Source organism: Epinephelus lanceolatus, chromosome 12 (genome assembly GCF_041903045.1).
Source record: "Epinephelus lanceolatus isolate andai-2023 chromosome 12, ASM4190304v1, whole genome shotgun sequence".
NCBI lineage: Eukaryota > Metazoa > Chordata > Actinopteri > Perciformes > Serranidae > Epinephelus > Epinephelus lanceolatus.
Genome location: NC_135745.1, coordinates 42,707,394 through 42,765,087, shown reverse-complemented (window position 1 = coordinate 42,765,087; position 57,694 = coordinate 42,707,394). Strand labels below are relative to the sequence as shown.

Sequence of the window (57,694 nt, the reverse complement as noted above, 5' to 3'; positions counted from 1 at the left end):
TCCTGTCGTTTGCTTCTTTTTATAAACTAGCACACAACTGTCAGCGCTAATACGTTCAAGTCATCATACATAACCTCAGATCTTCATCTTCATCTGCTCCTTTTCTTTGCTTGCAGGTGGTGGTGGAAGGAGTCTACAGATATTATGCACAAGTAAAACAGTAATAATATAATGTAGAAATAATCCTGCATTAAAAGAGTAAAAGTACCAAAGCCTCAAAAAGCATGAGATAAATATATATTAAGTAAAAAAGTATCTCTGAATCACACTGAGGTACAGCACTTGGTTATATGGTCTCATTTGGGTTAAAGTTGTGTTTCTGAGTCTGGTGTTGAATGCACTGCGTTCAGACAGCAGAGCATCAGTGAGGTCCAACACATCAGGTCTGCCTCTCAGTTCATCCCTCAGGCGTTGGATGTGGTTGAGTTCAGGACTCTGTGCAGACCAGTCAAATTGGTCCACACCAAACTGGGAGACCAATTCTGTACTGAGCTGGCAGACCCACAGACATGGGTGTCCACATACTTTTGGCCTTTCAGTGCATTTTCAGTAACTGTAAAATGAACTGTGAACCTCAGAGTGTGAGGTTACACATTCACACACACACCTGCTGCCCAAATAAGGCGTTTCCTTCCTCCTGGTCAGAGCGATAGATGCCAGCAGGAAACAGGAAACCGCTCCTCTGTTTGACTGATAACGCCGCCCGGCATTGTGGGTAAACAGGGAGCATATCTGAAGCCTTATCAGCGGGCAGTTTGAGCTCTCAGGTGTGTGAGTTTTACTTTTAGTTGTTGTTGGTTAACCAGACAGCAGCTGTCTGATTAGATTACACTGAAACTCAGATGACTGTTTTCTTGTCATCTCCCCGTCTCCAGCAGACTGTACTTATCATCAACATCAGAGGTCATGTGGAGGAGGTCAGGGTGGATGGTCGCACAAACTCAGGATCAAACTCAGGTGTTTTTCTGTATGTTCCAACAAAGTCACTCATGTTCAGACTCACACATGATAGAACACTGTCTGACTTCCTGTCTGTGTCTCTCAGCTCCAGGCCCATATTCCACTAAAGATGTTTGAAACAAGGATCTACAGTTTCATCAGTAGTTTCCTCAAACATCTGAGGAAATGGAGACTTTGTTGGGGACTATTTTCAGCAGTGGATTCATCTCGGGCTGCACAATTAATTAAATCTCTTATCACAATCATAATTTTGGTTTTCCATCCATCCATTTTCATCTGCTTATGCGGGTTGCGGGAGCAGCAGGCTGAGCAAAGCACCCCAGACGTCCCTCTCCTCAACAACACTTTCCAGCTCCTCCTGGAGGACCCCGAGGCGTTCCCAGACCAGATGAGATATCTAATCCCTCCAGTGTGTTCTGGGTCTGCCCCGGGGCCTCCTACCAGCTGGATGTACCCAGAAAACCTCGAACGTGAGGATCCTGATCAGATGCCTGATCCCCTCAATTGGCTCCTTTTGACATGAAGGAGCAGCAGCTCTACTCTGAGCTCCCTCCAGATGTCTGACTCCTCCCCCTATCTCTAAAGGTGCTGACACACCAAACCGACATCAAAGAACTAGCGGCGACGGAAGCCAACTGTTGCGTCGTCTACGTCGCCTCACGTCGCCCTGTGTCAGTTGCATTTGAACACACTACACGGACTACAGCCGACGGCCAAGTAGCACGTACGTTCTGCGCCTGCGTGAGAGAGAGCGGAGTGAGAGAGTGGTACATCCTGTCAGCCGAGGGGTTTCCTATCTGTGCAGCCGAGCACCGCAGCACCTCCACGGACTATTACATCCAGACGGTCCCGGTGTTTCCTCCGCAGGCTCCACTTCACTCAGCTGCCCGATAAACCCGCTGCTTCTTCCCACTTTAACCTGAATAACAAACCAGGGCTCGGTGCTCCGGTTGGATCCAAACGGAGAGCCGGGGCTAGCTCAGAGACTAGCGGAGGCTAACAGCGGGTCTGTGGGGCAGCTGAGTGAAGTGGAGCCTGAGGAGGAAGCACCGGTTAGCCCCGGTTTCACTACAGGCAGATTCACTCGCTACAGGGGCGAGGAAATAAAACCTGAACAGCCAATCAGAGTGATCTCTCTCACCGACAAGCTCCGGCGCCGATTCAACATGCTCAATCTGCCAAAAAGCCGCCGACGCCAAAGTGCCGACGGTGTGGGACACACCGCAAAAACTAGGGCGACAGACGCCTGTCGACTTGGTGTGTCAGGGCCTTAAGGCTGAGCCCAAACACCCACCGGAGTAAACTCCTCGGGCGCTTGTATCCACAGTCTCATTCTTTCAGTCACTACCCAGAGCTCATGACTATAGGTGAGGGTTGGGACGGAGATGGACCAGTTAATTAAAAGCTTTGGCTTCTGGCTCAGCTCTCTCTTCACCACAATGGTCTGATGCAACGTCTGCATCATTGCTGACACAGCGTGAAACTGGTTATCTATCTCACGCTCCATTTTACCCTCACTCATGAACACGACCCTGAGATACTTGAACTCCTTCACTTGAGGCAGTAAATGTCACCTAACTTTGGTTTTCCGTAATTAAATGAACACAACTGATCAAAATATGGACATTTAAAATGCTCTGTTCATATACTGCTGCGTATCAAATCAATTTATGGCAGCTGTAATGCTGCTGTGCCTGCACTCTGCAGCGGCAGCATGTGAAAAACTTTCCTGAATGTTGCAGCTGCAGTCCAGAGAAGAACAGTAATATTTAACAGAGAGCAAACAGACAAAAGGAAAACGTGTGGAGCAGGTCATGAACAGGTAGGCCCTCTATACCAGTGGTTCCTAACTGGTCCAGGCACAGGGTCCAGATTTCTCCGTAGTCATTAGTTCAAGGTCCACACAGTTTGATATATACAGCGTCACATTTGTGTTTGGCCATGTCGTCAGTGAGTCACTCACTCTGCACTGGGAAACAGCACTTCAAAATAAAAACTCTGCGCCTGAAATTCACTGTACTTACTACTCACCTGCGGTCCATTCAGAATCGGCCCCTGACCCACATTTGGATCATGATCCACCAGCTGAGAACCACTGTTCTATATGGATCATCATCTTCTGTTGTTAGAAAGTATTTCATACGTATTTTTCATTTCAAACAGCTTTTCATGTCACTATCTTCACTGGAAAAACTGCAGGTTGTTAAAAAACACTCAAGCTTGGGGCCCAAAAGCCTCTGGAAAAAATGAGTGGTTTGCTAAGTAGCAACACGTTTTGTTGTTGTTGGTCTGCAGCTTATCAGGCGTCCTGGGTGACACACCATCCGCCATCCCCTCCACCACCTGATGACAAAGTCAACTCATATACTGTCACTTTACCCGTGGTTTGCAGAAACGTATTTTCTTCAGGCGACCTGGGCTGACACAGTCCCACTGAAATGATTTGTCGATTAGATGAAAGACAGAAAACTATTTTGATGATGAAATGTGAAGATTTAATGCCTTTCCTTTCAGTAATTATAATAATTGTATCCATAATGATCCGTCTCCTCAGGCAGATCGTTCCAGAGCCTCGGGGCCCTGACAGGAAACTCTGTCTCCTTTAGTTTCCAGACTCTGGAGCAGACAGAAGACCTCTGCTGCCAGGACCTCAAATTATGTCCTGGTGTGTCGGTACTAAGAGGTCAGAGATACAGCTGAAAGAGAGGCCATAAGGAGCCGTACAAGTCATCAGTAAAATCTTAAAATCTGCTCTAAATTATACGGGGAGTCAGTGTGAAGAGGCTAAAACTGGAGTGATGTCATCACGTCTCTTGGTTCTGGTTAAAATCCTGGCAGCTGAAGCGGCCTCTGGCTCAGTGAGTAGAGTGTCCGCCCCATGTAGGCCGAGTCCTTTGCAGTTACAACCCGTGGCCCTTTGCTGTGTGCCGTCCCCATTGTCCCCTGTTTTGCTGCAGTGATCCAGGCGTGAAGCTGAAATGGATCGTATTTTTACGATCTTGAAATATTTCGAAGATGATGAAAACATTGACTGCGCAAAATTGTGCAGCATGCTGCTTAAGATGTAAACTACCTTCAAACCAGACTCAAAGCTTTCTTGCAACAGGTTTGATACATATATTGATATATTTGATATTTAACTGCAGTGAAAGATGTGAAAACTTCCCCCTCTGCTGCTCTGCTGCGAAGACAGTGTCTGTATAAACCCTGGCCCTGACACAAAGCCTGTAGTCTCACCTGAGCCGTGAGCAGTCTTCTGTGTAGTGCGCATGCGCCCACGCGTGCAGCCTGTTGCAGTCGCTCCTGCTTGTTTTCTTGGTTTTCTTACTTTTTTGCTTTATTAAGTTTGGTATTTGTGCTGGCTTTTTGTGATTGTAATTTTGAAACTGCGCCCTCTCAAAACATGCTGATTGAGAGAGTTGTACTCGTTTTCCTCACCCTGGAATTACTTATTTCATTCGGACCCGGCACCACTGCGCAACAACTTCATGGCCGCATTGTTTACTCCAGAGATCAGCTGATCACGCTGAGGCAGGCCGGCTTGGCGGCCGGAACATCGGAGATACCAGCTGAACTGTGGAGGAAAACACACAGAGGATGCAGGGGAGGAAGTAAACAGCGGCGGAAAAAAGCAGGGTTGAGACAATGGAGGCTTATGGAGAAGAGAAGATATAAGCCATGTCTCCCCTCTCTCATCATGGGCAACGTGAGGTCACTGGCAAATAAGATGGACGAGCTGACAGCGGTCGCCAAAAGTCAGAAGGAGTACCGGGAGTCTTATGTGCTTCACTGAGACATGGCTTCACCAGGACATTCCCGACACCAACGTCTCCATCAGCGGCTTTCAGACTGTTCGGGCCGACCGGGACTGCACCGAGAGCGGTAAGTGCAAAGGAGGGGGGCGTGTTGTTCTAGTAAATAACCGCTGATGCAGTCCTGACCATATTTCCATTAAGGAACGTATCTGTTGCCCGGACATTGAACTGTTCGCTGTTGGACTCAGGCCGTATTATTTGCCCAGGGAGTTTTCACATGCCATTATTGTAACTGTTTACATCCCCCCCTCTGCCAACCCGACGTCGGCATGTGACGTCATTCACTCCGCCATAGCCCGCCTGCAGACTAAACACCCGAGTGCCTTCATAGCTATCTCGGGTGACTTTAACCATGTCACCATGGCAACAACATTGCCCACATTCACACAGTATGTGAGCTGTCCTACCAGAGAGGAGAGGACACTGGACTTGCTGTATGCAAACGCCAAAGATGCATACAGCTGCTCCCCCCTCCCTCCTCTGGGTAGGTCAGACCACAGCCTGGTGCACCTCAACCCCTGCTATGTACAACTAGTCAAGAGCCAGCCTGCGACCATGAGCACAGTGAGGAGATGGTCGGAGGAGACTTATGAGATGCTGCAGGGCTGTTTTGGGGTGACAGACTGGCAGGCACTCTGTGAGCCACATGGGGAGGACATCGACGGGCTCACAGAATGCATCACGGACTACATCAGCTTCTGTGTGGACTCCACTGTCCCAGCCAGGACCGTCCATTGTTATCCAAATAACAAACCGTGGGTAACAAAGGACATCAAAGCCATCCTCAATGCAAAGAAGAGGGCCTTCAGAGCTGGTAACAGGGAGGAGGTGAGAACAATACAGGGGGAGCTGAAGATGAAGATCAGGGAGGCTAAGGAGAGGTACAGGAGGAAGCTGGAGAGGAAACTCCAGCAGAACAACGTGAGAGAGGTCTGGAGTGGAATGAGGACCATCACTGGCTTCAGGACCAACAACCACAGAGGAGTTGAAGGCAGCATGGACAGGGCCAATGAACTGAATCTGTTTTTTAACAGATTTGACACTGCTGGACCTGCCCATCCCCCCCCGACTCTTCTGCTGTCTGTCTTGGTCAACCATCTCCCCCTCTGCCCTCCTCCCCCACTCCTCCCTCTCACACCTCAACACCCTCCTGCTTGACCCCCCTCCTCCTCCTCCTCCTCCTCACACCTCCTCCCCCCGTGGTCAGACTGACTGCTCTCTCCATCATGAGGACTACACCCCTCCCCCACGTGTCGTCACCTCCACAATGTGCTTCACTGCTGACCATGTGAGAAGACAGCTGATGAGACTCCACTCAAATAAGGCTGCAGGCCCCGATGGTGTCAGCCCCAGGGTGCTCAAAGCCTGTGCCCCCCATTTATGTGGAGTACTTCAGCATGTCTTCAACATGAGCCTGAGTCTCCAGAGGGTCCCCTTGCTGTGGAAGACATCCTGCCTCGTTCCGGTGCCAAAGACGTCACGTCCCAGTGGCTCCAAGGACAACAGACCTGTGGCATTGACCTCCCACATCATGAAGACCCTGGAGAGACTCGTCTTGGAGCAGCTCCGGCCCATGGTCAGGCCACTTTTGGACCCCCTCCAGTTCGCCTATCAGCCCCGACTTGGAGTTGAGGACGCCATCATCTACCTGCTCAACCGCGTCTACGCCCATTTGGATAAGCCGGCGAGCACTGTGAGGGTCATGTTTTTTGACTTCTCTAGTGCATTCAACACCATCCGTCCAGCTCTACTGGGTGACAAGCTGACAGCAATGCAGGTGGATGCCCCCCTGGTGTCCTGGATTGTAGACTACTTGACTGGCAGACCACAGTATGTGCGCTTGCAACGCTGTGTGTCAGACAGAGTGGTCAGCAATACCGGGGCCCCGCAGGGGACTGTCCTCTCTCCCTTCCTCTTCACCCTCTACACCACGGACTTCAGCTATTGCACTGAGACCTGCCATCTTCAGAAGTTTTCTGATGACTCTGCTATAGTTGGATGTATCACCAAGGGTGATGAGGATGAGTACAGGGCTGTTGTGGATAACTTTGTCACATGGTGTGAGCAGAACCATCTGCAGCTCAACGTGGCAAAGACAAAGGAACTGGCTGTGGATCTGAGGAGGACCAAGACACCGGTGACCCCTGTTTCCATCCAAGGGGTCAGTGTGGACATTGTAGAGGACTATAAGTACCTGGGGGTACACATTGACAATAAACTGGACTGGGTTAAGAACACTAACGCTCTCTACAGGAAGGGCCAGAGCCGTCTCTATTTTCTGAGGCGACTGAGGTCCTTCAACATCTGCCGGACTATGCTGAGGATTTTCTATGAGTCTGTGGTGGCCAGTGCTATCCTCTATGCTGTTGTGTGCTGGGGCAGCAGGCTGAGGGTGGCGGAAGCCAACAGACTTAACAAACTGATCCGCAAGGCCAGTGACGTTGTGGGAACGGAGTGTGACTCTCTGATGGTGGTGTCAGAGAGGAGGATGCTGTCTAAGCTACGAACTGTCTTGGACAATGTCTCACACCCACTCCACCATGTGCTGGTCAGGCACAAGAGTACTTTCAGTGGGAGACTCATACCACCAAGATGTACCACTGAGCGCCACAGGAAATCATTCCTGCCTGTGGCCATCAAACTGTACAACTCCTCCCTCTGAGTGGCCCTGAGACTTTTTCACACACTGCAATAACTTAATTTAACTTGTGCAATAACCCCATTCACCCTGACTGTATATATTCTGTTTGTGTAAATTTTGTTTACAATATATATATATGTATGTATGTATATATATATATATATATATATATATATATATATATATATACATATATAATTTACGTTTATGTTTGTTAATAATTCCTGTTTATTTAACTATATATTTGTTAATACTATTGTTTAAATTTCTTATATTTTCATGTATCTTTCCTCTCTTGCAAGGAGCACCTGTAACATAAATAATTTACCCTCGGGATCAATAAAGTATTTCTGATTCTGATTCTGATTCTGAAACTGAGGATGACACAAACCACAGCAGATGAAGCTTCTCTTAAACGTCGGCTGTAGTTCTCAGAAAAACACGAGGTGGTGTGTTTGAAGCTCAGGAAACGCTGCAGTATTTTTAACCGCTGTTTGATGTTACTTTCACACACAAAAAAAAATTGTACCTGGCTTTCATTTTCTTTCTTTCTGCTGTCATGAGTGGAAAAACCATCTTCAGTGAAGCAGAACAGTGAGAGCACAAACAACAAACAAGTTTATTTGTACAGCACCTTTAAACAGAGAGGAAATAAAGTGCTTCATATCGCAACTAAAAACATAAAGCTATAGTCACAGCAGCTGTGTTTACCCACAGCCTTTTATTCTACTAATATAATAGATACATAAATAATAAACTGGCTCATTCTGAGTGACATTTCATTTCTTGTTTGAACATTTTAAATGATAACGTGTGAGCCATTAGAGTCACATCTTCAGTGACGCTCTTTCAGGGAGCTTCTCTTTATCGTTAACATTTGTCTTCTGTTCTGCACCTTATAGTAAAGGAGCTGCAAACTTATTTTTGGTGCCACTTTTTTCTGTATAAATTATATTATTCCTCCTATAACTGTGCGTCCTTAGTGGTTATCAGCCTCACAGATACAGGATAGTAGGGTCCTGCTACACACAGCCATTAAATGGCTGTTTATTGTTAGCAAGCACCGGAGAAAGTCAGCTGACTTGATGTTAATGTAAAGAATGAGAGTGTTGGCAAAAGGAAGCAGCTGGGATGAACCTGTCAAATAAACACAGGACTTTCACCCAGGAGGCCGGGGTTTATGTCCCATGTGAAACCAAAGGTAAGTGTTGAGTTATGACATCCGTCACGTAAAGCAGGATTTATTCTTGTGCGTTCAATTGAGCCTTTGTGCTCCACTGTCTCTCAGATTAACTCATATCACAGCGGTGCCTGGACAGCGTGACGTGTGTGGTTGTGCTGCTGCCGTGGTCCTGCCAGATGCCTCCTGCTGCTGCTGCCATCATTAGTCATTAGTCATACTTCTACTGTTATTATACACATATGACTATTGTCACACATGTATACTGCCAGATATTAATACATACTTTCAACATATTGTACCACAGTAGCCAGAACTATAACTATAATATTATCACTTTCATTAATGTTGTTGTAAGCTACTGTCATTACCTGCATCTCTCTCTCTGTCTCTCTCTCTGTCTCATTGTGTCATACGGATTACTGTTAATTTATTATGCTGATCTGTTCTGTACGACATCTATTGCACGTCTGTCCGTCCTGGAAGAGGGATCCCTCCTCAGTTGCTCTTTCTGAGGTTTCTACTGTTTTTTTCCCCCATTAAAGGGTTTTTTGGGGAGTTTTTCCTGATCAGCTGTGAGGGTCATAAGGACAGAGGGATGTCGTATGCTGTAAAGCCCTGTGAGGCAAATTGTGATTTGTGATATTGGGCTTTATAAATAAAATTGATTGATTGATTGATCTACAGCGTAGGCTCTGGAAAAGAAACATGGTGAGGACGTATCTTAAAAGACACGAGAGTTCACTCAGTTTCAAACACAGCTGTCCTGACCAACGTTCTGGAGGAAAGTCTTGTGGACTGTGAGCCATCCACCACATCAACCTGCCTCCTGACTGCACCGCTTGGGACCATTTCCTTCTTTACTACCATCAACGAATCTGTCATGTGATCGCAGCCTTCCAAAATATGCTGGTTATGCATGAATTACCGGCTCATGATTATGTAACGTGAGGGTTTGATAGGTGGTATTTGGACGCTCTTCATGAGAGGAAACAGCAGGACTGAGACAGATGACTTTTCAGCAGAACTTCACTGAGGCTCCCGGCATCAGAATCACAACAACAATTACACTTCCTTGTCTCTAACACGACCGGGGCAAATGTAACTGAAATGAGGTAAAACCACAGAAGCAGATTCAAGAGACTGTTTTAACTGTTTCAAAAGATGCTGGTGTAAATATCTGAATCTGTAAATATGTAAATAATAAAGCACAAATATATAACTACAGCGTAAACATTGCAAATATATTTTTGGTAAATTAACTCAAATGTATAAATTAACTTAACTTTTAAATCTTACAATTTCATAGGATATATACTGGTTTTGATGCATTATTATCAGTAGAAAACACACAAACAGTGAGAACAGCTTCATCAGGTGTGTTCGTAAAATTAACCAAAACTTAGCGCACTTCAAGAAGCTCAACACAGCGGCACAGACACACCAACGCCAACCAGTGTTTTGGAGGTGTAGTGCAGACACACCACCGCACAAGAGTAAGTTCTCACAGTGGTGTAGTCACTCGTAAAGGCTACGCCGTGGGCTCTGTGTAGTGCCTACATACAACTAGAAACCAGCCTTAAACCAAACTATGAAGCTTTTTCTAAACTACTGGCACCAAACAAAATGCCAACAGGCATTAATGGGCTGATAACAGTGTTCTGAACCAAACAGTCAGTGCTGCAGAAACCTGCTAACCTGTAGCTATGATGCTAATAACCACTGATGATAACGCCTATTTAACGAGAGGGGGAACATTTGAAACAGGTGCTGTGGGTTCATGGGACGCAGCCTCGGTCAAACTGTTGCCTGTCAACTGGAGTTTTAAAGTAGAGAACATTTGTTTCTTCATTGTCACAGACTGAATGTTCTCTGTATGAAATGAAATGTAATGATGGTATATATTTGCATGTAAGTGAACACACTTGTGTACGGAGGTGCACGTGCACAGCACCCTCCCACCCCTGAAAACCACGGTGTAACTGGAACACTGGCTGTGTTTCTGCAGAAGAAACTCGGTGCTCGAGCAGGCTGAACGGAGCGCTGGAGTGTGGAGAGCAGAGGGAACTGAAGGGGAGACACCGGTGACTCACAGATTACTCACTCACTTCTGACACATTTACATTTTCCGAATTTAACAGCACGTTTCTTTTTGGCCACAGATTTTTTTGTCCTTTTCACTGTCATCTCAAAGGGAAATTCCCCCTCAGATGTTGTTGATATCGAGTGTTTCATTAGGTTTAAAGTAGGTGTTTTTTTCCTCTACCAACCAGAAATGGGAGATTTTTTTAGGGGCATGCACCTCAATCAGCCAACTGCAAACTGTTGGCGTGTTGACCAGAATCAGACAACAGACCGTGTAACAAACTGTGGTAAAGAAAACCCAGTTGAGATGCATATTCTGAATGAGCTGTATACGTGTCCAAAGAGTGCTCCCAAAACCTGAATATTATCAGCATATCCCACGTCTTAATCGGAAAATCATAGTGGAATATTCGTGTGCATGTAAACGTACTCACTGAGTAACAAAGACGAGCAAAGCGCTGACATTATGCTGAATTTGATCTCGTCAGTCATTAACGTGCAGGTGCCAATGTGTCAGGGTGTTCATGTACAGGTCGTACGTTTTCCTATAAAAAGTAATGCACCGAAATTTGTACATATCCCATGTAATGATGAGCCAGTTATTCATGCATAAGCCATGCATTTTGGAAGGCTGCGATCATGTGACCTACGTGCTGGTGGGAGTAAAGTAGGAAGCGGTCCAGTCAGGAGGCAGGTTTAAGGTACGTCCTCACCATGTTTGTTCTCCTAAACCCAACCTCCATAACTTTACGTTAATGACCTAACTTTAGGCTGAGGATGCATCGTCATTTGTGCAGCTCTAATCTGAGGAAATCATATGAAGCGTAGGATGAGGAGACGTTAAACGTTTATACTAAAGCTTCATCATAAGAATATTTCTGTTATATATATAAAAAATCTATAATAAATAATAACATAACTCTCCTGATTCTGATATGACACTGTGTTTGCCTGTGAAGATGATAAAGTCAGAGAAGAAGAAATAATCTCAAACTCTTTAAATTTTTTTCTGAGCTTTCAGTCACATTTCATGGTCTTCACCAGTGAAGTAAGATTAAAGTGGACCTTTGAGTTGATATCAACTTTGCAACATGTTGTTCCCATACTTTCCATTTTCAATCTTGAAATTTAAAGTCTTGTCCTTCCTGTGCGAACAAAACAATCCTTCAAGTGTATTTTCCATCCTGAGCAGTTGCCTCACGCTCGCTCTTCAAACCACCACAACAGAAAATCTCTGGTGTCATTAAACAACTGTTACGTCTCTGGAAAGTGAGCGCTGCGCTGCTGGTGGTCTGCAGACAGAGAGGTTTCACTTTCCACTCAGCATGGAGTCGACGCTCGGGAAACCCTGCAGGGTGGAGCGTGGGTGGTGTAAAGGGGGATACCATCATGGTGTCCCATGGGCGTTAGCAGGATGGGTGGGGGGAGTACAGGGCTGTACTTCACTGAGAAAGTTTTGTGGTGTGAAATTTTACCTGCACACACTGAAGCAGCTGTAAGTGTCTCACAATACTGCTGCAGAGAGAAAATAATTTATCTGGTGAAGTTTTGAACTGCAGTCACAGAGCTGCTCATTTGATTGATCTTAAATTGATTATTAAAATCAGATTTCCTCACACACAGGTTTTTTTTTCAGTTATTCTGGCTGATTAGAGCCACTGATTAAACAATATATAAAGTGTGTTTGTGTGCCCACACAGTCCTGAAAAAGAGGCAGAGTGAGTGAGAACACCTGTGCGGGTGGCTCATGAGAGCATGTGGGGAAATGACAGAAACTAAAGCCTCGTCTCCACCAAACCCTTTCAGTCCAGTCCCTTTGGAACCAGCAGTAAGCCTTCAGACATGGTACCTAGACCCTGGGTGTGTTCAGACAGTCCTCTTAAATGTGGGCGGGGTTGTTGTCACTCACTGCTCCGTCCAGCACTCGCTGTATTTCCTCATCAGCGGTGACACAGATGGAAGTCTGCACCTGGTTTATCGTCCACAGAACGAGGCTGCAGCGGAAACGGAAAAATAGTGTTTTACCTACATTGTAAGTTTATTTAAAATATCTGTGTAAATGCATTTAACAAGTAGAGACTAGATGTTTCATGTAAAGATGGAAGTTTATTTTGAAAAGACGCTGTCCCAGAATGTACAAAACAGATGCAGGGGGTTACGGAGCGCATCATATTTAGACGTGTAGGTCCCCTGACAAAGCTGGATCTTACTCACTAAGCATCATCATAAATTATTAAGAATAAATGTAAAATAACTCCATTAAGACACTAAACACGCAGCATGCACATTAAATCCAGAGTATAAAGATGTTTAAAGAAGAGAAGTGACGTCGTCTGTCAGCAGTCGCAGGTTTTTTCAGTCTCTGTGTGAGTAAAGAGCTGTTGGTTCATTCGGCCCTGCAGGCCGTTAAACCGGCTCTGACCTCCGCCAGCGATTCTGTGAAAGTGACATCCAGAGGACTGATTTGCATGTTCATGTTTGAACAGTTAAACAGCTTGAGGGGAGGCTGCTGTTTACCTGAAGCTCCCAAACACTGCACGCCGTTAAATACAGCAACACTCTGCTACTGTAGGAAATATCATTGTTTCCTGTCGGCCTCAGGGGGAAAAGAGGAGACCGATCTCCAGTGCAGAGACTGGAAAGACTGGACACAATCCCAACTCATCAAACACGACCACTTTGTCAGTGGGCATATACATCAAAATATGATGCGCCAGGCAGGGGCGTAAACGTAGACAGTGCAGGCTGGGTGACTGCACTGGGGCCCATGGTGTGAGGGGGCCCAAAGAGAGAGAGTGGGACCTCCGTCTATATTCAAATTGCCACCTTAGAAATCAGCCTGTGATGAAAGAGGAACTCACTTTAATTCAAAAATTGTGTCATTTACTATATACGGCTTTAAAAAGAGAAACCCATATGCATCATGGTTTTATTTATTTATTTATTTTGTAAAATAGTCAGAAGCAATGTATCACATAACATGTAAATATATGCTTATTCTACATAAACTAAAATGAATAATTTCTTATTTTCTTTGGTTTATTTGTCATATACATGTATCCAGTGATGGTTTCTGGGTATTATGTGTGTTGGTGTTTTTCAGTGTCAAGTCTCTGATCATGTGACCAGAACATAAGATTATATCGTAACGAGTTTCGGTGCATATCTAGTAATTAGCGTGCACAAAGGCCTGTCATAATAGCGTGCACTGGGGCTCATTGTAACTACTTTTTGTCATGTGCTAGCTGCCTTGCATCAGTTGTGCGGGAAAAAAAATACACTTCCCTTTTCACAGGAAATGTAAAGTTTCTGCTTGTTATACAGAACTTAAAACTAAGTTACAATGCAGGTAAAACACTTGATTTGTTTCCTTAAGTTTAGGCACATGGTTAGCTTTACAAAAAAATAAAAATAAATCATGCTTTGGCTTTAAATCCACACAGGAAATAAACAGTGAGCTCCCAGGTGAAAGTCTGGAGTTTGTTTGACCATCCACCTCCACCTCTGCCCGCCCTGACTCTACAGACCTTCTTGCTCTGATACTACAGTAGCTGCTGGCTGCACCACAGACTGAGTGGTTTGTGTCATACCTCAGAATAATGTCCCGCTGAGATCGACTCCAAATGACATCACCAGTGCAAGATGACAGCAGCTGCATCCGGGATATTTTGGCTTCACGGTTAAAGGCTGCGAAGACGCATTGTCCATCTCTATATACAGTCATTGGCTGCCAACAGAAAAAAAATGACTTAAATAAACTGATAAATTGTGACTGTGGCTCTGTCTATTGCTTGAAAATGCCCTCTTAATCTGTAAAGTCGAAGCAGCTGACACATGATAAAACTCACGGTACTTCATTTCAAGAAGACACAACACAGGAGAGTGGCATTAGCCCCTTTTACACTGACAGATTTTCGGCGAATGTTGGGCCGTTTTGCCGGCAAGCTGCAAGTGTTTAGACACACAGAGCCGGATTAGCAAGTTGTTCCGAGGTGCCCAATTTTCCGCCTCGTAGGGTAGACATATTGGTGGAACCCTTTTAGTTTAAACAGACCGAGGCGGCCTTCCACAACGGGAGGGACTGTTGAAGACTTGTGGGAGGAGCTGTTGATGACGCTGCACGTGCGAGCCACTGGCGGTGGATAAACAGGAAACAGCTGATAGCAGGAATTAGCGAGCAGCTAGTAGCAAGAGGGAAACACAAACCTGACAGACACTGTAAAGATGAGCAACTGGGGAGACAAGGAATTGCGCGTCCTCCTTGTCCTCGCAAACGAAGAGGCCATTAACCGTCAGATGACGGGGACGGTGAAGAACGGTTTACCAGGAAAATACCAGGATGTCTTGTTGCACCTTGTTGCAGTTTGCATGTCAGCATGCTTTTCTGGTTGTTCTGACCCACAATCCTCTGCTCAGCAGAAGATGCGTCACATCGACTGAGCCGCAAACAGATGACAGCTCACTGACAGGTGATTGGTCACAAACAAACAATCTACAGTGTATGCAGTTATGTGGCAAGAGTTAAAACTATGAGATGTGAAGTGATAACGTGTTACGATCTGCTGCCTTCTAAATCTTTTTCGTTTTACTTCACATTTTCCCGCTACCGACTGCGACAGATGTGTGAGGAGGAGGGTCAAAGCCAAAGGCACAATGTTATTGTGAGCATGGAGGGCTGACTGAACGAGTCTACCCGGCACAGGCTCAGGGGCCCAAAGTGTCTGGGGTCCCTCTGGCCTTTACTTGCAGGACCAAGACCAAGACCAAGAAGACACACAGAACGTCTACAAAGAGACACAAAAGACTACAAAGAGCTGCCAAGGAACCACAGAGGCACTACAAAGCAGAACTACAAAATGGGAAAAACGACAGCAGAGAGACACAAAACAATCACAAAGCGTCCCAAAGACGACATAAAATTACCTTTTATAAACATGGATGACTGCAAAAAGACACTAAATAACCACAAAGACACGAAAGAGCTGCAAAGGAACCACAAAGATGCACAATAGAAATACAAAAGTGACATAAAATGATCAAAAGACAAAAATTGACCACAAAGAGACACGAAAAGACCAAAAAGAGACTCAAATGAACCACTCCAGATGACCTCAGAGGCCCAAATCACCACAAACAGATAAAAACAACTACAAGAAGACAGAAAAAATGTGATGTGGAGGAAACGTACACGTGGCAAAACTCACCTCAGTGTCTCCACAAATTCTTCGGCTGGATATCAGATGTTCCTCCAGAGAAATATGACTGTGTGTGTCCGCTGCATGTTCTGTCTTAATTAACTAACAGGTGGCGCTCATTAACTTAGAAACATCACATGACCATGATGTCGTGGGCCTGCTTCAAACACTTTAAACTTTATGACCAGAAAAACTTAAATTCTAAAGAGACAAAAACATCTAAACAACCACGATGTAATCTGCTGTTTGAGATGTACATGTTGGAGCAAAGCCACCACACGCTGCACCTGGACAGGTAAAAACAGATATCCTGTCAGTCAGTGTCAATCTGTCTCGTTCTAATCTGCACCGCTGCCTGAATGTCAGGATCAAATCACCGTTATGCAAATCATGACTCTAGTTATCGAAGGAAATCCCCCTGAACTCTGAGGAGCCACCGTGACGACCTCACCTCCAGCCAACTAAGTTTAACCCTTTCACAGCTGGTAGAATCACAACTTTAAATATGAAGCAGCAGCTGACATCACGACAAAGAGCTTCATCAGGAAGCCCTAAAAAAACAGGTGAAATGAAATTACTTCTCTTTAAATCTCTCATGTCATTCAGATAAAACAATAATAGCAAGCAGGTTACTGGTCCTCTGCAGCTAATGTAAAATCTACAGCGAGAAATTTAGGCATCACTTTTGATTCTCAGCTGAACTTTGGACCACGTGTCAATAATCTCATTAAATCCTGCGACTTGCACCTGTGAAATATTGTCAAATTAAATCAGCTGTGTCTTTTCCTGACCCAGAGAGGCTCACTCATGCTTTTGTATTCTCACACCTCGACTGCTGTGACGTGCTGTTTACAGTAAATCTTCAGCAGCTCGTGTCTTAACTGGGACAAATCGTAGGTCACATGTCACTCTGATCCTCGCCTCCCTCCATTACTCACCACTTAACTTCAGGACTGATTCTTTTAACAACTGTTAAAGCTGAACATGGTTTAACCCACAGTTATATAGCTGAGCTTCCGATGACCTGCGCTCCAAGTCGTGACCTGAGGTCCTCGAGTCTGCCCTCACTAGTCGTCCCTCAGTCAGGGCTGGACATCGAGGCCCAGAGACTCTGGAGTTCTCTGCCTGAGGAGTTCAGGCTCGCGAGCACATTGCCTGTTTTTAAATCATTGTTCAAAACGTTTTTTTATAGGAAAACTTTTCCTTTGAATTCCTGATTTGTAACGTTTGTGTTTTATTTCCTTTTGTTCTGTAAAAGCCTCTGCATTTTTTAAATTATTGTAAGCTTATTATCTTATTTAACGCACTTTGTGACCTTGTTCACATAACTGCTATTATTATTTTTATTATATTTTATACCCATTTAATTGGAAACATGCCGTAATGAATGCAGGTTTATTGTATAATGTGTTGCCTGCAGGTGAAGGTCACACGTCAGAGCTGAACAGCCTCAAAAACTACACTGAGCATTTTATCCTACTATAGAATGACTAAAACTCTGTGTGTGTGTGTGTGTGTTCCACGTTTTTCTCCTCACTGACTTGGTCAATCCATGTGAAATTTGGCACAGTGGTAGAGGGTCATGGGAGGATGCCAATGAAGCAATATTACATCAATTGGCCAAAGGGGGGCGCTATAGCAACCGACTGAAATGTCAAACTTTGAATGGGCATATCTCATGCCCCGTATGTGGTAGAGACATGAAACTTTGCACAGAGATGCCTCTCCTCATGAGGAACACATTTGCCTCAAGAACCCATAACTTCCGCTTATATAGATTTTCCGCCATTTGGAATTTTTTGAAAAACACTTCAAATGGATCTCTTCCTAGGAAGTTTGAGCGATCTGCATGAAACTGGGTGAACATAATCTAGGGACCAATATCTAAAGTTCCCTCTTGGCAAAAGTTGGAAAACTTACTAAAACTGAGCTTCTATAAGGCAATGAATATTGCGGAGGGCGTGGCTCATCACATAAAGGTGTATAACATCTCAAGGGTTTCACCCATCACCATGCAACTTTGTAGGCATATGACCACACATAGGGTCCGTCCCAAGTCTCTTAAATTACTGCTAGTTATCTTACCTAGCTGACTGTGCTAGCTGTTTAGCCCCTCCCACCTAGGAAAAAATGTGAGGAGCTAGCGCTAGGAGCGATGAGCGAGCATTGTCGGTTTAAGAGACATGAGACGTCCTTTCCACTGAAGCGTCACGTGAAGCGACGTCCATTCCTGATGACGGCGGCACCGCTGCATCTGTTCCGTAAAGCAGCCAGCGTCTGGCGTTACTATGGGTACATCCCAAGTCTCATTATATTCGCTGACCAAAACAGTAGCCCCCCCCCCCCACCCCGTCGTCATGACTCTGGTCACACACTTTTGCATGTAGCAGCCGCACATCACTGACAGTCCGATGAACAACGCAACGGGTTGTGACTGAAATAAACCTAATTGCAACATGACAATCTTGCATGAATATCATTACTCTTTGAAGTAGGTATGTGAATTACAGCGATTCATTGCAAAGAATGCATGTAACGGGTACTTACTCTTGTACTGTTTCTCCAACATCTCGTTCAAATGTGCCAGATGTAGAGGGCGGGTATTTATACGTCATGGCGTTCAGCTGAAAAACTCTTCCGGATAGGAAGCTCTCGGCTATCCTAGCTCGTAGCTGCTTAAAGCTTGCTGCTAGCTCCTAGCACTAGCTCCTCGCTGCACAAATAAGAGACTTGGGACGGCCTAGAAGATGGCGGACGCCGAACTACTTCCGGTTCAAGCGAGGAGCTAGCAGTAGCACTATAAAAATAAGAGACTTGGGACGGACCCATAATCTGAGGGGACCCCTCCATTATTGACCCCATCAAACAAAATGGGGGCGCTAGAGAGCTCATTTCTTATCTAGGCCTAACCGCCATATGGATTTTTACTAAACTTGGTAGATATGTAGAACAGGACGCCTCAAGGTGACTGGAGAAATTTAACTCTAATTGGCAACTGGGTGGCGCTATAACAACAGAAAAATGCTTCAAAATGCGACCGATCACTGTGGCTGCAAATACTATCAACTTCACAAACACTCTGTCTGAATACATTGCTCTTCTTAATGGGTTCAGTTGACTATTTAATCTACAATTTCCTATGACCTGTATCCCAAACACACACCATGTGAAACTGTACATGGGCAACTGTGTGCTCAGTGGGTATGGACTAGCTGTGACTAATTTATGAGGCTGAAATTTAAACTCATATCTACTATATGAATTAACTGACTGATGCAACTCTGATGGTCTCTGATAACAGTGGATTATTTCTGACACAACAAATCAAATCAAACTCTGCTTCTTCATGTACACTGTGAACGTTTCAATGACGTCTATGACAAAACAAACTGATAAAGCCTCTAATTTCTCTTCAAAACTCACAGATTGCTGATGTTTGGGGATTTTGGGATTCGGTAAAAAATATTTTAGGATTTGCATTTGCTCACACACAGCCAGGAGGTGACAGCAGATACAGGAAATCCTTCACTCCTCACTCATCAGTGACCGCCCTGACTCAGCAGTCTGGACAGTCGGCATGACTCAGCGCAGAGTCAGTGTGACTCATCACAGCTGCTCTTTATTTATTTATTTTACCCATAAAAGAGAGAAACAGTGACGTGGTCCAGTCAGGACAGCCTCGGAGACACAGAGACACAACACTGACTCTGATAACCAACTTGTGTGTTACAGTGTGAGTTTGAGCTGGTTGGTAGAAATATGTGAATGTCAGATGTTGAGCAACAGTCATCTGCTAATGAATAAGAAGGTTTGCAGGAAATTTGCATCAGTGTGATGAAGATTGATTTTCGAGCTGAATTTTGAGAAAATGAAAATACACAATATCCACCTGGCCAGAAGTATGTAGACAGCTGAACATGCAATTGTGATACGTGCTGCTCTAACAGCCTGCACTCTGCTGGTTTCAGTCTTTCCATCATGGTCAACCTGCTGCACTCAGACAGCAGAGCATCAGTGACGTCCAACACCAAACAAATTCCAGAGTATTTATAATTATCAACAGACTGAATGGAGACACCATCAAGGGTATGGACTGAGGGGGCTGGAACCTTTGTGTGCCCGCTGGAGGAAGTCATAATTTTAGCTATGGTTGAGGTCTGCCATCTGCATACTTACTTATGTACTTACAGAATTTGAACTTATCACAGACATTTTTTTTTAAATTATGAACTAAGAATAAACAAGGGTCCCAAAGTGGATCCTTGTGGGACACCTTTCTTCACAGTGACTTCGTCAGACATGATGTTGCTATGTTTAACAATCTGTGAACGCTCAGTCAGATAATTTACCCTTCGCTTAGTCCTGCTCCTGGACGCAGACTGACCAATCATAACGTAGCATCAGGCCGGCTCAGACCAGGGTCCAACAACAACACAGCTGCGCTCCACTGACTCTAATGCAGTCGTTTCAGATTTCCTTCATTGTCAGGCTGGTTTTGTGGATTTGGAGCTAAATGTTGTGCCTGGGTCACGTCGTGTGTTAATGACACTATCTGGAGAGGTTGTGTGTTAGTGACGCTTGTTACCGTCTCTCTCCTGTTCCAAAACCAAAATCAAACCCTGAGAAGTGTAGGGTTAGCTAGCTAGCTACTGAAGATATAGCCCACTGAATGTATACTGATGGACTAAGAGTCTCATCCTACTCTCTAATGTGCTATGTGTGAGCTCAGTCCTGCGTGTTCTTTAATGAAGCAATAGGAGAAGATATTTGGTCTCAGTTAATGTAGTTTATTAAGCAGTAAAGGAATAAAATTACAGAGCTCTGGGTCTCAACTTCACGTCCCTGACGAACAACAAAGGTGTGTCAGTTCACGAAGTCTGACCTCCTGTCCTTCCCCTGACCCAGTATATTTGAGCGTAACAGAGTGTCATTGTGCACGCAAGGCGTTGTCCTCTTCTCATTGGCAGTTCCACTTCCTCCTTCACCACACCACGCCCCTGCCTCGTGTTAATCTGACTCCTTCCCGCTGGCGGTGGGGGCGTGGTTCCTGTTTTGAAAGACAAGAGAACAACACAACTCCCTACACGTGCTGTACCTTACTATCTGTATATCACTTTCTATTCTTTTTACCATATATGAAACTAATTATCTAAGCATTGCGGTATGTGCTCCTCAGACTTCATGTCTCTTCCTCTCCTGTACTTCTCCACTTCTGCAAAGCAAACACATTCAGATCAGCTGAAATCATCTCAGTATTCTCATTGTTCACACATCTAAAACTTATATAGTGAAACACAACTTATAGTAAAACACATAAAATCATTCTATTCCCAACAATACACATGCTGCTTTTGCTTTTTAAAGATTATAACAGTGAAACAAGACCGACCCTGCTGTACAGGAACCAGCGAAGGGAAGCAGGGAAACTTTGCTCATATTCAACCAGCTGTGTGTCATCGCACTGTGCACAGATGAACAGTGTTGAACGGACTTCCCCCAGAGATCCCTGCCCGTCCAGCAGCAGAGGTCCGGGTGCTGGCAGCAGCACGAGGACGAAGCCAAACACCATTCAAACACCTTGTCTACTGTCTGCAAACAGTGACACAAACACGTGAGTTTGTTGTTCATAGCCACTTAATCTGGGCTCCAGGCTCGCCATTCTGGAGGTGTTTGACTTTATATTTACTGACTTTACTGGAGCTCAACTTTCACCTGGTTTCTCTGAGTGTAGTGTGGAAAACACAACGTCATGACAGTGTGCTGCTCTAAGTTTGCTTACCAGGTTCATGATCGACCACAATACAGAGTGCTGACTGATCCATGAGTCCTGAACTAGACCACAAACTCAAACTGTGTCTGCATATTTAAACAAAAAAACACGTCAGTGAAATATTTGTCCGATGAGACCGTCCCACAGGACGACATTTTCTTCTGTTTCTTCGATCCACTTCCTCTGAACGCAGCCAGCTGCTCTTCACTGCACTGTCGATGGAGCCAAACTGTATCTCCTCGTCACGTCTCTCACACTCAGACTGAAGCTCGACTCCTCCTCTGAATAAAAGGAGCCACAAACTGTGACCTTTGACCTTTGGTTTCTAACACAGAGACCAGGGCTGCGTTCAGTGTGAGAACACATGCGCAGCAGGCTTTGAGGAACGTTTTCTCCCATTTGCTGGGTGTGTCAGAGGTGTTGCCCAATCAGCAGTGACGTGCATATAAACCTAGCAGGTCTTCACTTATCTAACGTACATTGGCTTCCAATACTAATAAAGCCCCTTTGAACTGAGCACTGTTGCAGCACCCTCACATGACCCAACAGGTGTTCACCGCACCTTTTCTGTTCAAATACACTTTCTAAGTTACAAATGGAGGTGTGTGGTGTAACATTAGGCTGCCAGGAAGTGCACTGGGCTTTGAAGCCAATTTTTGACATGGCTAAATAGTGGAATTACACCCTCTGAGTCTGTCACGTGATGCCATGTGACCCAAGAAGACTTTTCCCCATTGACTTACATTGTGAGAGATGTATATACATCAGTGGATTTATTTTTTTGAGCTACACGACCCCACGAAATGACTTGTTTCACTGTTGAGATTTGATTCATTCAATCACAATGACATTTGAAAAGTTTAAATCATTTTATCCCAGTTCAAGTTAGCCGAGCGCTAAACCTTTAGTAGTTGGCTCAGCTAACGTTAGTCTCTAATGCACCTGCTCCCTGGGACCAATGACGCCAAGGCAGCGCCGAACATCCAGGTAACTTGAATGGTTTTGGCTTCATGCACCACTTTGCTGCTTTCATAGCTGTATCCAGGGTGCTCTATACATCCATATGTAACTTGTACGTAGGGAGCACTGTGGATTTAGGGGCTTGTTAGAAGGCGTGACATGATTTAAGAGAATATAAATCACCTCACATTCATCTGTTTTCTCTTGTATGTGTATTTTTCATGTGAATAAACAAACACATCTGACACCATCTGTTACACTGACAGGACCTCCAGTGTCTGAAGGGCTTTTATTTTGAAGAGTCTGCAATGTTTCTCACGTACTTCCTCTTGTGCCAAAGAAGGAAAATATAAAAATATAAACTGTTCAGTTCAATATAATAATATAATAAACACAAACATGCTTTAGGGAGTCATTATTGCTTAAATAAACTAAAAATAAATTATTGATCATCATGATCAGCTGGGAGTTAAAGTCAGTCAGACGCTGAATATAAACCTATTTTCTTTGATCAAACATCTGAACTCTGAATTAAACTTTAAATTAAGCTATTGTCAATAAAATAAAATAAATATAAACAAACAGACAGTTTGACTGATCACAGACCAGCCGCCAGCACACCGCTCAGTGCATTATGGTCCTTGTAGTTCAGAGTTTCATGAGTCATTTTTTATACTAAATACACAAAATAATTATTTATAAAGACGTCGGTTACAGGCCGGATGTTGTGAAGTCAGTTCCTGAAATGAAAATATAATAAACAATAATATGAAATAAACTAAAATTCAAACTAAGTAGCAGTTAATGTAAAGTCCTCAGCTGCTCCAGTCTGTGTTTGAGCTCTCTGCTCCTCTTCCTCAGCGCCTCCTTCATCGTCAGCAGCCTTCTCTCGTCCTCTCTGATCTCACAGATGTACTCTGTCGCCTTTTTCAGGATCACCACTTTGGCCGCTCGGTCGTTGTTGGCGACCACCGGGACTTCGTCCCTCAGAGTCATGAAGCTCATCTTCAGCTCGTTCCTGCGCTGCCTCTCCAGCACGTTGTGAGTCCTGCGTTTGTCGTCATTGTCCTCGCCGTCAGACCGAGGGCTGCAGCACCGCCGGCCGCCGCTTGGCCTCAGCGCTGAGCAGCTGCTCTCCATCTTTATCCGTTTCACGGCGGGCTGCTGAAGGGCGGCAGAGGGCTGCTGGGCAGCGTAGTTGTGTTGGTGGATGTTGATGTGAGAGCGTTTCAGGACCAGCGGGGAGGCGTCCGCTCTGCTGCTGGCGTCTGACTGCCGTGACAACTTTCGCATGTCCACCGTCACCACATCGATCTCCTCTTCCTCCTCACCTTCTTCCTCTTCTTCTTCTTCTGTGGAAAAATAAAGAGAACATTCTGGTGTTAGTGCTGAGAGTCACTGTGTAACACAAGTACAAACAACTGTGACCACTGGTCAGAGTACTGATAGCACTTTTCCTGTCGGCTAACATCTGTACGTTTGTATTACTGTTATATTTGCACTCTTTCCCACTTTGTACTGCAGCTGCTGCACAACACTCTGCCTCAGGATTAACAAAGTTTTATCTAAAACTTCTATAACAAAGTTAAAAAAACTACTGGTAACAATTTGTTTGGCCCTTTTTACTTCTTTCAGGTGCATTATTCAGTGTCTAAGAGCTGTGTGTTGCACAAACTCAAATTATTATAATGATATTTTTGTTTTACATCCTGGGTCACATTCTTGTAGTTCTGTCCATCCTTCACTCTGCAAACATCCCTGATTTATTTACCAAGAATTTAACTGTAAATAAAGACGTATTTAAGGTATTTCATGGAGAGTTACAGGGATATTTTGAGGATTAATGAACATATTAAAAGCACCTTGTAGAGTTTTGTTTTTACACCAGACAAACTGTCTTTCTATACTGAGTAGTGCTGACCATGAAGAAAAAAACTTAAGTGTGTTGGAATGTCCCTTTAAAGTCTGTTGCCATCATAACTGACAGAAAGACAGATGAAATTATGAAAGTAAGACCTGGGTTGTAATAAAGCAAACACATCCTGCTCCTCACCTGATTCACTGTCACTGCTGCTGAGAGGCGGTGAGTCCAGACTCAGTTCTGTCGCCACCTCCATCGCAGCTCCATCACAGCTCTTCAGTGTGGTGTATGGAAACACCACGCAGGGGTCGACGCACTCCGTCGCTGCAGTGTGGAGGTCCTGCAGGTAGCCGCCCGCCTGCTGGTCGGCCGCTGTGTCTTCAGTGGTGTTAGTGTTGTTGGATGCAGAGGAGTCCCGACGGGCCCGCAGCTCGGCCAGCCTCTCGGACACCACCTTCTCCAGCTTGGTGGCGGCGGCGAAGCTGCTGCTCCACATGCAGTCCTGGATGATGAAGGACTGGAGGAAGGCTGCAGAGGGGTTGCAGTCCTCGTCCAGCAGCTCAGACACCGCCTCCAGGTGTTCAGCGGCGGAGAGAGGGACGTCGGACAGGGAGGGTGTCCGGCTGGGGGACAGGGGAGGCGTCGGCAGCAGCTCAAACTTCTTCCAGATGTCCTCGCCAGGGCCTGGGAGGAGCTGGCTGCGTGGAGGCAGGTAGAAGTCCTCCTCCTCGCCATCCAGGAAGAAGCAGGGCTGGACTGTGTCGTAGTCGTAATCATAGTTCACGCTGGACATGGTCAGCACTGGCGGCATTATGGCTGCCTGTGAGGAGACAAAACATGAGGTCAGGCTTATAAAAACTTACCAAACTGGACTGTAATAATCCCACTTTTCAGCAATACTTTTAGTCTCCTGAAATTTAGATCAGTCTTCCAAACATAAAAGGAATTATGTAAAAGCTAAATATAAAGCAATGACATATAAAGTTAGTCACACGTTTGGTCTTCTCTGGTTTAAATCTTAAATACGTTGCATAAACATAGAGAGAAAAAGGAAAAATATACCAAATACAGACAGATATTTTAGATATGTGCTTTTAGGGAAATGGAAAATGTGTTTCAGTTCTCCATGAAAATAAAAAAGCAATCTCATCCTAATCACACAGCAGTGAGAAAGACTGCTGGTCTTTATCATCTCTTTATCAGGAGGTGACTCGTAGGTGTGGTATGTAAGTAATCCTCAGAAAAAAAAGGTTAGGTTGTATTTAAAAATGAGATTATGTGTATTGGATGTTGTTTCAGTGAGGTTCTGGAAATGTCATGTGTGGGATTTAATGTTAAAGTTTGCCACTGCCACATTCACACAAAACCTCATTCAAAAAAATGTTAATTTAGTTTTCTTTTCTTTGAAGTCCGAGGTAACACAACTAAACATGACTCAAATAGAAATATTCCTGATCAATAGACGATACTCTGCAATTCGGCATGTAAAAATGTCTCTAAAACATAAATCCTCAAAACTAAGGTTACTCAGAAAGAGCTGTGTTAATGTTAAATCTGGCTCAGGTGTTATCAGGTAACTGGGAGTGGCAAAATCTTTTATTGACAGGTGAGGTGTAGTGCTAATAAACTACCAGCCTTCATTTATCTAACTTACCAAAGGCTCGTCACAGCTATCTGAATAAAGCTTGGGAACATATTAGAAAATTTAAATTAGGCAAACTCCCTGCAAAGTTCGACAGTACAGACGTCACACAAAACCTCATTCCAGTAACAGTAATTTTAGGATTCTTTGTTAACGGTTAAATGTTTTAACAACGCATTACGACTCAGACACAAATGTTCCCCATCTGAAGAGGACAGTCTACACTTCGGCATATAGAAATCCACCAAACAGCACATAACATTGAGCACAAAAACACGTCACTCATACAAATATTAGCTTCTAATAAAGAAGTGCTGATGATGTAAAATGCTGTTTTATTACTCAGTCAGATCCTGTGACAGTGTAGAGTCAAAAACATGGCTGCTACAGATGTTGACAGGTGAGGTGCTGCTGCCCTGCAGATCACCAGCATCACCAGCCGCCTGTCCCTGCTGTCAAAACACGCAATTCTATCTTAACACTATGAAATCATCGTTTTAAGTTGCAGCTATCAGAATACAGTAACTGAACATGGTGACAATAACTGCAGGGATGAATTCGGCATAGTTTTCACACTGATTTGGTGAAAACATCTCCAACATCAAACCTGTCAAGGAGAGGAACCGTTAGCTCACCGTTATGACTCCCAGAATAAACTTGATGTGAAAACTGAGTAAAATCCAAACGTTCCGCTGAGTGACGTTAAATCTTCAGAGTGCGTTTAATCCAAGAGAACCCGTATGTGAAAATGTATCCTCTTTCAATCAATAATCAATAACAGCGATGTGTGAAACAGAGATATTTAACGCTGCTGTGCTGCTGCGTGTCTCTGTCTCAGCGTGAATCACCGCACACTGCTGCTCTCCACACATTTAATACTCCCCACTCGTTTTTTTTTCTTCATCCGCACACATGACAATTTTCCCGCCGAATGGGGGCTACGTAGTATAATTAAGCGACTCGTGGGCGTGTTAATGACAGGCAAAAATTAACTAAGCACCTGTTCTGTTTGTTAGAGTCAGTACTGATGACACTCTGCGTGTAAATGCAGCAGTAAGATGCGGTAACTATAGGAACTGTTTTACTCCGCGGATGTGTAGTGACGCGGTGATGTAACAGGGTGGTCTGCGGGGCTAACTGTAAATGATGCAGAGGCACGAAGTTCCGGGAACTGAGCTCTCACTCAGTGATGAAGTCATGAAATAAATAAATAAAAGAAAATAAACAAAGGCATGAAGAAACAAACAACAAACAAATAAACAAACATAAAATGCAAAATTAACATAATAAAAATGAAAATTGCAAAATAAAAAAGCATGAAAAGAAAACAAAAAAACAAAGAATATCAAAGGAAAAAAATCTAAATACATCTAAAAGACATTGAAATATCATTAATGAAATTAAAGTGATTAAAAATGTAAAAACAAAATTAAAATATCAAAGGAAAAAAGATAAGTATTGAAGCAAGTTATCAAAATCAAAAAAATCAAAAAGAGAATAAAATAAAATGGTATAAAACAAATGATAAAAATACAAAAAGAAAAAATATACAAAAAAACCCACTCCAAAAATATATAAAATAAAAAAGAGTCTAATATAAAGGTAAAAACTAAATAAAATACATAAAACATTAAAAATCAAATAATAAAATATAAAGTGATAAAAAATAAAAAAGAAAGGAAAAAAGATAAAACACATAAAATAAACAATAAGAAGACAGATATTAAAGAATAACAAAAAAATACATGAATACACACATATAAAAATATATGTGAAAAGAAAAGTATAAGCAAATAAAATGCACAAAAACATCACACACACATAATAACACAAACTGACACGATAACACAATAAAAGTGTTAAAGAAAATAAATAAATCAATATATAAAATACTAAATAATCTAAAATGATTAAAATGTTCGAAAAGGAATTATTGTGTCAGTAAAAATAATGAGATAGTCAATCTATTTCTTTTCACCTGTAACAGAGAGTTAGACAGTGTGGTATTGATGCTTTGACTCCAGTAAATAATTTGAATATTTCTTCCATCACTGGCAACAGTCACTGCTGTGAGGAATAAATCCTTCACACTGCTGCCCTCTAGTGTCTGCAGCAACACACTGACTCACACATAAGGTCTCCACAATTACTGCTGCTACTGTTACTACTAATAAACAAATTTTTTTGAAAAAAAAAAAAGATAATAACTCATATTTATCATTAATAATTTAATCAGTCTGTTTAATACATGATCCATCACACTGACTACGTCTTCCGGCCTCACCTCTGTTATATATTTTATCCTCTCTAACTTGTGTTTCTGTTATTGCGTCCACCCCCTGTAAATCACAGTTCCTCTAGACCTGATCAGCACACTGTATTTGTCTATTTCCATCAGAGCATAGCAGTTCATTTGCAGGATTTACACCCAAAACACTTGATGAGGTCCATCTGTATTTTACATGTTGCATGATAAAGGTTTGTTAACATCAGTGATGGTTTAAACTACAACACAACACCAGGCGGGTATGTTCAATCACAATCAGCTGACGAAGACACAACAAAATACAGATAAGTTTAATTTTTTAATTTAATTTGAATTCTGACCTTTCTGTACCTCCTGCTGCCCTCTGGTGGCTGCAGCTTCAGCCTGCAGGTCTTATCAGGGTCCGGGCAGCTAAGCTGCCAGGACATTATTGTAATCCTAGGTATTCTTCTTCTTCTTCTTCTTCTATCATACTTCCCATGGGTGAAAACTCACCAAACTTTGCACAAAGGTCCAGTCTCATGCCAGATATCCTCAGCTGTAAACTCAAGCCAATAGTCCTGATGGTGGCGCTACAGCAAGCGTCTAAAGTTCAAAACTTCATAACAAATCAACCATACGTGCTACAACTTCACAACTTTCACAAACTGTAGCCCCAATACTGAAGAAACTTTTGTACATTTAAACCTATTAAAAATTATGAAGTTCATTACTCTTTTTTTTTTCAAAAACTGTAAAACTTCTTAAACCTATCTCCTCCCACAATTTTTGCTCAATTGACACCAAACTTGTTACAGAGCATCTTCAGACTGTCCTACAAAAACTACGTTTCTCAGATTTTTGATTTATCAAAAATTGAGCCTACAGTGCATCAAAATGTTTGACTGTAAACGGTACTGTAAACATATACATGCAAATTCTTGCTAAATAAATCTTCAATGTTCATGAAAAAAATGACAAAATTCTAGAGTCATGGTAGATGATGTGTGGCAAATTTCAGAATTTTATCTCAAAAACTGAATTTTTGACAGCATTTTGAATTTTGCTCTAATGTGAACAATTGGAGTCAATGTAAAAATGGCAATTTTAAACATCAGTTTTCCACTTATGGAGCAAATCAATCATTGTTAAAATAAATTACCAACATCTCCATGCTGTCCAGATGCAATATGTGTATTTTCAGATTTTTGTTTCTGAATTTTTTACAGTGGTTTGAAATCTGCTTTTCCATGCATGGACGGCTGCTAAACCTGCACGTCTGGCTTAGTCAGTTTGTGAAGCTACACGTGAATTGTCACTGACTAATTAGCTCAGTGAGATAGAAATTGGCGAACAAAACTTTCATCCTGAGGGATTTCTTCTGCTCCCGTGCCCTGGATTTCTTGTGTGTGACAGAGACTTGGATCGGTGCTGGTGAGTCCAGCGCTCTGGTCGAGCTTTTACCTGCCGACTGTTCTTATTTTAACTCCCCGCGGACGTCGGGTCGTGGAGGAGGGACGGCGGCGGTTTATAAAAACGTCTTTAAATGTAAGCAGTGCACCGTCTCATCCTCAATTTCCAGCTTTGAAGTGACTTTATTTGAGGTGGGTCGCTCCGACCCGGTGCTGTGCGCTGTCATATACCGACCCCCCAAATACAATAAGGACTTTGTTAATGACTTTTCTGGTCTTCTGGCGGAAATCATGCCGAAGTATGACCGTGCCATTTTTCTTGGGGATTTTAATATTCATGTATGCTGTCCTGATAAGCCGTTGGTGAATGACTTTTTAAACCTTATTGATTCTTTTAATCTGGTGCAGTGTGTGTCTGGTCCCACACATGAACATGGACACACATTAGACCTCGTCCTCTCTTATGGTTTATCTGTGTCTAACTTGGAGATCTGTGACGATGCGATTTCTGATCATATGCCTGTTTTGTTTGAAGTTGCTTTCTCCTGTGCCGATGTTAAATCTGGTGCCACTGTTCAGCGCCGTCGGATTTTTAACTCTTTTACTGCCGGTCAGTTCTCCGTGGCTTTTAATCAGCTCTGTGTCTGCCCTGCCTCTGCTAACACAGAGGAGCTCAGCTCCTGGTTTAACTCCTCCTGCCGAACCATACTGGACTCTGTGGCTCCAATAAAAACTGTGTTGCCCAAGGCTAAAACTGAGCCATGGTTCAATGAGGAAACTCGTGCAGCAGAGCGGAAGTGGAAGAAGGACAAGCTGCAGGTTTCCCTCCAAATCCTAAAGGACTGTTGGCGCTCCTACCAGAACACTGTTAAAGAGACCAAAAGGAAATACCTGTCAAACCTCATTGAGTTAAATCGTCATAACCCGCGTGTGTTATATAAAACCATTGACACTGTTCTTAATGCCCCACAGCCTGTCAGCTTGGAGGCATCTCCTGACATGTGCAATAGCTTCCTGCATTTTTTTTATTGATAAGGTTGCTACTGCAAGGGCTCTCATCTCAGCCCCTGCATCTGACCCCTCTGTCCCTGTTCCTTGTTCTGCAGCTCTTGATAAGTTTGAACCTGTGTCCCTATCATTTTTAGAAGAGCTGGTTGGCCATATTAAGCCATCAGGTTCTCCCTGTGACGTTGTCCCTCCTGGTTTCTTCAAAGTAGTTTTCCCTAGTATAGGGCAGTCGGTTCTGGCCGTCATCAACAGCAGTCTGTCCTCTGGTGTTGTTCCCCCGAGTCTGAAACATGCAGTGGTCCAGCCCTTACTTAAGAAACCTGGCCTTGATGGCAGTGTGCTGGCCAATTTTAGGCCCATCTCTAAGCTGCCTTTTATCTCCAAAATCTTAGAAAAAGTTGTTCATGCTCAGCTAAAATCGTTTTTAGATGAGCATAATGTCCTGGAGATCTTTCAATCAGGCTTTAAAACCCTGCACAGCACCGAGTCGGCTTTAGTAAGAGTTTTTAATGACATCCTACTGGCAAATGACTCTGGTGACCATGTAATTCTTGTTTTGTTGGACCTAACAGCGGCTTTTGACACCGTGGACCACAATACCCTAGTGGCTCGGTTACGCCACCTAGTGGGCATCTGTGGTACAGCACTGGAGTGGTTCAAATCTTATCTGGCCGACAGAAGCATGAGTGTAAGCCTTGGAAACTCAGAATCCAGCTCTGCTCCACTGCTGTATGGGGTTCCACAGGGGTTGATTTTAGGGCCCCTGCTTTTTTCTTTGTATTTACTGCCCCTGGGATCCATCCTGAGAAAGCATGGCATCTCTTTCCACTTCTATGCTGACGATAGTCAGATATATGTGCCGCTAAAAAAGAAAAATGCCTTCTCACTCACACCACATCTGGCATGTCTTGAAGACATCAAAGAATGGATGGCCTTGAACTTTTTAAATTTTAATGAGAAAAAAACAGAAGTGATGGTGTTTGGTCCCAGTGGCCTTTGTAAACCTCCCCCTGTTGACTTGGGCCCTTTGGCAGATTTTTTAAAGCCAACAGTCTCAAACTTGGGTTTTAAGATGGACAGTGATTTTAAATTGGATCGGCAAATTAGCTCTGTAGTGAAGTCCAGCTTTTTCCAAATTAGACAGCTGGCTAAGGTGAAACCTTTCCTTGCACAACAGCACTTTGAAACAGTAATCCATGCCTTTATTACATCTCGGCTGGATTACTGTAATGCACTTTATTTTGGAGTCAGCCAGTCCTCCCTCGCACGTCTCCAGTTGGTGCAAAACGCAGCTGCACGACTGTTAACTGGAGCACGTAAGAGGGAGCACATAACTCCCATCCTGGCCTCCCTCCACTGGCTACCTGTGCACTTTAGAGTCCATTTTAAGATTCTTTTATTAGTTTTTAAATCTTTACATGGTCTGGCCCCACCTTACCTCTCTGAGCTTCTTCACCCCTACGCTCCTGCTCGGTGCCTCAGGTCAGCTGTTCTGCTGCTTCTGGAGGTGCAGAGGTCCAAACGGAAGCTCAGAGGGGACAGAGCTTTTTCCGTTACCGCTCCTAAATTGTGGAACGAGCTACCCCTCCACATTAGACGAGCCTCCTCACTGTCCATTTTTAAAACTCGTCTAAAAACCCATTTTTATTCCTTGGCTTTCAACTCTGCATGAGACTCTGTTTCTGTTTTAGTGTTTTATGGTTTGTTTTATTTATTGTTTTATTGTTTTTAAATTATTTTAAAAACAATAAACAATTATTTTAGTATTTATTTCCTGTTAATTATTTTATGTCCCTGTGTTGCTTTGTCTATTTATGTACAGCACTTTGTTTCAGCCGTGGCTGTTTTAAAGGGCTATATAAATAAAGTTGAGTTGAGTTGAGTTGAGATTCTTAGTCTCAGAGGTTGTGAGTTCAAGCCTCAGCTGATGCAAAAGGCAGATTGTGTTGCTAAATATCTTCCAATTCTTCTGCTTGTTGCTCAGAATTGCCTAAAAATGCCCGGACCCGACCCATCGCTGCGCAGCAGCTATAATTTATTTATTATGGCTTATTTTTTGTTTCTTGGATGCAGTGTTGGAGCAAATATTCAAATCCTTTGCTTAAGTCAAATACTCTGTTACAATAAAATTCCTGCACTGAAAATGTTCTCTCAATAAAATAATGTGAGGAAAATCAATAAAATGAAAGTGCTAAAAGGATAAAAAGATCTCAGTATAAGGTTGTGTCAAGATCTAGAGAACACAATATCTATCAATATGGCTCCTTTGGAGAAAATGAAAATTGCTCCACTATTCAATTATATCTCTACGGTGATACAGGTAATGATATCTGACGGGATTTTCAAGCAATTTAACGGTTTGATTCAGGAGTTCTTATAGAATGTAAAAAGTCCAGGGTTGGTATGAAAACACTCTTCATCTCCAGAGGAAGAGATAGATTGGATCTTCAAATATAGAATCACACAGTATGGCATTTCAAACTAATAAACTGGCAAGACACTGGGCATGTTATGAGTCTCAGGGGTGGGTGAACATGGAAGGAGCATTTATGGCTCCATCTGGTGTTGTGGAACTGTTATTACAGAGGAATACAGCAAAGTGGACTGAAGAAGGGAAATCTTACAACAGTTCCTAAAGGCATGGACAAACTAGACTTCAGGCTTTTCACAATAAAACTAATACTATTTTTTTATGTTGGAAAAACCTAGCTTACCGACAAGTGGAACTATGACATCTTCTCCTTTGTGGAGAATCTTACTATATAATGAAGAAAACTGGCGGTTAGGCCTAGATAAGAAATGAGCTCTCTAGCGCCCCCATTTTGTTTGATGGGGTCAATAATGGAGGGGTCCCCTCAGATTATGTGTGGTCATATGCCTACAAAGTTGCGTGGTGATGGGTGAAACCCTTGAGATGTTATACACCTTTTGATGAGCCACGCCCTCCGCAATATTCATTGCCTTATAGAAGCTCAGTTTTAGTAAGTTTTCCAACTTTTGCCAAGAGGGAACTTTAGATATTGGTCCCTAGATTATGTTCACCCAGTTTCATGCAGATCGCTCAAACTTCCTAGGAAGAGATCCATTTGAAGTGTTTTTCAAAAAATTCAAAATGGTGGAAAATCTATATAAGCGGAAGTTATGGGTTCTTGAGGCAAATGTGTTCCTCATGAGGAGAGGCATCTCTGTGCAAAGTTTCATGTCTCTACGACATACGGGGCATGAGATATGCCCATTCAAAGTTTGACATTTCAATGGGTTGCTATAGCGCCCCCCTTTGGCCAATTGATGTAATATTGCTTCATTGGCATCCTCCCATGACCCTCTACCACTGTGCCAAATTTCACATGGATTGACCAAGTCAGTGAGGAGAAAAACGTGGAACACACACACACAGAGTTTTCGTCATTATATAGGAAGAGAAGATACTGTATGTAGAACAGGACACCTCAAGGTGACTGGAGAAATTTAACCCCCCCCACACACACTCCTGGCACACTGCTTCGACACCTCCCCCACCCCCGCTCCCCCGGACATCTCACCACTCCTCCCCCCACCTCATCACCTTCACCCCCCAGCACACAGCCCCGTGCTCCAGCTTGTCCTTCACTACCTGTCAGGTGAGAGATCAGCTGAGGAGGATAAAGACGAGGAAGGTTGCGGGTCCAGATGGCATCAGCTCCAGGCTCCCGAAGTCCTGCGCAGACCAACTGTGCAGCATAGCTGAAACCATCTTCAACCTGAGCCTGAGGCTGGGGAGAGAACCACAGCTGTGGAAGACATCCTGCGTGGTACCTGTGCCCAAGACTCCACACCCCAAGGACTTCAGCAGCTTCAGACCGGTGGCATTAACATCGCACCTCATGAAGACTCTGGAGCGCTTGGTCCTGTCTCGTCTCCGCCCTGCAGTAGGCCCTTCAGTGGACCCGCTGCAGTTTGCCTGCCAGCCTGGCACTGGGGTGGACGACGCCGTCATCTTCCTCCTGCATAGAGCTCTTCATCACCTGGAGAAGCCGGGAAGCTCTGTGAGAATCATGTTCTTTGACTTCTCCAGCGCTTTCAACACCATACAGCCTGCGCTTCTGAGGGACAAAATGGAGCACATAGGGGTGGCTAATCACCTCACATCCTGGATCCTGGACTACCTCATGGACCGGCCACAGTATGTCAGGACCCAGGATTGTGTATCGTGTTGGGTGTCTGCAGTACGGGGGCTCCGCAGGGGACTTTGCTGGCACCATTCCTCTTCACCCTCTACACTGCAGACTTTTCATACGACACCCCCACCTGTCATCTGCAGAAGTTCTCTGACGACTCTGCCATGGTTGGCCTCATCACAGATGGGGACGACAGGGAGTACAGAGAACTGAACCAGGACTTTGTGGACTGGTGCCTGAGGAACCACCTTCAGATCAACGCGGGTAAAACCAAAGAGCTGGTGGTGGATTTCCGCAGGCGCAGACTCCTCCCCCCAACACCGGTGAACATCCAGGGAAAGGACATTGAGATGGTGACATCTTATAAGTACCTGGGTGTTCATCTTAACAATAAACTGGACTGGACTAATCACATAACAGCACTGTACAGGAAAGGCCAAAGCAGACTCTACCTGCTGAGGCGGCTCAGGTCTTTTGGAGTGCAGGGGGCGCTCCTGAAGACCTTCTTTGACACTGTGGTGGCATCAGCCATCTTTTACGGAGTGGTCTGCTGGGGCAGCAGCGTCTCGGCTGCAGATAGGAAGAGACTGGACAAGCTGATCAAGAAGGCCAGCTCTGTCCTGGGATGCTCTCTGGACTCTGTGCAGGTGGTGGGAGAAAGGAGGACTAATGACTCCCATCCTCTGCAGGAGGAGATAAAAGCTCTGGAGAGCTCCTTCAGCGATAGACTGATTCACCCAAAGTGTGTGAAGGAATGCTATCGCAGGTCCTTCCTGCCTGCTGCTGTCAGGCTACATAACCAGCACTGCTCACAGTAAACTGCACCATGGACACTTTATAAACACCACAATAAGCATAACTGTCCCCCATGTTGTTGTTGTTTATTTGCACATTCAATATTTACTTGCACTAAATATGTTCACTTTAATCCATTGCTCACTTTTTATCCACTGCTCATTATTATTATTATTATTATTATTATTATTATTATTATTATTATTATTATTATTTATTGCTGTTTCTTGTATTTTTTGTACTTTTTTCTGCATACCTAGTGTTTTAAAGTTTTTTAAATATTGAAATCTTAAATTTGACTCTTTACCCTTGACTGCTGTAACACTGGAATTTCTCAATTGTGGGATCAATAAAGGTGTATCTTATCTTATCTTATCTTATCTTATCTTAAAAAATAACATTTGCATTATGGAACAGAAAACAGCAAAGCTAACAGCAAACTAGAAACTACTCAGTCCAGCATGCTGGGAAATGTGGGCATTGCTGCAGTACTTTAATGGGATACATGGTGGGCCAAAGGTTTACGTGTTGTCAGTGACCTTTACAGAGATTGCTTGTTCATGTCATTTGAAGACTTTAAAGAACAACTTGATTTGACCCATAAAGACACCAAACAAAGTTTAGCTTTAATATATTTGCAACCACATTTTAGTTGGTATTTAAAAGATCATGGAGAAAAGTACAAGTCTACTCTCAGAAGGCAGAGCGGGTCATCCACCAATCGGAAGATCAGCAGCCCAATCCCGGCTCCCCCACCCCGCATGCCAAAGCCTCCCTGAGCAAGACCCTGAGCCCCAAATTGCTCCTGATGGCTGTTCCATCAGTGTGTGAGTGTGTCAGAAACTAGTAGCAGGTGGCACCTTGTATGGTGACTTGTTGTTTGTTTGCTCTTCCTTTCAACACAGGGTCTCTTTGGCTGTTGTAGGCTGTGGAGAGGACATGGAAGCTCCTATTGGCTCAAGTGAGGTGTCAATGAAAAGGTCAGAGTTCAGCTTTCATTTTGATGTCCTGTTATCTGTAATATTCAGATGCAAATTTGAGATATTATGGGCAATATGTGGAGAAATATGAACATTTGAAATGATGAGGTTTGTGGATATGGATATAATAATGTGTTTCCACTAAATATTTTACTGGATTTGAATCATCTGGACCTTTGCAGATGTATAAAGACTGTGTTTAATGGAATATTACTGATCTGTTGATTATGATGAGGCATAATAGGTGAGTTACAGCTGTTGGTTTGTTTGTTGTTTGTCTGACAGGAGCGTTTATTGAACCTGTTGTGGTTGTTGTATCTTGAAATGCTCAGCATCAGTTGAATCGACAGGACCGGTTGTTTACATCATATATTTACGGAATAAACTGTGGTTAATTAAATAATGATCATTTTCATTTTTATGAGAACTGGCTTCACAGTGAGCCAAAGTGACATCTTCACAACCCAGCTGGCACCAGACGTCAGTATGATGTCAGGAAGACGTTGGACTTTTACACTGGACAGACATTAAATTTGGGTTGGAATGAAAATTCTGATTTGATTGATTATAAAATGATTCAAATGATGTTGAGAGCAACTAATCAACAATTGCCCAGTGGTATCCAGAGGTTGTTCCAGCTGAGAGGAAACAAACACAAGTTGAGAGGAACCTGTATATTAAAAAAACAAACAGCAATAAGAACAAATACAAACTTTCACTGTAATTGATGTAATTAACTGTAATGATGAGCTGACAAAATACCAGACTTTATCCAAAGTAAAAACTCTTCAGAAACAAGACAATGAATGGTTAGGAGCTGGACCAGTGACTTTATATGTGCTTATTTCTTGTTTGTGAACTGTTTGATGGTTTTGGTTCATCTGTTCTGATTCTTTTGTTCTTGTTCTGTCCAAAAGGGTTGATTTGTTCAGGCCCACTGAGACGGACTGAGACGGACCAAGAACACTGAAGCCCTCTACAAGAAGGGCCAGAGACGCCTCTGTTTTCTGAGGAGGCTGAGGTCCTTCAACATCTGCCGGACAGTGCTGAGGATGTCTGATGAGTCTGTGCTGTCCTGTTTGCTGTTGTGTGCTGGGGCTGCAGGGTGAGGGCAGCAGACGCCAACAGACTCAATGAAGTGATCTGCAGTGGGGGCGGAGCTAGACTCTCTGGTGCCAGTGTCAGAGAGGAGGATGCTGCTTCAGATACGTGTCATCTTGGACAGTGTTTCCCACCCACTCCACCATGTGCTGCTCAAACACACGAGCACCAGAGGACCAGAAAAGCTTTTAACTTCTTCTTATCCCGTTTGAACATGAACAATATTATTTGAGTTGCTCACTTGTTGCCTACGTATATGTTGCTGAGGCTCCTGTTTGTTTTTGTTTTTATTGCTTATAAGTTTATTTTGTGTTTTTACGTTAGAGTCATGTTGGCATGAGACGTCCTGATACTGAATTTTGATTGTCACAACCTAAATTCAACCAAATATTAACATCTTACGATGCTACTGACCAGCTGGGAATGTTTGTTTGTCCGACCAATCGTCAAAACCTTAACTTTATCACCATATATTAATTATGGCATGAACAATAAGGTTAACCCTCAAAATAGTTTCACATTATTTACTGTATTATTTGAAATATAATATATAAAATGCTCCACCACCTGCTTTAAATCAGCAGCAGCAGCAGCCTCATCTGTCGGCCGCAGGGGCTGATGGGAGGTCTGAGGAGCTGTTAGAAACCACGTGGCCCTCGTCTGATCTCACAGCTCGTCCTTGTTTGGCCTCAGCTGCATCAGAGCGCCACTTCTCCCCAGGTTCACCAGAGGAAACACCACTGCACAAAATGCTTTTCCTCCCAGCTGCTGCTCTGTGCTGTCTGTGTTCAGGTGAGTGTTTCCAGCCAATCAGGAGCCCACAAACTCAACCTTTAACAAACACTGTCACACTCACCTTCATCTACCTGTCTGTTTCTCTACAGCGCTGGTTGCCATGGCAGCAGAGCAGCTGATTCAGGATGATTTAACATTGACCAGGAGAGTTGGTGAAAACGTCTCCTTCACCTGTCGAAACACTGACCAGTGTGACTATGATTATGTATTCTGGTACCAGAAGAGAGACACAGAAACATTCACACTGATTCTTGATATTATTAGGAATAGTGGTGACATAGAGAAGGACAGTTACAATAATCCTCAGAAAGATGATTTCTCAGCTGTGTATGAACAGAACGTCTGTGAGTTGAAGATCCACACAGTTAAACTCAATCATTCAGCCACCTACTACTGCTCCTGTTATAAAGATGCTCCCCACAGTGAGAAAAGATCCCTGCAGCCTGAACAAAAACCTCCAGATGAACAGATGTCAAACAGTGTTTGTGACAGGAAGAGAGCAGTAAAGCACAGCCCAGGTTCACATATTTCACCTCCATCTCAGCCAGAGTCACAAACACACTGAACTGAGGGATTTATTTTCTTTACTGCTGTCAGGATTTATTCAATATTATATTGATTCATATTTTTATCAGATATTCCAGCAGCTTTATTGTTGTTCCACACAGTGAGGACAAACTAGAAACACAGAGGAACAACAATGAAGGAAAATAAAGAGAAAAGAAAAGATCAAAGTAAATAAAATAATAATTCAGATCAAAGGATAAAATGACAGATATTTTTTTTAAAGTAAGACTTCAATCTAATTTACAAATAGAACAAAATGAGCTGAGGACAGTTTTCTCACTTGTTTTTCTAGTGACACAGAGGAACAACGATCAAAGATATGACAAAAGAAAGAAAACAATAACATGAAATGAATAATACACATAAATGGGATAAAAACACAAGGATGTCCTTTTGAATCAAACAGTGCCTCATTAATAACATAGAGCAAAACAACATTTGAGGAGAACTGCTGCTGAAAGAACACTTTGAAGAACGTATGAACCCGACCATCACGTCCTCCATGAAGGAGCAGAGTCTGAAGACTCGGGAGAACTCTCCTCCACATCTCTGGCAGAGGTCACTGAGGTCGTCTGAAAGCTCCTTGGAGGCAAGGTGCCAGGTGTGGATGAGATTCTCCCTGAGATGCTGAAGGCTCTGGACACTGTTTTGCTGCCATTGTTGAAACACTGGTACAGTGCATGTAGAGTGGCAGACCAGGGTGGTGGTTTCCACTTTTAAAATTGGGACCGTCATGAGCTTTGAGTAGTGAACATGGAAAGGGCTCAGTTGAGATGATCTGAGCATCTGATCAGGATGCCTTCGCCTCCCGTTAGAGGATTTCCAGGCACGTCCGACTGGTAGGAGGCCCCGGGGCAGAGCCAGAACACACTGGAGGGATTATATATCTCATCTGAGGCCTGTACTACCAAGCAGGGTTTGAAGTTAGCCAGATAACTTTGGGCTTAACTCTGGGTTTTCAGCACTACCAAGCTGGTTCTCTTTTGACCATGATAAATCACCGTGGCAACGTATGCTGAACAGCTAAGCTGCTCCAGAGCAGGTTAACTTCAGGGTATGGGATCACAGCCTGTCAACACCCCGACCTCTGACCAATCAGATCACTGAAGAAAAAAGTCTCCATGTAGCAAAGTCCAGAGTGACAGCAGGTAAAAAAGAGGAGCCTGTATGCTGTCACAGGTCAGTAGAATCATTTCATTATTTCCACTGGTTTTAAAACAGAGCTTCTAACAAATGGAGAGATTGTTTACAACACTAAACACATGATTTTAACACTGTTTGAAATGATGCAAAGTTTATTTCAGTCTGCAGTGATGGTGATATTTTACACTCTGATTCATCACTGCAGCTCAAAATAACCTGAGACACCTGTGTGATGAGAACTGGGACAAAACACATCATATTTTATTAGTAAAATAATCCAGACATTATTAATTGGCTCCTGTTATTATAAATGTAACATTTGGATCAGACAGACCTCATCAGTCCTTAACTACTTTTGCACCCTTTACTTCAGTAACACAAACAGTCTGGCGTCACTTCAAAGTGTTTTATGTGACAGATTGAGGGTGGTATTATCATCGTCCAACTAAACAGCAAAATAATACTCTGTACTAATGTCACATTGGCCCATAGCTCAGTGATACATGCACCTAACTTAAGTCTCAGATGACGCTACATTTTTGGATGGTGTTTACAATGTTTCTAGATTTTCCTTTTGAAGATTACAGATTGTTGTTTACATCCCACGCCACTGACATTTGACTGTCTCACAGTAGCAGACACTTTTGCTGCCGTTTCATCTCATATAATATGAAGCAGCCTACTTCATTCATGGTTCTGATGATGTGGCCCATAATTAACACCACTGGCTCTTTCACATGAACACGCTGCTAAATCTGAATATTTTTCCTCACTTGTTTCCACAAATGCTCACAAGCCTCAGGTGCTTTTAATGTATTTAACTCACTGGTGAATCCTTGTGATGCTTTCTGTATTGAGCTGTCTTCTTCTCCTTAAACTTATAAATATGTGTCTCAGCTCTGGATGTGTTCCATCCTCCTTTAAACATGCCACGGTACAGCCTCTTTTGAAAAAGAAAAATTTGAATCCCTCGGTATTGGCTAATTTCAGGCCAATTTCCAAACTTCCTTTCATTTCCAAGGTTTTAGAGAAAGTTGTTTTTAACCGACTGCAAGAATTTTTAAAAGGGGCCAACGTTGGTGAACGGTTTCAGTCTGGTTTTAAGCCTCCTCACAGCACTGAAACTGCTCTTTTAAAATTCTCCTGTCACACCTAGAGCACTGTGTAGGTATAAGAGGCACTGTTTTAAGTTGGTTTAAATCGTTCCTCTCGGACAGATCCTTTTCTGTTCTTATGGGGCAGTTTTCCTCCTCAGTGGCCCCTTTGACCTGCAGGGTCCCCCAGGGGTCAGTTCTGGGCCCCCTATTGTTCTCCCTTTATATGCTACCCCTGGCGTCGATATTTAGGAAGCATGGTATTCCCTTTCACTGCGTTGCTGATGAGGTGCAGGTGTATTTACCATTAAAGATTCCTTCCAAAGATTCCCTTCAGGCTGTGCTAAACTGCCTAAGTGACATTAAAACATGGATGGACTTAAACTTCTTAAAATTAAATGAAAACAAAACAGAGGTTGTCCTGTTCGGTCGCCCTGATCTGGTTCAGGTCCTTGCCAGCTCCCTGGGCCCACTAGCACCTTACATGGGATCCCACACTAGGAATCTTGGTGTGATTGATGGTGCTTTTAAGCTAGACAAACAGTTCAGCTCAGTGGTCAAGTCTAGCTTTTTCAGCTGATGCTTCTATCCAAAGTTAAACCCTATCTAAGCCAGAAAGACCTCAACAAAGTTATCCATGCTTTTATTACCTCTCACTGTTGAACCTGTAGGCTCAATTTTCGATAAATCAAAAATCTGTGTGGATCGTTTTTCTAGGACAGTCTGAAGATGCTCTGTAGCGAGTTTGGTGTCAATTGAGCAAAAATTGTGGGAGGAGATTTAATAAGTTTTACAGTTTTTTTAAAAAAACAGAGTGATGGACTTCATAATTTGCAATAGGCTTAAATGTACAAAAGTTTCTTCAGTATTGGGGCTACAGTTTGATGGAAGTTGCAAATCTGTAGCACATATGGTTGATTTGCTGTGAATTTTTAAAATTTTGAACTTTAGAGGCTCGCTGTAGCGCCACCATCAGGACTATTGGCCTGTTTTTGCAGCTGAGGATATCTGGCATGAGACTGGACCTTTGTGCAAAGTTTGGTGATTTTTCGCGCATGGAAAGTATGATTTCCTCGGAAGAAGAAGAAGAAGAAGAAGCCAGGACCCTAATGATATCAATGTCAAACCCTATATACATCCATCCAAACACTGACATCACTTTGAATCAATGCTTAGATTTCAACTGACAACAAACCTTTTCAAGCAATAAGCTTCATTTGATCTTGAATATTTTTCAGCTTCAGTTCAGCAAAAATATTTGAGTGTTAAGCCACTAAGTGTTTACAATATTTGTCCTAAACAGTAGTTTGACTTGTTGAGTGTTTGTTTGTGTCAACAGTAACTCTGCTCTCATGTGTTGCACTGATTTCAAAAGTAGGAGGATCACAACTCTTTCTACTTCAAATCAAAACAAGACTACAGAGCAACACACACTGGCTATGTGGACAAGCGTCCTGTCATCTGACGCACATCCGTCATCAATCAAAGTAATGGACAATTTCAAAATGTCAGCTGATGATGGTGCTGGATAAAAACTTAGCAAAGTCAGTAGGATTCATCCTCTGAGGAACATGAACGTGTCAAGCAACCATCCACGGAGACACTCTGCTAGTGTGTCTAAAAAGGAAATCAAAGAAGAGACAGTCATGTTAATATGAACATTAGAGAAACACATCATGGAGCTGAAATATGATACTGCTTCATCATTTGGACTCCTTCACCTCAGCTGACACATTCAACAGCACACAGGTTTTTGTATCACTCTCTCTCACTGTGGGAGGTGGATGGTACTACATCTTTGGCTCAGGAACTAAACTGTTTGTAACAGGTAAGAATAAAGCTTCATTTTCCTTCAGTTGTTTTATTGAACAAGTTGAAAATGTGTTTTTAATGAGTTTGTGCTGCTTCAGGCTTTACATGTTAGTTTTTTCATCATTAGTAGAGAATTCTTGCAGCCATGCAGCTATTGTTACATAAAAAAGCTTCATCATTCCTGAAAAGATGTTTAAATCTCACTGCACAACTCAAGTTATTCTTTATTTCTGCAGGAGATTAAACTGATTCATATAGAAAAAGTAGGATTATTGGAAATGTTACAGATATACAGTATTTGATCCTCTCAGTGATTCAGCACCATCTCTGCTTTTTATTAAACAACATTATATATGATAATAAACACTATTTATATATATCAGTAAATGTATTATGACGAGCACATATTAACAATAATAAATATATATATTTCAAAGGATGAATTTTGTCTGATGATAAATGTTTCTTAAGATGGTAAATAATTATTAAATGAAGACACATATATATATATATATATATATATATATATATATATATATATATATATATATTTAATATATAATATATTACAGCAGCTACAGTTTGAATATTTCAGAAAGAATTTTTTATTAATATTTAAATGATATTCGATCAGTGATGATATATGATCATAAACACACAGACAAATATACACAAAATCAAAACTATATATTATGTCCAGTGTCATCTTAAATATATGACGGCAAATATTCTCTGGAGGGTAAATGTTGGCAGATTGTATGCATAAGTATATACAGCTGATTTAATTTCAAAAGGAAAAAACTGTATTATATAATATCATAATCAGTATTATTTTTAAAGACGACTGTTGTGCACGCTGACATGCTGTGTTAATTGTAGATTAACAAGAAGCTAAAAACTGACATTTAAAAGTTATTCAATTAATTGTTATATGTTGGTAAATGTGAAACCTGTCATGTTTATATTGTCATCAATAAAGGGAAATTTGTATTTTATGTGAAGATAAATTATTGTTCATTGTTTATCAAATATTTAATATAGAAGAATAAAACTGTAAATTCTGTGAAGGAAAATGTCTTTACTATATTATATTATATTATATTATATTATATTATATTATATTATATTATATGTGTTATACTTTATTATATTGTAAGTTACTCCGTTTAGGATCAGCATGTTTTCATATTATTTTTCATTTCATAGCAGTTTTTATTCGTATTTCACAAGTGACTGTGTGTTGTTAAAATTGTTGAAAATTAATATGAATTGTGGAAAAAAAGATATTATTTATATATCAATTTTTTAAATTGGTCAGAGTAAAGTATACGGTGGTAAATGTATTGTGTTTTGTTTTACGTGAAGGTAAATATGTAGTAAAGTATAATATGTGTATTCATGTACCCGTCAGTTATTTAAAATACAGGAAATCTATTCCCTTTTTATTGGAGGTAAAAGTGACAATTTTTGATGTAATAATAATTCTTGTTAAATTAGAGTGAGTGAAGTTTGTCCATTAAAATAAAGAATAGTTTCTTTAGTGTCCATAGAAGACATGCTGACAGTAGCTGCTCAGTGTGTTTGATATGAAGGTGAATCCAGTATATGTAGTGAACTTTGTGCTGTATTGATGAGTAGTTTAGTGATCAGAGTCCATGTAGTTTCCAGGATCAGACTGAATGCAGTGCAGTGCTGTAAGCTGCTGCTGACTGTGTGAATGTGTGTCTGTGCTGCTTGTTGCTGCTGCTGCTGCTGCTGTCAAACTTCAGATGAGCAGGTAGTGAAGCCCGTGGTGAGCGTGTACCCAGCAGCATCCAGAGCCCACCTGGAGGGGAAGAGCTCCCTGCTGTGTCTGGCCTCAGCCATGTTTCCTCCTCTGGTCCGCTTCTCCTGGAAAAGACAAGAGGAGAATGGACCTCTGCTCCCTGCTGAGGGAGAGCAGCTGGAGCTCAGAGAGTCGGGACGCACCGCCGCCATCTTGCTGATCCGTCAAAAAGAGATTGGTACATATAAATACCGCTGCTCCGTCCAGCACCAGGGGGGCACAGTGGAGGCCCAAACACAACAAGGTAATGAAGGCTTGGTGACTGTGTTCAGCAGTGATTCAGCTTCATGTCAAAGAGAGCAGAGGAGCAGAGGACTGACATTTCTCACTGACACTCCAAACATTTCACTCCTTTTCTCTTTCAGAGGTTTCCTACTTTCCAGTCCAGACTTTCCAGTCCAGGGTGAAGCTGCTCTGTGTGCTGTACACAGTGCTGATAGTGAAGAGTCTGGTGTACTGCTGTGGACTCTCTCTGCTGATGATCCTCAGAAACAAGGGACCGTCCACCAACTGCACACATGCTGACTGACTGTTTTCTGCTCGCCTTTTCTCACCATCAAATCTCATCAATTCATCTCATTTATCACTTTGATCAGTGTTCACAAATATCACTTATGACGTCTTGTGATTGGTTGTAAATTTTATCTTTTTATGCACAAGTTAGATAGAGTCATCCTCAACATATAAACACACACACACACACACACACACACACACATATATATATTTGCAAGCGTAAATTCTGTCTTGTGTTATTTTAATACTTCAGTTTGTTTCCACTTTTAAATTTGACTTGTATAATAACAGAAATTGAATCTGAATCATGAGCTGTCTGTCAGATATTTTATTGTTTGTAGTATTTCTTCTGTTCTTGTGTTTCTTTTTAATACATTCTGCAGAGTGCGGCAGGTTTGTCAAATTCTTTCAGTGTCACATTCTCAATAAAGTGAAAAATCAAAGTGTCTGTGTTTTATAAACCTCTTTGTTTTGATGGATTCCAGTTTGGCTTCATAGCAAATAATCAGAAACACAATCAGCTTCATTGGCCGTGTATGTTGACACCTACAAGTCATTTGACTCTGGTTGTAAGTAGCTCTGAATATACTTTCACACAGCGCCAAGAACACATGTACAGGAAGATATGAATATAAGCATACAGCTAAACAAGGACAACAAAGCTAAACAAAGATCAGCAAATATATACACACAGCTATTATATACAAGTCAGTAGGTGTGGGTGTTCCACCAGGTTCAGTGCTGAGCCCCTTTTATAATTGTGTCAGTGTGGATGTAAAACTCCACGCTGATGACACTGTTGTTTACACACATGAACAAACAGCAGAGCGAGCTGCTTTGAAGCTACAACTGCTATAAAATGATTACACAGCGGCTTCATCAGTCGGCCTCAAGTCTGAATGTTGCTGAAATAATGGAGCTGTTTGTTTTCATCATTCAATAAAATGTCACTTAACTATTAGAGTTTGATCAAGATGAAATGGATTGGTATAGTTACTGATTAGACGGGAATTAAGATTTATATTTATGGAACACATTTCAAGACAGAATCACAAAATGCTTCACAAAGAAATACAAAAGTTAGACATGTAGAAAACATATTTGTGATGAAGTCATGTATGAAGAGTATTTATTTAAACATGGCAGAAAATGAAGAGATGAATTTGAACTTGTTTTTGTACTGACGTGTTAAAAATGTATGCACACTATGATCCTGAGGTGAAGCAACATGGCCGCTCTAGTTCTGCTTCAGAAACAGATAGAGATGTTTTTTTGAGGGGGTGAAACAACAAGATGACTTGTTTGTCTCCGTGGTTTGTGTTTCTGTCTGAGTGGTTTGTGTTCTGTGGCTCTGATCAATGATAACACATGTAAGACTTATTTTTGGAAATGAAGCGGTGGAGGAGTCAGTGCTTCAAATCCTCTCGTGCTGATTTAAAGACTCTGAAACTTCAAACTTGTGTGAAATTGTATTTTTACAGAGACATTTCTGAGACGATTTCAGAAAGAGCATTTAAGAATAGTTGAGCTGATTTCTTGGTGTGCTGTGACTGTGAACATGCTGCTGTTTTGAAGAGTAGTTTAGTTCTTATTCCCATGTGAACACTGTAGTGAGTGAGTGAAGTTCCTGGAATCTGGATTCTTTAAGCAGAGTGCATGGTTGTAACTGTCATTGTGTTGTTACTGTGAGAAAAGCTGCAGAGCAGAAACCCACACAGCCCATCTGCTGCAGGAGAGGAAGTGTTGATGGGCTGTCAACAGTTTTTTATGAGTCCTAATAACCACTGAGAACAGATTCATATCTGCTGCTGTACACACTCATCAACTGCTCTCCCTCTCTGTGGCTGTTTGTCTTTTGTCTTGTTGTCTGGAAGCCTTTTTTCCACTGAGCCCTCCACCCACACACAGCTGAACTGAGCCCAGAGAGCCCTATGCTATAAAGAAGTCTTCAAACATAGATATACCTGTTAGAATCTGGCTCACAATATTCACATCTAGAATCAAACTGACATTACTGTATGGTAGTGAAGTGTGGGCTCCTCTTGTAAATCAACATCATTTGTCTGTTCAACTATGTGCTTGGAGGAGCGTGGTCATGCAAACAGATTCTTGTTAAGGTTCAGCAACTCAAAGTGCTTTTTGATCAAATAGTCCAAGAAGTGAGGAGCTCCAGGAGCTAAACTCAGGAAGTCAATCAGCAGCTTTAGTATGTTCCTGTTAGCATTTTCACAGCACAAACAGCTGTGAAATATCACACATTTCAAAGCACAAGCTATGTTGTGATGTCATTATTTGCATGATTATTGATGCATATTGACAACATGCTCAATATTGAGTCACTTTTCCTGTTTGTTACAGTGCAGCAAACTGAGAGAGGTCAACCTAACAAACATAGACAGGAAACTCAAAGAAATGAGACTGAATACTAAAATCAACTCTGATGTTCAACTTGTCATGACAACAACATTCATCCACTCCTTAATGTTCTGAAATGATTCAAGTTAATACTATAGCAACACCATCTGACAGTGTTTTTATTGGACTCATTTGATTTCTCTATGTTTTTATATGGAAAGGCATCAATTATGCACTTTAGCACTGAATATGGATTTTTCTTTTACACAGGAAATGACACCACCTTAAATATTTGCTAAAGTTTCTCTGCAGACAAACACATTTATATTTAAGAGAGATTTTGAAGCTGAAAATATATTTTTCTTTCCACATCAAATATGTTCAATGAAATGATTTACGCTTTGTCTGATGTAGAAAATAAAAGTCAAAAATGTTTTTCTTTCATTTATTAAAACTGAATAACACAAACAGACAGTCATAAAAAATAAAAGCACTACTGTTATTACTAATAGAAAAATAAAAATGATCAAGCTGAACTTTACAGATTTGATCAAATGTGATTAACAGTCAATAAAATAGAGATGAAAGCAAAAAGCAAAGTACAAGATTTGGATCAAAAACTAACTAAAGCTGATAAGATGAAGAAAATCAATAGAAATATTCAATATGATGTATAAAAGAAGCATTCTATGATAAAAACAGTGAAAGTTGCTGTGGGAGTTCTTAGTAAGCCTGTTATCTTCTGATCATATCTCATATGTGGATTTTGAATGAAGTTATCCTGAGATAAGAGTTTTCTTAATATTATCTGTATCATCAACATTTGTTCTCTCCAGATAATGAGATCATTAAGATGTTGTCATTAAAAATGGATTCAAAGATGATGTTGGTGTTATTTGATCTTTGGATTTTCTATCAACAAAATCACTGAATGTATTTTACTAACAAGTATTGTGTGTGTATCAAAGGCTGATAGATCTTATTCCTCTGTGCCATAGAGCTCCATTGTTGTCCAAAAATATCAACACTTAATAACCATTAAGGCTTCATGTACAAATATATCTGTGTATATTTGTATTTATGGATTTAAGACATGTGGATGTGAAATTTACAACCAAGCGCAAGACGTCATAAGTGATATTTGTGAACACTGATCAAAGTGATAAATGAGATGAATTGATGAGATTTGATGGTGAGAAAAGGCGAGCAGAAAACAGTCAGTCAGCATGTGTGCAGTTGGTGGACGGTCCCTTGTTTCTGAGGATCATCAGCAGAGAGAGTCCACAGCAGTACACCAGACTCTTCACTATCAGCACTGTGTACAGCACACAGAGCAGCTTCACCCTGCACTGAGACTGGAAGGACACTGACACACACACACACACACACACACACACACACACACAGAGCAGATGTTGATCAGTATAACTTGGACTTTTCCAGACGGGACAACCAGCTTTACATGAAGACAGGGGTCGGCTACAATTTGAATGAAAGCTCAAAGGCCCTTATTAAATCCAACAAGTCAGGGCCCCAGCAAGCTTTTTAGGTGTGGAGCCAGGACAGTGACTTTAAATGTTGAAGTGAAAAAGGAAAGATTGGCATTGAAGGAGAGGCAGCAGGTGATCTTACAGTCAGCTTGCTGCAGAGCTGGCAGGTCTGCTGGCTCTCTCTCTGGAGGACAGGAGGCTGCTGGAGCTGGAACCTCTGAAAGAGAAAAGGAGTGAAATGTTTGGAGTGTCAGTGAGAAATGTCAGTCCTCTGCTCCTCTGCTCTCTTTGACATGAAGCTGAATCACTGCTGAACACAGTCACCAAGCCTTCATTACCTTGTTGTGTTTGGGCCTCCACTGTGCCCCCCTGGTGCTGGACGGAGCAGCGGTATTTATATGTACCAATCTCTTTTTGACGGATCAGCAAGATGGCGGCGGTGCGTCCCGACTCTCTGAGCTCCAGCTGCTCTCCCTCAGCAGGGAGCAGAGGTCCATTCTCCTCTTGTCTTTTCCAGGAGAAGCGGACCAGAGGAGGAAACATGGCTGAGGCCAGACACAGCAGGGAGCTCTTCCCCTCCAGGTGGGCTCTGGATGCTGCTGGGTACACGCTCACCACGGGCTTCACTACCTGCTCATCTGAAGTTTGACAGCAGCAGCAGCAGCAGCAACAAGCAGCACAGACACACATTCACACAGTCAGCAGCAGCTTACAGCACTGCACTGCATTCAGTCTGATCCTGGAAACTACATGGACTCTGATCACTAAACTACTCATCAATACAGCACAAAGTTCACTACATATACTGGATTCACCTTCATATCAAACACACTGAGCAGCTACTGTCAGCATGTCTTCTATGGACACTAAAGAAACTATTCTTTATTTTAATGGACAAACTTCACTCACTCTCATTTAACAAGAATTATTATTATTACATCAAAAATTGTCACTTTTACCTCCAATAAAAAGAGAATAGATTTGCTGTATTTTAAATAACTGACGGGTACATGAATACACATATTATACTTTACTACATATTTACCTTCACGTAAAACAAGACACAATACATTTACCACCGTATACTTTACTCTGACCAATTTAAAAAATTGATATATAAATAATATCTTTTTTTCCACAATTCATATTAATTTTCAACAATTTTAACAACACACAATCACTTGTGAAATACGAATAAAAACTGCTATGAAATGAAAAATAATATGAAAACATGCTGATCCTAAACAGAGTAACTTACAATATAATAAAGTATAACACATATAATATAATATAATATAATATAATATAATATAATATAATATAATATAATATAATATAATATAATATAGTAAAGACATTTTCCTTCACAGAATTTACAGTTTTATTCTTCTATATTAAATATTTGATAAACAATGAACAATAATTTATCTTCACATAAAATACAAATTTCCCTTTATTGATGACAATATAAACATGACAGGTTTCACATTTACCAACATATAACAATTAATTGAATAACTTTTAAATGTCAGTTTTTAGCTTCTTGTTAATCTACAATTAACACAGCATGTCAGCGTGCACAACAGTCGTCTTTAAAAATAATACTGATTATGATATTATATAATACAGTTTTTTCCTTTTGAAATTAAATCAGCTGTATATACTTATGCATACAATCTGCCAACATTTACCCTCCAGAGAATATTTGCCGTCATATATTTAAGATGACACTGGACATAATATATAGTTTTGATTTTGTGTATATTTGTCTGTGTGTTTATGATCATATATCATCACTGATCGAATATCATTTAAATATTAATAAAAAATTCTTTCTGAAATATTCAAACTGTAGCTGCTGTAATATATTATATATTAAATATATATATATATATATATATATATATATATATATATATGTGTGTCTTCATTTAATAATTATTTACCATCTTAAGAAACATTTATCATCAGACAAAATTCATCCTTTGAAATATATATATTTATTATTGTTAATATGTGCTCGTCATAATACATTTACTGATATATATAAATAGTGTTTATTATCATATATAATGTTGTTTAATAAAAAGCAGAGATGGTGCTGAATCACTGAGAGGATCAAATACTGTATATCTGTAACATTTCCAATAATCCTACTTTTTCTATATGAATCAGTTTAATCTCCTGCAGAAATAAAGAATAACTTGAGTTGTGCAGTGAGATTTAAACATCTTTTCAGGAATGATGAAGCTTTTTTATGTAACAATAGCTGCATGGCTGCAAGAATTCTCTACTAATGATGAAAAAACTAACATGTAAAGCCTGAAGCAGCACAAACTCATTAAAAACACATTTTCAACTTGTTCAATAAAACAACTGAAGGAAAATGAAGCTTTATTCTTACCTGTTACAAACAGTTTAGTTCCTGAGCCAAAGATGTAGTACCATCCACCTCCCACAGTGAGAGAGAGTGATACAAAAACCTGTGTGCTGTTGAATGTGTCAGCTGAGGTGAAGGAGTCCAAATGATGAAGCAGTATCATATTTCAGCTCCATGATGTGTTTCTCTAATGTTCATATTAACATGACTGTCTCTTCTTTGATTTCCTTTTTAGACACACTAGCAGAGTGTCTCCGTGGATGGTTGCTTGACACGTTCATGTTCCTCAGAGGATGAATCCTACTGACTTTGCTAAGTTTTTATCCAGCACCATCATCAGCTGACATTTTGAAATTGTCCATTACTTTGATTGATGACGGATGTGCGTCAGATGACAGGACGCTTGTCCACATAGCCAGTGTGTGTTGCTCTGTAGTCTTGTTTTGATTTGAAGTAGAAAGAGTTGTGATCCTCCTACTTTTGAAATCAGTGCAACACATGAGAGCAGAGTTACTGTTGACACAAACAAACACTCAACAAGTCAAACTACTGTTTAGGACAAATATTGTAAACACTTAGTGGCTTAACACTCAAATATTTTTGCTGAACTGAAGCTGAAAAATATTCAAGATCAAATGAAGCTTATTGCTTGAAAAGGTTTGTTGTCAGTTGAAATCTAAGCATTGATTCAAAGTGATGTCAGTGTTTGGATGGATGTATATAGGGTTTGACATTGATATCATTAGGGTCCTGGCTTCTTCTTCTTCTTCTTCTTCCGAGGAAATCATACTTTCCATGCGCGAAAAATCACCAAACTTTGCACAAAGGTCCAGTCTCATGCCAGATATCCTCAGCTGCAAAAACAGGCCAATAGTCCTGATGGTGGCGCTACAGCGAGCCTCTAAAGTTCAAAATTTTAAAAATTCACAGCAAATCAACCATATGTGCTACAGATTTGCAACTTCCATCAAACTGTAGCCCCAATACTGAAGAAACTTTTGTACATTTAAGCCTATTGCAAATTATGAAGTCCATCACTCTGTTTTTTTAAAAAAACTGTAAAACTTATTAAATCTCCTCCCACAATTTTTGCTCAATTGACACCAAACTCGCTACAGAGCATCTTCAGACTGTCCTAGAAAAACGATCCACACAGATTTTTGATTTATCGAAAATTGAGCCTACAGGTTCAACAGTGAGAGGTAATAAAAGCATGGATAACTTTGTTGAGGTCTTTCTGGCTTAGATAGGGTTTAACTTTGGATAGAAGCATCAGCTGAAAAAGCTAGACTTGACCACTGAGCTGAACTGTTTGTCTAGCTTAAAAGCACCATCAATCACACCAAGATTCCTAGTGTGGGATCCCATGTAAGGTGCTAGTGGGCCCAGGGAGCTGGCAAGGACCTGAACCAGATCAGGGCGACCGAACAGGACAACCTCTGTTTTGTTTTCATTTAATTTTAAGAAGTTTAAGTCCATCCATGTTTTAATGTCACTTAGGCAGTTTAGCACAGCCTGAAGGGAATCTTTGGAAGGAATCTTTAATGGTAAATACACCTGCACCTCATCAGCAACGCAGTGAAAGGGAATACCATGCTTCCTAAATATCGACGCCAGGGGTGGCATATAAAGGGAGAACAATAGGGGGCCCAGAACTGACCCCTGGGGGACCCTGCAGGTCAAAGGGGCCACTGAGGAGGAAAACTGCCCCATAAGAACAGAAAAGGATCTGTCCGAGAGGAACGATTTAAACCAACTTAAAACAGTGCCTCTTATACCTACACAGTGCTCTAGGTGTGACAGGAGAATTTTAAAAGAGCAGTTTCAGTGCTGTGAGGAGGCTTAAAACCAGACTGAAACCGTTCACCAACGCTGGCCCCTTTTAAAAATTCTTGCAGTCGGTTAAAAACAACTTTCTCTAAAACCTTGGAAATGAAAGGAAGTTTGGAAATTGGCCTGAAATTAGCCAATACCGAGGGATTCAAATTTTTCTTTTTCAAAAGAGGCTGCACCGTGGCATGTTTAAAGGAGGACGGAACACATCCAGAGCTGAGACACATATTTATAAGTTTAAGGAGAAGAAGACAGCTCAATACAGAAAGCATCACAAGGATTCACCAGTGAGTTAAATACATTAAAAGCACCTGAGGCTTGTGAGCATTTGTGGAAAGAAGTGAGGAAAAATATTCAGATTTAGCAGCGTGTTCATGTGAAAGAGCCAGTGGTGTTAATTATGGGCCACATCATCAGAACCATGAATGAAGTAGGCTGCTTCATATTATATGAGATGAAACGGCAGCAAAAGTGTCTGCTACTGTGAGCCAGTCAAATGTCAGTGGCGTGGGATGTAAACAACAATCTGTAATCTTCAAAAGGAAAATCTAGAAACATTGTAAACACCATCCAAAAATGTAGCGTCATCTGAGACTTAAGTTAGGTGCATGTATCACTGAGCTATGGGCCAATGTGACATTAGTACAGAGTATTATTTTGCTGTTTAGTTGGACGATGATAATACCACCCTCAATCTGTCACATAAAACACTTTGAAGTGACGCCAGACTGTTTGTGTTACTGAAGTAAAGGGTGCAAAAGTAGTTAAGGACTGATGAGGTCTGTCTGATCCAAATGTTACATTTATAATAACAGGAGCCAATTAATAATGTCTGGATTATTTTACTAATAAAATATGATGTGTTTTGTCCCAGTTCTCATCACACAGGTGTCTCAGGTTATTTTGAGCTGCAGTGATGAATCAGAGTGTAAAATATCACCATCACTGCAGACTGAAATAAACTTTGCATCATCTCAAACAGTGTTAAAATCATGTGTTTAGTGTTGTAAACAATCTCTCCATTTGTTAGAAGCTCTGTTTTAAAACCAGTGGAAATAATGAAATGATTCTACTGACCTGTGACAGCATACAGGCTCCTCTTTTTTACCTGCTGTCACTCTGGACTTTGCTACATGGAGACTTTTTTCTTCAGTGATCTGATTGGTCAGAGGTCGGGGTGTTGACAGGCTGTGATCCCATACCCTGAAGTTAACCTGCTCTGGAGCAGCTTAGCTGTTCAGCATACGTTGCCACGGTGATTTATCATGGTCAAAAGAGAACCAGCTTGGTAGTGCTGAAAACCCAGAGTTAAGCCCAAAGTTATCTGGCTAACTTCAAACCCTGCTTGGTAGTACAGGCCTCAGATGAGATATATAATCCCTCCAGTGTGTTCTGGCTCTGCCCCGGGGCCTCCTACCAGTCGGACGTGCCTGGAAATCCTCTAACGGGAGGCGAAGGCATCCTGATCAGATGCTCAGATCATCTCAACTGAGCCCTTTCCATGTTCACTACTCAAAGCTCATGACGGTCCCAATTTTAAAAGTGGAAACCACCACCCTGGTCTGCCACTCTACATGCACTGTACCAGTGTTTCAACAATGGCAGCAAAACAGTGTCCAGAGCCTTCAGCATCTCAGGGAGAATCTCATCCACACCTGGCACCTTGCCTCCAAGGAGCTTTCAGACGACCTCAGTGACCTCTGCCAGAGATGTGGAGGAGAGTTCTCCCGAGTCTTCAGACTCTGCTCCTTCATGGAGGACGTGATGGTCGGGTTCATACGTTCTTCAAAGTGTTCTTTCAGCAGCAGTTCTCCTCAAATGTTGTTTTGCTCTATGTTATTAATGAGGCACTGTTTGATTCAAAAGGACATCCTTGTGTTTTTATCCCATTTATGTGTATTATTCATTTCATGTTATTGTTTTCTTTCTTTTGTCATATCTTTGATCGTTGTTCCTCTGTGTCACTAGAAAAACAAGTGAGAAAACTGTCCTCAGCTCATTTTGTTCTATTTGTAAATTAGATTGAAGTCTAACTTTTAAAAAATATCTGTCATTTTATCCTTTGATCTGAATTATTATTTTATTTACTTTGATCTTTTCTTTTCTCTTTATTTTCCTTCATTGTTGTTCCTCTGTGTTTCTAGTTTGTCCTCACTGTGTGGAACAACAATAAAGCTGCTGGAATATCTGATAAAAATATGAATCAATATAATATTGAATAAATCCTGACAGCAGTAAAGAAAATAAATCCCTCAGTTCAGTGTGTTTGTGACTCTGGCTGAGATGGAGGTGAAATATGTGAACCTGGGCTGTGCTTTACTGCTCTCTTCCTGTCACAAACACTGTTTGACATCTGTTCATCTGGAGGTTTTTGTTCAGGCTGCAGGGATCTTTTCTCACTGTGGGGAGCATCTTTATAACAGGAGCAGTAGTAGGTGGCTGAATGACTGAGTTTAACTGTCTGGATCTGCAACTCACAGACGTTCTGTTCATACACAGCTGAGAAATCATCTTTCTGAGGATGATTGTAACTGTCCTTATCTATGTCACCACTATTCGTATTAATATCAAGAATCAGTGTGAATGTTTCTGTGTCTCTCTTCTGGAACCAGAGTACAGCATTGGAGTCACACTGGTCAGTGCGACAGGTGAAGGAGACGTTTTCACCAACTCTCCTGGTCAATGTTAAATCATCCTGAATCAGCTGGTCTGCTGCCATGGCAACCAGCGCTGTAGAGAAACAGACAGGTAGATGAAGGTGAGTGTGACAGTGTTTGTTAAAGGTTGAGTTTGTGGGCTCCTGATTGGCTGGAAACACTCACCTGAACACAGACAGCACAGAGCAGCAGCTGGGAGGAAAAGCATTTTGTGCAGTGGTGTTTCCTCTGGTGAACCTGGGGAGAAGTGGCGCTCTGATGCAGCTGAGGCCAAACAAGGACGAGCTGTGAGATCAGACGAGGGCCACGTGGTTTCTAACAGCTCCTCAGACCTCCCATCAGCCCCTGCGGCGGACAGATGAGGCTGCTGCTGTGTGACAACAGGCCTTTTTCACAGCAGACATTTTGACTTGTCACAGAAGGAAAAGCACAAGTGTTACTAATAACATGAAGCATGGCTCTGTTCTATGACATCACATGTCTCTTTACGCTCTTAGATAGGTGTCACACCAATAAATCAGCTCTTCCAACATGGCTGTGTGACAGATTTCAAACCAAACTTTATCACATGCTGGATTTCTGTGTTTGCTGCTGGTGCTGACATTAAACATCACAGAGAAAGAGCACCACCCTGTGGTCAGTCACAGGAAGTGCAAGAGGATCCACATGATGCTGATGATGGTCGCCATGACGACAGGATGATGCTGACCACAAATCCCCACAGTGCCATCTAGTGGACAAAAACCAGTAAAGGACAAGTATCACTGGTATTATTGTTGTTCCTACTTGTAAAAAGAATTCAGATCCTTTTCCTCCTGCGACTAATACAACACAGTAAATTCTACTATTACAAATATTAGCACTACTTCTACTAGCTCTGATAGAAAGCTGAGGTTCTCACAGACTGAACCTTTTGTCTGTTCCTCAATCTGGTGGAAAAACACAGACTTTTCTTCTACATATGAAGCGGGGGGTCTGGGGGTCGTCCACCAGAAATGTCTTTATTTACGTGAAGGAAAAGACAAAATTCAGGCAGCAGGTGACAATTCAAGATATAAGAATATAATGGAATATAATAGAGTAAGGCTCTCAGGCATTCTGTATAGCTGTCAAATATTTGAGTCCTCCTTTGTGTCTTTTGTTTGGGGAAGTAACCTCTTTAAATGTGCATGTGGCAGCCATTCATGTCAATGATACATTCATTGATTTGAATTCATTTATAAACTCCTGGACTTTAATAGCTCACATGTGTTTCAGCAAGATTTCTGCTCATGTTCAAAACTCTCTGCACAGTCAAAACATATCCCACATATCTGTGTTCTCTGAGAAGTCCAGAATAATATTTTGATAAAACAAAGTCATGATTTAATGAGAATAAAGTCACAATATATCAAGAAAAACTCCAGCTGCTCTATACTCT

General features: G+C 41.9%; 3 protein-coding genes and 1 long non-coding RNA gene across 4 annotated transcripts; 2 read left to right on the top strand and 2 right to left on the bottom strand.

Annotated features, from left to right (window-relative positions):
- The first annotated feature begins 12,503 nt into the window (after nt 1–12,503).
- LOC144464972 (uncharacterized) lies at nt 12,504–14,453 on the top strand. The gene is made up of 2 exons (XR_013492386.1): nt 12,504–12,713; nt 14,125–14,453. It is a non-coding gene; the product is annotated as an uncharacterized LOC144464972 (long non-coding RNA).
- An 8,407-nt stretch (nt 14,454–22,860) lies between these two features.
- LOC117271564 (transcriptional regulator Myc-B-like) lies at nt 22,861–27,007 on the bottom strand. Its single transcript, XM_033649825.2, has 3 exons — nt 26,745–27,007; nt 24,660–25,287; nt 22,861–23,958 (listed from the first exon to the last, which is right to left on the bottom strand). The coding sequence occupies exons 2-3, from the start codon at nt 25,276–25,278 to the stop codon at nt 23,408–23,410; spliced, it is 1,170 nt and encodes a 389-aa protein (XP_033505716.2). The 5' UTR covers nt 25,279–25,287; nt 26,745–27,007; the 3' UTR covers nt 22,861–23,407.
- A 15,840-nt stretch (nt 27,008–42,847) lies between these two features.
- On the top strand, nt 42,848–46,002 carry LOC144464959 (immunoglobulin lambda-like polypeptide 5). Its single transcript, XM_078172802.1, has 3 exons — nt 42,848–43,234; nt 44,988–45,287; nt 45,409–46,002. Exons 1-3 carry the CDS (start codon nt 43,096–43,098, stop codon nt 45,570–45,572), a joined length of 603 nt encoding a protein of 200 aa, XP_078028928.1. The 5' UTR covers nt 42,848–43,095; the 3' UTR covers nt 45,573–46,002.
- A 2,343-nt stretch (nt 46,003–48,345) lies between these two features.
- On the bottom strand, nt 48,346–56,497 carry LOC144464971 (immunoglobulin lambda-1 light chain-like). The gene is made up of 6 exons (XM_078172813.1): nt 56,440–56,497; nt 56,018–56,347; nt 51,809–51,856; nt 49,743–50,042; nt 49,547–49,621; nt 48,346–49,280 (listed from the first exon to the last, which is right to left on the bottom strand). Exons 1-6 carry the CDS (start codon nt 56,480–56,482, stop codon nt 49,132–49,134), a joined length of 945 nt encoding a protein of 314 aa, XP_078028939.1. The 5' UTR covers nt 56,483–56,497; the 3' UTR covers nt 48,346–49,131.
- Between the last annotated feature and the right edge of the window lie 1,197 nt (nt 56,498–57,694).

What these genes read in the sequence shown, in the direction of transcription:
- LOC117271564 (XM_033649825.2), bottom strand. Translation starts at nt 25,278, where the DNA reads ATGCCGCCAGTGCTGACCATGTCCAGCGTGAACTATGATTACGACTAC. An exon ending in CAGCAGTGACAGTGAATCAG is followed by an intron (nt 23,959 to 24,659) that starts GTGAGGAGCAGG and finishes ATTTTTCCACAG; the next exon opens with AAGAAGAAGAAGAGGAAGAA.
- LOC144464959 (XM_078172802.1), top strand. Translation starts at nt 43,096, where the DNA reads ATGATACTGCTTCATCATTTGGACTCCTTCACCTCAGCTGACACATTC. An exon ending in AACTAAACTGTTTGTAACAG is followed by an intron (nt 43,235 to 44,987) that starts GTAAGAATAAAG and finishes GTCAAACTTCAG; the next exon opens with ATGAGCAGGTAGTGAAGCCC. An exon ending in GGAGGCCCAAACACAACAAG is followed by an intron (nt 45,288 to 45,408) that starts GTAATGAAGGCT and finishes TTTCTCTTTCAG; the next exon opens with AGGTTTCCTACTTTCCAGTC.
- LOC144464971 (XM_078172813.1), bottom strand. Translation starts at nt 56,482, where the DNA reads ATGCTTTTCCTCCCAGCTGCTGCTCTGTGCTGTCTGTGTTCAG. An exon ending in TCTGTGCTGTCTGTGTTCAG is followed by an intron (nt 56,348 to 56,439) that starts GTGAGTGTTTCC and finishes GTTTCTCTACAG; the next exon opens with CGCTGGTTGCCATGGCAGCA. An exon ending in TTATAAAGATGCTCCCCACA is followed by an intron (nt 51,857 to 56,017) that starts GTGAGAAAAGAT and finishes TCACTGTGGGAG; the next exon opens with GTGGATGGTACTACATCTTT.